General features: G+C 44.0%; 7 protein-coding genes across 9 annotated transcripts in view; 3 read left to right on the top strand and 4 right to left on the bottom strand.

Moving 5' to 3' along the window:
- Positions 1–3977: 3977 nt before the first annotated feature.
- On the top strand, positions 3978–6564 carry fpr1 (formyl peptide receptor 1; the record flags this gene model as incomplete). Its single annotated transcript, XM_083678224.1, has 2 exons — positions 3978–4042; positions 5402–6564. The coding sequence occupies exon 2, from the start codon at positions 5413–5415 to the stop codon at positions 6562–6564; it is 1152 nt and encodes a 383-aa protein (XP_083534350.1). The 5' UTR covers positions 3978–4042; positions 5402–5412.
- A 3499-nt stretch (positions 6565–10063) lies between these two features.
- LOC310810416 (uncharacterized protein) lies at positions 10064–16323 on the top strand. 2 transcript variants are annotated; one of them, XR_014554434.1, is made up of 4 exons: positions 10064–10199; positions 12681–12964; positions 13077–15661; positions 15714–16323. XR_014554434.1 is itself a non-coding variant. In XM_083678170.1 (3 exons), the coding sequence occupies exon 3, from the start codon at positions 13167–13169 to the stop codon at positions 15240–15242; it is 2076 nt and encodes a 691-aa protein (XP_083534296.1). In that variant the 5' UTR covers positions 10064–10199; positions 12681–12964; positions 13077–13166; the 3' UTR covers positions 15243–16323. The 2 variants fall into 2 exon arrangements, 1 of the variants encoding a protein (XP_083534296.1); XM_083678170.1 differs by having other exon boundaries at positions 13077–16323.
- Positions 16324–19424: 3101 nt separating this feature from the next.
- On the top strand, positions 19425–32133 carry znf1035 (zinc finger protein 1035). Of its 2 annotated transcripts, XM_083678833.1 has the most exons (4): positions 19425–19577; positions 22348–22410; positions 22729–24263; positions 24372–32133. In XM_083678833.1, the coding sequence occupies exons 3-4, from the start codon at positions 22772–22774 to the stop codon at positions 31622–31624; spliced, it is 8745 nt and encodes a 2914-aa protein (XP_083534959.1). In that variant the 5' UTR covers positions 19425–19577; positions 22348–22410; positions 22729–22771; the 3' UTR covers positions 31625–32133. The 2 variants fall into 2 exon arrangements, with proteins under 2 accessions (XP_083534959.1, XP_083534958.1); XM_083678832.1 differs by having other exon boundaries at positions 22729–32133.
- A 1081-nt stretch (positions 32134–33214) lies between these two features.
- LOC310810692 (uncharacterized protein) lies at positions 33215–36819 on the bottom strand (the record flags this gene model as incomplete). Its single annotated transcript, XM_083678539.1, has 6 exons — positions 33215–33901; positions 34010–34109; positions 34302–34386; positions 34676–34969; positions 36137–36321; positions 36809–36819. 6 exons carry the CDS (start codon positions 36817–36819, stop codon positions 33362–33364), a joined length of 1215 nt encoding a protein of 404 aa, XP_083534665.1. The 3' UTR covers positions 33215–33361.
- A 2478-nt stretch (positions 36820–39297) lies between these two features.
- On the bottom strand, positions 39298–44857 carry LOC310810691 (myelin-associated glycoprotein-like). The gene is made up of 9 exons (XM_083678538.1): positions 44765–44857; positions 44060–44413; positions 43607–43918; positions 43233–43496; positions 42856–43125; positions 41779–42072; positions 41371–41455; positions 41088–41178; positions 39298–41001 (listed from the first exon to the last, which is right to left on the bottom strand). Exons 1-9 carry the CDS (start codon positions 44808–44810, stop codon positions 40474–40476), a joined length of 2244 nt encoding a protein of 747 aa, XP_083534664.1. The 5' UTR covers positions 44811–44857; the 3' UTR covers positions 39298–40473.
- A 2955-nt stretch (positions 44858–47812) lies between these two features.
- On the bottom strand, positions 47813–49610 carry LOC310810690 (B-cell receptor CD22-like; the record flags this gene model as incomplete). The annotated part of the gene is made up of 5 exons (XM_083678537.1): positions 47813–47821; positions 48270–48406; positions 48561–48830; positions 48941–49119; positions 49600–49610. The coding sequence occupies 5 exons, from the start codon at positions 49608–49610 to the stop codon at positions 47813–47815; spliced, it is 606 nt and encodes a 201-aa protein (XP_083534663.1).
- Positions 49611–57497: 7887 nt separating this feature from the next.
- LOC310810689 (uncharacterized protein) overlaps positions 57498–64345 on the bottom strand; it is a 12723-nt gene continuing 5875 nt past the window's right edge. The window contains exons 10-19 of the mRNA XM_083678536.1: positions 64267–64293; positions 64040–64084; positions 63901–63927; positions 63533–63586; positions 63397–63441; positions 62235–62261; positions 61847–61888; positions 61129–61187; positions 60551–60570; positions 57498–58136 (exon numbers count right to left, since the gene is read on the bottom strand). Of these exons, the coding sequence (XP_083534662.1) occupies positions 57945–58136; positions 60551–60570; positions 61129–61187; positions 61847–61888; positions 62235–62261; positions 63397–63441; positions 63533–63586; positions 63901–63927; positions 64040–64084; positions 64267–64293 (538 nt within the window). The 3' untranslated portion in view covers positions 57498–57944. The remainder of the gene's footprint in view (positions 58137–60550; positions 60571–61128; positions 61188–61846; positions 61889–62234; positions 62262–63396; positions 63442–63532; positions 63587–63900; positions 63928–64039; positions 64085–64266; positions 64294–64345) is intronic.

Genomic DNA, 64345 nt, shown 5'->3' with positions numbered 1-64345 from the left:
TTTATGTCATTAAATACAAAGCTACTAGGTAACTATTGGTAGTTACCAACCAAGTGTTGAACTCTTTGAAAAGCACCAATACATAACCATTATCAATAGATGACAGTGGATTCAACGGAAAATAACTTTAATAAAGAGTTGATTAAAGAACTACACTCACACACACTCTGTCCATGTGTGTTAAATGAAAGTGTCTATCTATTGTCTAAACATCTATTGTTTGTAAAGCCATTTCCTTTATTCACACCACATTCATTTATTGTTGTGGGAAATAACACAGCCGATAAAAAGAAGGAGCCAGTTCTTGGTTTGTGTTCTGTCCAAGTGAAGCAGGATAAAAATGTCACTGTTCTCCCCATGGTTGGACTTGGTTACTGGAACAGACTTCAGAGAGCAGGAACTGAGAGGTCAATAAATCATTAGAGGATCATAGGACCGTGTCCTTAACCAGGATTAAACCTACTGTGAGACCCAAAAATACCTCCTCAATTGAGTCTCCATTGAAAGTGAAATGTAGTCCAGGATTTGGCTTAATATGTCTCCTGAAAACTCTCCTTTTGTCTTTGTGTTGTTGAAGGGCCAGGCAGAAGAGATCATAGGGTATTTTAAGAGTGTGGTGTTCCTTGCAGCCATTTAAGGTGAATAACGGCCTAGATTCTAGGATATAGAAGCCAGAATATAATGATTCTCACTTTGGTGTATTTGAATACTGTTTGACATATTTTGCTTGCGACAATGTAGTGAACTTTTGATAACCCTGTTAACATAACACCATACTTACCAGGCCAACTCGTAATTTGGGTCGAGGAGCACAAATACCAATCTGGGCGTGTTAAACAACCAGTGCGAGGGAGAGAGGGGAGTTACGATGTTTTGGGGGGGGGGGCAGGGGGGGGGAAGAGAGGGGAAGGGGCGTCCTAGGGTTGGGGGGTTCAGTATTCCCTACAGCTGTGGAGAGGAGAGAGGGTGTGGTGTGGACCAGAGAGGGTAAAGCAGCACCATTCTAGAACCAGCACCATTCTAGAACCAGCCATTTCTCACCCCTAGGCTGAGCGTGAGGTATTATGCAGGTGTCCAGCATGAACTAGAGAAGGGTTTTGCTCCTTAATGTTTTCTCGTGGGAACTAGAGAGTGGCACGGGGAAAGATAAGATGTGGAAAAGAAGGAGCTCAGTATTTGGTCAAGGTCTCACATCTGCACGTGACTTCATACCCTGCAAGCAATTTATGGTTCTAGAATGGTGCTGGTTCTAGAATGCAGAGGCACCATGGTGCTGGTTCTAGAATGCAGAGGCACCATGGTGCTGGTTCTATAATGGTGCTGGTTCTAGAATGCAGAGGCACCATGGTGCTGGTTCTAGAATGGTGCTGGTTCTAGAATGCAGAGGCACCATAGGGCAGGTTCGAGAAGGCTGAGGTACCATGGCGCTTCTGTCCAGCTAGCTCAGGACTTGACTGGCCAATGGCAGCAGTGGCGGGAGGGATGGAGGGATGGGGATGGAGGGATGGAGGGAGTAGCCTAACTTGACATTTCAGAGCCTTGTGGCCAGCCGGTCAGCCGCACCAAATTATTGACAGATGCTGTGACTTGCTTGTGTCACATGTTGTGCAGCAGAGGGAAATAGAGAGAGAGGGAGAGAGAGAGACAGAAAACACATGTATATGTCCAGATGTTGATTCAAACAGTCAACACAAAGTAATTACACTTAACCTCAAGCAAACATGAGCTCACCCCATCCAAGAGGAAAACACATTACTGTACGTCCAGAGCAGCTATCAAGGGCAGGGTGAGGTAGGCTAGGCTTAGTGACAGGGTGAGGTGGGCTAGGGCTTAGTGACAGGGTGAGGTAGACTAGGCTTAGTGACAGGGTGAGGTGGGCTAGGGCTTAGTGACAGGGTGAGGTAGACTAGGGCTTAGTGACAGGGTGAGGTAGGCTAGGGCTTAGTGACAGGGTGAGGTAGACTAGGGCTTAGTGACAGGGTGAGGTAGACTAGGGCTTAGTGACAGGGTGAGGTAGACTAGGCTTAGTGACAGGGTGAGGTAGACTAGGGCTTAGTGACAGGGTGAGGTAGACTAGGCTTAGTGACAGGGTGAGGTAGACTAGGCTTAGTGACAGGGTGAGGTAGACTAGGGCTTAGTGACAGGGTGAGGTAGACTAGGGCTTAGTGACAGGGTGAGGTAGACTAGGCTTAGTGACAGGGTGAGGTAGACTAGGCTTAGTGACAGGGTGAGGTAGACTAGGGCTTAGTGACAGGGTGAGGTAGACTAGGGCTTAGTGACAGGGTGAGGTAGACTAGGCTTAGTGACAGGGTGAGGTAGACTAGGGCTTAGTGACAGGGTGAGGTAGACTAGGGCTTAGTGACAGGGTGAGGTAGACTAGGGCTTAGTGACAGGGTGAGGTAGACTAGGGCTTAGTGACAGGGTGAGGTAGACTAGGGCTTAGTGACAGGGTGAGGTAGACTAGGCTTAGTGACAGGGTGAGGTAGACTAGGCTTAGTGACAGGGTGAGGTGGGCTAGGGCTTAGTGACAGGGTGAGGTAGACTAGGGCTTAGTGACAGGGTGAGGTGGGCTAGGGCTTAGTGACAGGGTGAGGTGGGCTAGGGCTTAGTGACAGGGTGAGGTAGACTAGGCTTAGTGACAGGGTGAGGTAGACTAGGGCTTAGTGACAGGGTGAGGTAGACTAGGCTTAGTGACAGGGTGAGGTAGACTAGGGCTTAGTGACAGGGTGAGGTAGACTAGGGCTTAGTGACAGGGTGAGGTAGACTAGGGCTTAGTGACAGGGTGAGGTGGGCTAGGGCTTAGTGACAGGGTGAGGTGGGCTAGGGCTTAGTGACAGGGTGAGGTAGACTAGGCTTAGTGACAGGGTGAGGTAGACTAGGGCTTAGTGACAGGGTGAGGTGGGCTAGGGCTTAGTGACAGGGTGAGGTGGGCTAGGGCTTAGTGACAGGGTGAGGTAGACTAGGCTTAGTGACAGGGTGAGGTAGACTAGGGCTTAGTGACAGGGTGAGGTAGACTAGGGCTTAGTGACATGATGGTGTCATAAGTAGGAATGAAACAGAAAGACAGAAAACAAGAAATGGAAAATCGACCCAGACAATTAACCCAACGGGTTATGTAAAGGTCATGTCTGGATAGCTGGCCAGCTAGGCACAGAACACAGACCTAGTTATTTCATTCAGGCTCCACTCTTTATCATTGTGCACATCTCTGCTACTGTTGCAGAACGAACCCAAAGGACTTGAGGTAAAGCTCTACAAACTCACTTAATGCTTGAAAAAACAACCCTGTGTTTTCAATAGGTACTATTGCAGGATCTTTGTCTGTGTCTCTGCGTTCCCATAGGGCGGTGCACCATTTGGTTGAAACCTTTAAAAGTGAGTAATGAGGTTGAAGTTAATGAGATAATATTGTATCCAGCCACTAAAGCTATATATGCAGCTTATTTTCTTTCATAAAAGGAAATGGCAAGACTTTCTTTGGTTACAGAATCAACCACACATTCCGCTACCTCGCCCCTAAGGCAGGGAAAAGCGGACATGCCATGGTTTTGGACCGCTGTCAATGTCGACGAGTCATCAGAAATGTCGCGCAGGTGGTGGCGGTGGTGCGGTGGTAGCATACCCTATTCGGGCTCGTTTTGCGCAAGACACAATTGAAACACAACCTCTTAGGCTATTAGGACAACTCGAAATCAGCTTTTTGTGCAGCGGCGTAGTTGTGTGTCATTTTATCTTGACCATCACACTGACATTGTGTGAGTAGTTCAAGACACTGAGTAAAGTGAGATGTTATGTGTTACGGTATGTCGTTATTTGTAAGACAGAAGGGGAAGTCTGCCGTTTTTTCCTTCTTGCGACACTTCAGAGGTGAAATACCGCCTCAAGACGAACTTTAGAACGGTGACGTCACACCCTCCAAGGCAGTAGAAAGTGCGCTCCCCGTGTTGAGGTCGCAGTCGAGGCTGTTTAACCTGGACGAAGCGGTCAGCAGCCTACCACAACCCGTTCACCTGCTCTGACTAGAATACACACGTTCATTAAGGTATGTCGTTTCTCTACTCTATGTACTGATGTTTCTCACCTTATCTGTCAAGTTTTAAACTACATTATGACCAAAAGGAACAACAGAAGCGTTCGTCTGCTTAGCCCTCGACTGTTTGTATAATAAACATTGTATGGCTATTTGATAGTTAAGCGATGGTTACATTAACTGAATGTGTTAAATGTCTATTACATTATGTTATAACATAGGGTAGTTAATCAGAATAATATGTCCACTTATTAATCAAAAAACAAACGAAAAAAACATTCTATGTAGGCTAGATAATGGTATGTTAGCTGCTTAAAAACACTAAGAAAAAAACATCATTTCTTAGCATGATGATTTAATTGACATAAAAGATTGTCCTTCATAGATTTAGAGGGGTAATAGATTTAGAGGGGTAATAGATTTAGAGGGGTAATAGATTGATAAGAAATATGTGCGCTAGTTACGCACGCATAAACCTTCACTCAAAGTTATGCGCAATAACATTGCGACACGTTCTGTTTAATCCCGCAAACCCCTACTCAAGATACACTTAAGAGCAAATTGTTTTCCAAAATTCTTCTCTCAAAAATAGTAATTATAACTTGAGGTTTTCATAAATGCTCTAACTTTCTGTACCTGGGGGCAAGGTATGTGGCTGACTGGATGTCTGAGTCAAGTCAGAATTTCCCATTGTGGCGCAACTTGATGATAGTACTGATCGGTGATGCTTTTCTGAAGGACTTCATCTCTCACATAGAGGCATACAACCAAGTCGGTACATACAGTTATTTTGTCCAACACGCCTTTTCAAACATTCTCACGAGTCAAATTTCACATTATTGCAAAACTCGTTGAGTTCTCAGCAGTAGTATTTCTAGGCGTGTGAGCGCCCTCTAGGAGGTGTAAGTGAGAACAACAGGTAGAGGGGAACACAACTTCGACAGAATTGAGTCAATGCCTAAAGCACAGGTGTCAAACTCATTCCATGGAGGGCCGAGTGTCAGCAGGCTTTTGGTTTTTCCTCTCAATTAAGACCTTGTCAACCAGGTGAGGGGAGTTCCACACTAATTAGTGACCTTAATTCATCAATCAAGTAGATGGGAAGAGCAAAAACCTGTGGACACTCGGCCCTCCATGGAATGAGTTTGACACCTGTGGGTGGGAAGTAATGAATGAAAAGTCATTGAGTTGATTCAACGTCCCACTTTAACCTACCCTATTAAATGTAGACAATAACAGATTAGACCATTTTGCTCAAATATCAATTCTCAGATAATTATTTTTATATAATGACTTACAGTTCTATAATCAATCAGACTCTCAGCTTCCCGACATGTTTTAACCTCAATTTGTGTTTTGTCCCCCTGCCAGGATTCAACACAATGATGGAGATATTTATGACCACCACTCCGGCGTTTCCCGGCAACCGGACGGACACGTATCCCGGCAACGGCTCTTTGCTGAACAACGAGACGGACGAGGACTACGAGGACTTCGTGGACGTGCATGCGGACCTCCGCCGCTCCCTCAACGTCATGTCCCTCATCGTCTACTGCCTGGCCTTCGTGTTGGGGGTTCTGGGAAACGGAGTTGTCATCTGGGTGACCGGCTTCAAGATGAAGAAGACGATCAACACGGTGTGGTTCCTCAACCTGGCTATAGCCGACTTCCTGTTCACCGCCTTCCTGCCCCTGAGTGTCGCCTACACCGCCCTGGACTTCCACTGGCCATTCGGCAACTTCATGTGCAAGCTAAACAGCACGGTCAGCTTCCTCAACATGTTCGCCAGCGTCTACATCCTGGTGGTCATCAGCATGGACCGCTACGTGTCCGTGGTGTGGCCCATCTGGGCCCAGAACCACCGAAGCGTCCGCAAGGCGTCCCTCGTCAGCCTGGGCGTCTGGCTGCTGGCCCTGGCCCTCAGCTCGCCGTACTTCGTCTTCAGGGACACGGGGGCGTCCTACGACAACGAAGACATCATCAACTGCTTCAACAACTTTGCTCTGTCGGAGGACTACGAAACGGCGTCCGTGGTGGAGCTGCGGGCGTTCCGCCACCAGGCGATGATCGTGACGCGCTTCGTGCTGGGCTTCATCCTGCCCTTCACCGTCATCGTGTCCTGCTACGCCGTCATCGTGACCAGGCTGCGGCGCCGCAACCTGTCCAGCCGCTCCAGCCGGCCCTTCAAGATCATCGCCGCCGTCATCGTCGCCTTCTTCCTGTGCTGGGCGCCCTACCATATCATGAGCCTCATCGAGATGTTCAACCACATGTCGGCTGAGTACAGCATCACGCTGGACCACGTGACCACCATCGGGATCCCCATCGCCACCAGCCTGGCCTTCCTCAACAGCTGCCTGAACCCGCTGCTCTATGTCTTCATGGGCCAGGACTTCAAAAATAAGGTCCGCAAATCCATCCTGAAGGTGCTGGAGAATGCCTTCACTGAGGAGGTGTCCCGGCCCAACACCAACACAAACTCTGCCATCCTCAGCCGCAGCAAGGAGAAGTCCTATTCTGATGCTGAGGTATGAGGGGGATGGGTGTGAACATCAGAACAGTTGGTCAAACGCTGGTATAGCCAGATAATACGATCCCCCAGACCGTATTTCCTGGTCTGCAGAAACGATCCCCCAGAACTTAATAATTTGGAGACTGTGTTGCGTTGTAAATAGCTCTGGACATGACTTGAGGGCTGTATCTGAGAAATAGGGTGTTTTAGTCATTAGAGAGACATTGAAACACGAAAGAAGAATTAATGTTGAACAAGTTACTTCTGCTCCAGGACTCCTGTCAACAAGGTTGACTCAGGACAGCGTTCAGTGCCTCTGATAGTGATAGGGTGAGGGTTAGGTTTAGGGTTAGGGTTAGAGTTAGGGTCAGGGTTAGGGTTAGGGTTAGGGTTAGGGTTAGAGTTAGGGTTAGGGTTAGGGTTAGTACATTATGACTCATCTCAACACTGGGTTAGGGTTAGGGTTAGGGTTAGGGTTAGAGTTAGGGTTAGGGTTAGGGTTAGTACATTATGACTCATCTCAACACTGGGTTAGGGTTAGGGTTAGAGTTAGAGTTAGGGTTAGGGTTAGGGTTAGAGTTAGAGTTAGAGTTAGGGTTAGAGTTAGGGTTAGGGTTAGGGTTAGGGTTAGTACATTATGACTCATCTCAACACTGTTCTGTACCTTATTATGGAGACGACTCACGTTTCTATGAAAAGACTCTTTCTGGGACAGAATGGTAGCAGATACGACACACACACACACACACACACACACACACACACACACACACACACACACACACACACACACACAGTAGTTATCTGTCATCTCATTATTTTTCTTTGATTCTCATTCAAGCCATTTCTGTGTGCACCATTTTCATTTTTTAACACTGAGTATTGAACAGATTAACAAACTATTGTATGTGATGTATACGTGTATATTTGTATCATTGAAGGAGATGAACTTTTAATTTGTCTGTATTTGTTACCTTTTTGTTTGTGTTATGATTATGTTTTGTATTAAATGCTTCCTGGAGGATACTTGACTGATGAATGCAAGTCACTATACCCTATATACACTATACATGATGGAAACAAAGGCCACTGATTCCACTAACACTATTACCATATCTATAAACACTTACCATATCTATAAACACTATTACCATACCTATAAACACTATTACCACCATATAAATGTATGCACTCACTGTACCGTAAGTGGCTTTGGATAACATGTCTGCTAAATATCATATAGGCTATAGAACTACTACCTCTACACCATACAGTACTAGGCCAACTACTGCTAACTACACTAATACAGACACCAGAAGTCCGTTTTTCTGTGCATTTTATTTAGATTTGAAACAATCCTGTTTTCTTTTATATTTGGTGCCTCCTAGGTGTGTCCCCCCCCCCCCCCCCCCCCCCCAAAATACATTTTTATGTGGCCTCCAATATCACAATATTCAAAAGCAGGATGTAGGGGCTGTGTGAATGTAGTCTTGCCTGTGTGGAGGAGGGCCATAGTTCCTGCTGACACACGGTAGGAGGACAGAGTTCCTGCTGACACACGGTAGGAGGACAGAGTTCCTGCTGACACACGGTAGAGTTCCTGCCTTGTGATCTAGGTACACTCCTATTCTGGAAGAGGGAAGAGCCTGCAGAGCTGTGGTTTTCTTTATTTTGCCAGAAAGAGAAAACCAACTCTGAGCAGTCCCAACTCCAGGACAGCTCATTGAGGCCAAGGCGATTCTCATCAGCATGTTCTATTCCTGCCGATCCCTTTATATAACATGGCTAGACACATCCGCTAGCCACTCCACTCCACCTCCCGGTAACAGAGTCCACTCCACCTCCCAGTAACAGCGTCCAGACAGAGCCTCCCAGTAACAGCGTCCAGACAGAGCCTCCCAGTAACAGCGTCCAGACAGGGCCTCCCAGTAGGCTAGCAGCACCTCTTCTCAGTAGTCAAACCTCTCTGGGTGGTCAGGGTGCTTCTGAGGTCCTTCACAGTATGTAGATCAGTGCAGTCCTCAGACAGAATGTTGGGGTCCAGGGTGAGATCACACCAGTCTGATGCATGATCACAACAGTAAAAAGTAATAACAAATACAACTTCTACCCAGCATTGCGTTACTGTCACTATGTTATTGCAATAGAGTAAGTAGGCCCAGTAGGCCAATGTGCTGCTGATGCTTAGACCTGCCGGTAGGCGTATGTGTAAACTACTTGGTTTCTTGGTTATTGTGTGATAAAAATGTAATTGTAACTTCTATAACTCACACTTTAAGAAATCATCTCTGGTTATGGGCTCTTCTTCTTCTTCATCTCTCGCTGAAAACTAACATACATAAAGTAAATCACTTTGTCAAGCAGCCAACTGTAACCTAGGCACTGTAACAGAACAATTGTGTAGTCTAACTCCAGTAGTTAACGCCGGGACTCCACCTTGTGGTGAAGGATGTTACTTTTTCTCCACTGATATGACTTTCTCCCTATTAAGTAATTGGACATTAAACATGCAGTGGGGGATACTCAATGTTAATTGATAATCAGTGTTATAGTATGTGGTGGAAATCTAGGGAATTACCACACTAACGATTCAGTGAGACTTTGCAAAGATGCACAAACACAATATCTGTTTAGTAGGTTTATTTGTAACCGGTTACAAGCATAGCAGTCTGCACCTAACGGACAGAGAGCCCCCAATACATACTTTATACCCCTCAGATGGGCCGATTACAGGGCGGGGTTTTCACATGGGCATGTATCCATATACAACCTTGAAAACAGGTGACATGATCTATACGCAATCCTTGATAACATTCTGGGACAGCTCTGAAAGAACAATGGTCTCACAGTTAGAAGTCTTACATCTTTATCTGCTAGGGCCTGAGACGTAGCCAAGTATAATACAGGGTATTGTTATAACAACTTGATTAAAAAAAGTAAATACGTACCTTACTCTGAACCACGATATTGTGCCGTGTGCTGCCAATCTGAAACATTCGACACATTTCGTCACAGAATTAAGAAAATCAGAACCGTCAAATAATCTAGACCTGGAATTGTTTTGTTTATATAATTTCCGATAAATTCCTGACCTCCGTCTCCAACTCAGAACGCATTGGAGGAGAATATCTACCTTTCTCCCCTTAGATATTCTCTAAGAAAGGACTAAGAAAAGGTGGCGAGGAATGAACCTTATTAATATAATATAATGATATCTGACTCCCCAGAAACTACATGCAAATTGTACATATTTGGGGGCAATTTTAGACGTATTGCACCTTTAAAACAAGGGGATAACATCATGCATTTTTGGGAACGGAATTAGCACATCACATGATCATGTTGATGTGTAGATTTTTATTTGACTGAATATCTGTCTGGCTATAATGAAGTCTATCTGCACATCACCGTGTATGTTCCTCCGCCCCCGCCCCCGCCCCGCCCCGCCCCGCCCCCGCCCCCACCCCCGCCCCACCCCCACCCCCACCCCCACCCCCCCGTCCTGAGTTTACAGTGTAGGGGAAATGGGTGCTACTGCTACACCGATGTTCCTGTACTGAGATGCCGACACAATTATTGACTGTGTTGCGAGCTACAGTCAGTCGAGCGAGAGACAGAATGGAACGCTAATCACAGCGATCGAACGGAGCAATTCCGGTAAGTGCGTTCGACAGAACACTGCGGTATAATAACGAGACGGGCCTCGTGGCGCCTGTCTGTCTGCCTGCCTGTCTGCCTGTCTGTCTGTCGGCTGCACACGCGAACAAAAGCCAACGTAAATAGCTAGCTAGGTAGCGCTTGACAGACAACAACAACGCATTCACTGCGAGCCATTTCACATTGATACATTGACAACGTTTTGGGACATGCATTTATTATTTTTGTCTGTTGTAGTGGCTTTATAAGATGCAATTACTGTTTGTTTTTAGATAGCTATTGGTGGTGAAATATTGTAGCAACTAGCTAGCTGGCTACGTCGTTGTCACAGCTCGCTGTGTCCGCTACTGGCGGAGCGGAGAACGGCAGACACGGCTCAGCTAGCTGCGGTCCGCCCGCCTGCTCACAACACGGGCGCTGGGCGGTGTTCTATGATATATTACTGATATGAGACGTTGATATGCAGTATAATTATATTCGTTATGCATTCATTAAATGTCTCTAGCCCTTTCAGAGCGAACTAATAGAATACATGTTCATATTGTAAGTTAGCTTTCAAAATGGCCACTAGTTCAATGTTCCAATGAAAATATAGCCAAGTTGAAAAAATGTCAAATGTCTCCCCCCGTGATTTTGACTGGTATTTTCTGCAATAACATAAGCTAATCTGTAGTCTTCAATGACTTGTTATTTTCTTCCAAACAATTACAGATGTGCATAATTAAACTGTAAAGTATGTCAGATGTGTAAAAGGTGGTGTCGTTGTTTTATTGCAAGTGGCTTTGGATAAAAGCTCTGCTAAATGACTTGCATGTAAATGTAGGTTATTATGATGATAATGTGTTGTTCTTGTATTGTTACTGTAGGCGGACACATAAGCCACTTGGTGGTTACATGTGTTTTGTTCTCTTCGTGACAATAGGAACATCTTCTAGGTGCCAAAATAAGTCTAACAGGCGGCTTGCCTAAGTTGCAACTTGCAATGTAGGCCAGGACTAAACTGTAACTTTACTTAACCTGTTATTCTGCTTCTGAAACGTGCAAAGTTGCTAGCTAGCCTATTTCAAATCCTCCATTGAAAGTGCGATTTAGTCCAGGAGAACGATTTAGTCCAGGAGAACTAGCCTTAGTCTGTGTCTGGGAAACCGCACCCCCCCATAATGTTAGACACGTATAGATCCCCCCCATAATGTTAGACACGTATAGATCCCCCCCATAATGTTAGACACGTATAGATCCCCCCCATAATGTTAGACACGTATAGATCCCCCCCATAATGTTAGACACGTATAGATCCCCCCCATAATGTTAGACACGTATAGATCCGCAGACTTCAAATAGATATTTCATAGTTTACATTACATTTACATTAAGTCTCAATGTTAACCGCCCAGGACACCTTTTCCAGCAGTGTAGCTGTCAGTGATGAATGCATGGCTTGGATTAAAGTTTTAGCCAATCCGATCACATTTCTAAACCATTTCATAAAACCGTGATTTTAGTTAGTAAATGCCAACACAACTTCCAGTAGCTGGTTCGAGAAGGCGAATGCTTCTGGGTTTGGTGGCTAGAATCTCACATTATGTTATCTTGTACATTTTGTTTAGTATATATTGTATATTTTTTAGTATTGTACATTTTACATTGGTTGGCATTCTGCGGACAGCAAAGGAAGAATTTCATTGTACAGGGAAACATGTTTTCTACTGTGCATATGAAAATAAACACTTTGAATCTTTGAATCTTGAATCTTAGCTTTCCAACGTTACATTCAAGTCAATGCAGATCACTTGGGTCAGACCATCTCTCTGCTGGGCCATGGCGCAGGCGCACTTCCCCATATTGATTTAAAAGCACAGGATTGGTACGAGCGTAAGCGCTTAGGCCCATCCATCCATACCAATTTACATCCACGTGGGGAAGTGCACAAGTGCGTGCTTCCCGAGAAGGATAACAGAGAGCCGTGCTTCCCGAGAAGGAAGGGTGGAGAAACAGGTCTCATCTGCGTCTCAGTTGTCCTCCCTTGTCCATGAAGTGTGCACCTTTGGGAGTAGAGACAGTTCCTTTTTCCACCTGTGTAATAACACATCCCGCTGTTATCAGCCTACCTTGTTGCTTGTAACAACACACTTTTGTACTTCCCTGCATGGGTTTAAAAGCATAGGATTGTTGTAAGAGTCAGTTGAGCGGTTTGCGTTATTACACAATTGGAATAAAGACTGTTCCTTTTTCCACCTGTGTAATAACACAACCTGCTCACCTCCATGTTATCAGCCTATCTTGTTGCTGGTAACAACAAGCTTATACAGTGTTGTTATGACAGTAATTGCATCCTTATTACACAGGTATAGGGCCAACTTACTGTAAGGTGTTACCCATTGCTCAAAGTGTTGTTACAGAAACATGTCTTGAGAAGGCCAACGACTGTATTGCAATATGTATGGTACAATCCTAACTTCCTGTTTCTTCTCTTTTCCACAGATGCTGTTCTAAACACACAGAGTACGACCAAACAAGATGCTTGACAAACGCTTGTCAAGAATAGAACTAACTCTTTTTGAAACGTTTTTTTTCTTAAATGCTGCTCTTTTTATTAATGGAATCCAATGAATGGACAGTCCTGGAGAAGCATTCATTGATGCAAACCATCCACTCGAATCATGTGTCACTTTTACATGAGTTGGACAGACTCACTGATGAATCAAACGCTGCTGGTCCTTCGGAGAACCCTTCCACACTAAATGGAGAGATCTGATATTGTCAAGGTACTTAGATTGTGCACTCACAAAGTTTTACTTCATGCCTCCCGCAAGCAGTGGCACCGTTGCAAGTTTATGTTAATTCTCTAACCTCTGTTTTTATTAAATGTCTTCACAGTTGCCTGAGACTATTGCTCAACTGTTGTGCGTCACCCTCAATCAGGATTGATGTCATCAGCTCTAGGAAGACGGCCATTGGACTTTGATCATGGAACACACCCCAATGGATTACGCTAGTTATGCTGAGCCAGATGGAGAAGCAAGCGCCTTCATTTGCACAGAATGCGGCGATGGCTTCAGCCGCTACCCAGAATTCCTCAACCACATGGTTACACATGGACCATTGGATTTGTTTTCCTTAGATGGTTCATCAAATGGGTTTGAAGTCCCCCGTGAGTATGTGCTCCATGAAAATGGAACACTCACATTGGTCGACAGATCTTCGGTCAAACCACCTTCGGTCAAACCACCTTCCGTTCGACCACCATCCCCGACTCCCCCAGTGAGGAGACCACCATCCCCAACTCCCAAAGTGAGGGAAATATCTCCTTATCGAAATGCACGCCAATCTACGTTGGCAGCACCAACCAACCTACCACGCGCTAAAACCTCCCTTCCGGTGAAGTCTTCACCATGCCGATGTGAAACATGTGGCAAGTCCTTCAATGGCCAGCAGGGTTTACGACAGCACCAGCAGTATGGGAACGCAGAGAGAGGTTTTAAGTGCACCTTGTGTTGCAACGTTTTCGAAAGCAGAGAGGAGCTAAAGAAACATCTTCAAGAGCACAGCAATCAGAGATTTTACTGCTGTGGTCAGTGTGGAAAACGCTTCCTGAAACGGGAGAGCTTGAATACTCATCGGACAGAGCAACACAGATGGCTCAGGCAAGAGAGAAAGTCGGAACACGATCAAGAGAACAAAGAGAGAACGTATCCTTGTAAGAAGTGCAACTTGTGTTTCTTCTGGCTCTCCGACTTGCAGAGCCATTTAATCAGCCATTCCAAGAGAACATCGGACCTACACACCGTTGACTCATCACCAGACACCAAACGCCAGCCTCAGCAGGACCTTAAGTCACACATGCCTCGTCAGAACATGGACAAAAATATTGATCTGAAGAACCGCATTGGCAATTCTGTAACCCTTTCTGGACACATCGATGACACATCCGTCAATGTGAAGAACCGCAATGGCAGTGTTTTATCCTCTTTTAGACACAACGACGACACTATTGACATGAAGAAGCTCAATGGCATTAGTGGCACTTCCATCAGACCCTACCAGTGTGGTTTGTGTGGCGCCAGTTTCCAACATTTAAAAGATTTAAAGCAGCACCACCTCTCCCATCAAACTGATGAAGACATTGAAAGAGAAAAACAAGAATCAGAAGCCACACCTGATCGGCACATGTTCGGGGTCCTCCATGCGTCTGCAGTGCAGCCACCACCAGCAGGGAAGACCAAGATGAAACGTGGCAAGGGAGGCTCTGGTGCGAAATTGCATCCATGCAAACACTGCCACCGTGTATTTAATCACTCCAGTAGTCTTTCTCGGCATATGAGGTACCACAAGGGGACTCTTCACACTTGCGTGTTCTGTGGGAGACATTTCCCACAGCGCTGTGATGTCAGGAGGCACATTTCCATGTATCACAAATCTGAATTGGAGAAGAAGCCGGGGCTGAAATACATGGCATTGCACACTAAACCTGTGAGTGGTTCCCAGTTGAATTCCGATAGGTTGGTTGTGAAAAGGTCAAGGAGACGCAAGAGGTCTTCAAATGCGGTAGAGGTAGATGTAGACGATGAAGATCAGCAAAGTATCGCTGACGGGGAAGATTCTTCTGGCCCTAAACCAAGGGTAAACTACAAGTGTCGAGAGTGTGGGAAGAGGTTTGGGCTGTTGTGTGTGTACCAAAGGCACTTGCGGTACCACAAAAGGGAACCCATGATGACGGAAAAGTGCCCTCGCTGTCCGGCTCGCTTCAGGCATTCCTCTGCACTGGAGCGGCATCTGGAGAATCACCCCAGTCAGTCGGCAGGGGAAACAGACATGGAAGGACAGACTTCCCCCACCGGTGGGTCCAATCAGGACCCTGATGTGGAGTATGACAATGCAGAGGACCAGGAGGATAGGGAGGATGTTGAGGGTGAGGATAATGGCGCTTTATCCCAGGTGCTGTACGAATGCACCGAATGCACAGAGACATTTTCAAACTTGCAGAGATTTTTGCAACACCAGAGTTCTCATGGGTCAGATAATCTTGGCGAATTGAAACAATAGACCTGACATGTATGTACTGAGGGTGAGGGATAGTGTAACTTGGGACTGCTTAAGTAACATGAACGTTCATATTCATTTTCCACAGACCCCAATTCCTGATTCATGTGAAAGTCTTGAGTTGTACCAACACATTTCTTGTTAAGATTTGGCCTTTGATCAATTTTGCCGTTAAATCGTTACCAATTAAGGAACTGAAACCGGTATGGTGCTGTGGGTGGGTTGGTGGTATTTGATTCTTTACCAGATCATGATGGCATTAATGGTGTTGCGTTGATGGAGACAATTGTAAAGAACTTGGAATTACTGAAAATGTGTATTTTATATGGTTACGTGAACTTGAGGTTGTTTTGTAATTCTGATGTTTTTTACCTCGTTTGCCTACACCAGAAAACGTTAGACGTTACTCATGGGATGAAAACGTGGTAATCTTGTCGAAACATACCGACAAGCTCCGCCCTCTAAACAAAAAAGCTTTTTTGAGGCTGAACGTCTCCCATGGTGTCTCTTACATTTGTATTTCAGGATCATGAACTCTGTGACACAATGACAAGTTTGAACTACAACCAGGTCAGGGATGTTGGCTCTTGATGTTTCCTTCTGTTTTATCATCTCTCAGCCTCTGGGAAGTTCTCAAAGTTCACAAAATAGTTTGGCTAAATGTACTCAACAGTATGACATCATATCTGATGGACTTCTTGCTTACAGAAACCACGAACAACATAATTCAAATCAGCCAAGGCTTCCATTATTGGCTCCTCTCAATGTGGGTGTGCCTCTTGGGAGGGCTCAGTTTGGGAGGAGCCAATGACTACACTTATGGTAGATTTAAATGTGGTTATTGTTGTCTGTAAGCAGGAAGTCCCCCTGCTGTATTTGGTGATGTCATACTTCTGAGTCTACCAAAATTGTCTTATGATGTGACCCCAAGACAGCCTCTGTTATATTAGGTTACGATTAGCATATTTCTCCATCAGGCAGATACATTCTAATGACAAAGGTCAATGATTACAATGCTACAAACTGTGTTGCCCCCTGAGAGTTTTTTTATTTCTGCCATTAAAATTGAAGGAAATAACTTGTGTTTTTTTGTCCTGGCACTGAATGATTTCCCCTTTGATTACCTTTCAGACATCTCAAATGAGGTTACTGCACAGTGTTAACAGGCATGTTAGAGCTGTCCACTTTTTCTGTTCTTCAACTGACAGTTCTCACTGGTAAAATGTAACTTGACCTTCACTAAGTAGTGATTAGTCAGGCTACTTTTTAAAGTATTCAAGTAACAGTATTGGCTCTATTCTGAGACAACCCCTAGCCCCTACTCCTTAGACACTTGAGTAGATGAGTCTGAAAGAAATTATGAGCATAGGTATGATGGCGAACATTCCTCCTAGCCTATCACCATCTTATTTACACCGATCCAATCCTTTTAGATCTTCACAGGTGTCTAGGGTGAAGGGTCAAGGGTTGTTTCTGGACAGGACCCTATATTAGACAGTTAAAGAGGATGGAACTGGAGCTGACCATTGGGTTACATATACACTCTAGTTGACCACACTGATTAAGCACCTCCATTGTTGCAATCAGAATGTACTTCGAAGGATGGGCAGAAGCTTAAAGAGACTCACCTGGGACAAACCTCTTGTCCATCTACAGGGCCACACCTCTAATACAAACACACAAACTTTTGGCTATATAGCTTATTAGGGAACATTCGCTCATTGGCAAGTCATTGCTAAGAGCCTTTGATTGGCATGTTGATGATCGACAGCTTAGTGATGTATTGCCATTGAACAAGCGCTCTCGATACTACGTAGCCCTGAAGTAAATTGTGACCAACGTTGGCCAGAGATTTGTGTGCTATGATGCCCATCTTGAACTCCCAGATGTTGAATAACCACAGGCATTACTGGCAAACTCAATGCTTGGTTTGATCCATGAGGAGCTAAATGCATACATTCTACCAATTCCCTACCATCAATCATGGGTTTCCATTCGTGGTTAATCAAGAGCGCAAGTCTGATCCTAAGGTCTTACCCTGTCTTACCTTAACCTGCACTAAAGTCCGACCATGGGTATAGATCATGATATCACTGTGGCTCTTTCCAGCCAGACATGGAATGTAATACCCTCCGAAAAGGGTGGTGGTGCAAGGTACTGCCAAATGAAGATTGTCCGTACTGTCTCCCGGTAGGCCTAGTACAAGGCCCCAGATCAGCTCTCTATCTAACAGGTTAGTTCTTTAGTTGAAACCACTTCTCACTGCTGTTGTTTTTACATTCCATTTGTATTGGTCCGTTACCATTAGAAATCACAAGGTCTAAAGCAGGTTTCGACATGTTTGTTCTGGTCCTTTTGGTACTTTCCACTCGTCACTACAGGGCGTTTCCTGTGATACAAAGACACACACAGACAAACTATTTCTGATACAGGGCCCATAGCCCTCTGGGTTAGAGCAAATGGCAAACTGTCTTTGCACAGCAATGCTGCAGTGCCATGGTCACCTTCTGGTGATTACTGCATTGCTCTGTCACTTGGGCAAAAATCGCATTTCTTACTATCCACTCAGACATGAAGTCTGAGATTTTATTCAGGTATTTCTGAGTCACCACTTGGAGGTGTTCCTTCCGTAGCAACACAATCTAGATGTTGGCCAATCCAGCAACTAGCTAGTGTGACATTCTCTCTCCCGATTGTTAGTCACCAAAGTCGTGGTGAAAAAAGAGCTGGTGTCTATTCTGGTTGCATCGCCCTATGGTCAAATCGCTCAAGTCTTCGGATGTTGCGACTTCCATTGAAAAGGACTGATTTCCGACTGCTTTGTAGCTCTACAAGACGCGAGATGCCTGAACACCCAGTTACTTGCATTGACCCTGAGACCAGCTCCACCCACCCTCTTACATGCCTAGAGAGTTTTCGTACCTGGCTGTAATATTGCACAGGACAAGAAATGTGGACCAAAACCGTCTGTATGGTGCATGTGTACCCAGCATGTACTAGTCTGTATAAGAACTCATTGGTGCTTGAATCCCAGATGGATCCATCCTTGCCCTTACCATGGGGGGAGTGGGGTGGTAGTGCGAGGACCCATTCAACCTGATGCAATTTCATGGTTTTAAGTTACAGGATGTGCTTTTGTATTTAACAACTGCTTTTCTTATCACCACATTGACCCACAGTACAGTACAGAGCAGAGGAATGAATTCTCTTTTCAGTCGCCATTGAGTCGACAAGACCCCTGTTTCATCAAGATGATATGGTGTTTCTATTTGGACCACTCGACCATCCTTGACATTGACAACCCCTCTGTGTGCAAGTTCATAATTTCAAAGGACACTTGACACTTGAAATGACCCTTTTTTCTGACAAATACAAGCTAATGGAAGTACAGTCAGTTTGGGAATCAATGCCAATTGTGGATAGGGGCCTCTGGTACAAGGTGGTATTCCCTTATGACAAGGGCCCCTAGACTTGTTAATAATACGGGACATGAGAGGAGACTATTCTCCAAGGGGTTTACTATGCACTGCTCATAGTCCCTACTTGCTGTACTGAACCATGTGTTATTTTGAGTCAAACTTTAAGTTGTGGTTTACTGGTATGACACAGAAAACCCTTGCTGAGAACCCCTAAAAAAAAAAAAAAAAAAAAAAAAAAAAAAAAGGTTAAATGGGCACCATCTTGCGTGTTTCTTGCTTCCCTCTGTCTTTCCTTCTTGCAGGTTTCCTGTTACTAAAATGGTGGCCAGCAGGCAGCAGCACTTCAGTGTGACCCAGTTGTAAGCAGGCTGTTACCATTTCTCTTGCTGTAAACCAACCTAGACTGGCCATAAATGATGCTGGGGAATGTTATGGAGTTTCCACATAATTAACAGCTGTCAAACAACAGAGTTAGGGAGAGCAACACGTAGGACAGCCGTTACTGCTGCTGCCCGCATTGTGTCTGTCTGGGAGCCATTGCACTTTCAGCAGCAGCAGCAGCAGCAGTCGGCTCGGCGAGCTGCGCAGCCCAGAGGCAGAAGCCGCGAAATGCAGGATTGTGCGGTGCGCAGAAACAGTACTGCGCAGCCCATAGAACGTGGGGCGGGTTCTCGCAAGGTTCCTCTACGTTCTTATTGGTTCTAACAGCGTGGAATCAGGAATGTTCCCGGGGTCCAGGCACATTGTGTGATGCGCCAAAGAGGAAAACAAGTAAATCATGTGTTGTGTTCTTCTGAAATATGACATTGTATTCACCTAATTCATGGATATGCTTGAGGTGTGCACGGAAATAACTGTCTGACGCATCGTGGGACAGAAAGCGAACGAAGGACGGGTCGAGGGACACATGATTGCATTGGTAAGTAAGGTTCTTCAGAACTGAAGGGAGCCGAGTTGTAATGGGGAAGAAGCCATTTGTAGATGGATGGTGCTAATAGTTAGCATTGCAAGCCAAGATGCAGTCATTGAGTGGCAAACATTATTTATCACAATTTCACAACATAACATTTCCACTTAGCTGTTTCATTCACTCTGGACATGCGTGTTGGCTAATTAGTTTATTGTTATACCCTGTCCTCATACTTGCTTGGCAGGCTGGACACCCTTGTTGTAACTAGCTACTGTAGGCTACACGCAGTGGTGCTATTGCCAGCAAATCTATGCAACGTACATACCTGTGCTACTACCTGGATATGACGATGTGATCATGCGAAATGAACTACTGATAATTAGCGGACATAAGTACCAATTTTGATTGATATCATGCATGTATACCTCGCTAATTAACCCCACATTGTAAGAAAACAATAAACATACGAGTCAGTTAAGTACAGTAAGGTAATATTCCGCCTTGCTGGACATCACACGTTTCACATTTAGAATGATCGATTATCATAGAATTGTAGAATGTCACATTTAATGGAATGAGAACACATAATTCTACAGCAGTAATCAAATAGATATATGTCTTGTTTACTCTAGTGATTACTGGTCTCCGTCAATGTTAGGTTTTAATCAATTTGACCTTTCTGACAGGATGCATCCTTTTGTTATGTAGCAGCTAGCTAGCGGTATCGTTTACGTTAGGGATTCAAGGGAACTTTAGTTTGTCAGCTAACTGACTACAGTTGTATTGATTAGCCAACTTTTTGTCAGTCAGCGATGCTTCCCAAGTGTAATGTATTCACTTGTTTATAGCACGTGATCATAAGTAATTAGATTAATTTGGTATTCATCACGACTTCCTCTTTCTTACTCCTCCTACTCTTCTGATTGGCTAATTAGTTGTGACTCAACCACAATAATGATGTGATGTTATGATTAGACTGCGTCTTCCTTTGTGTTTTATAATCATATTCATGATTAGTCATATTGCTGATCTTGGTGCAGATTTGATTATATCAACTACAGGGACAGCTAAATCAGGCAGCCATGACATAAACATTAGCTATGCCCATTGATTTGCATTTTGCACTCCTTGATGAGTTGTTGTTTCAAATGACGGCGACACCACTCCTCTGCTGGCTGTGGTGGGTGATGCTTGTGTGATGCTTGTATTATTGTACTGTTTGGTCAGTTGTTCAAAGTCGTAGTGTCAAATTTTACAGAATTATACTCTTGATCAGAGATTGTTATTCTAAGAGGAAAACATTTCTCATAACGTCCAAGGAATATTATTGACGCTTTTTCTGGGAACAGCCCAAAAAAAGCTAGGCTAGTCTATGGGACTGACTTGTTATGTTACAAAAGCATGAGAACACAATGTAAATCTGTTGGTTACTTTGGTTTGGAGTCACGTATAGAAGCATTTATATGCACTGTTCAGTTTGCTTAGCTGCGAGTAAGCACCTGTTTAACTTCATGGGAAATGTGATTGGCTCATCTGACAACTAACATGTTGTTCATTTAGCCATTCATATACATTTCCAGACTAAATAAATGCCTCACATTCAACCCCACAACTCCTATGGTAAATTTCCGTTGTGTACAAAAATATGCTAGCATGCCAAAGAATGTACTACATAAATCATAAGGTGAGTGTAGATCCTGTGATAGATGATTAGTACCTAATAGATTGAACTTAACTTAGAATACTGTACTGTATTTTTACTGAACTGTTGTACTTCTGTAATTTTCCATTGTATGAGGAAGCGTGCTGAATGCAAGAGTCGTGTGCAAAAGATGTCAGACACCAGTAAGCACTCAAGGTCTCCTTAATTCATTGTTGAAAACTGTCCAACCAAAACAAGATACTGTCCAACCAGATACTTTTGATCATAAACTGCTGGCCTTAAGGGCCTCGTAATGCTGGGAACCATCTGACCTGACCCTTGAGTTGTATCTCAAAATAATGTATAATCATGTGATTTGTATTGTATGGAGGGTACCCAGAGGTTAAGAGCAGGAGCAGTACCAATAAGTACTAAGAATGGAGTTGATGTAATATGTTTTAGATAATCACGATGTGCTCGCCGTCAGTATTGTTACACCCTGATGACTGACTTTAGAAATGGGAGGGGAAACCAAACCGTGAGGGGGTGCAGGAACCAGGGAAAAGACATTGGTGGCAAACAGCCAGGAGGTGTAGATGATTTACATGAGGGATGGAACCTAAATTGGAAAATGTATAAACATGGTGTTCTGAAGAGCAAACGGGAGGATGCTTCACGAACCACCTCGGCTTTGTTACTTGTAATGAAAGTCTCTGGAGAAACCATCAGCTCTAGTCTTTGGCATAGAATTCCACGACACTCCTTTGCTAGTTTCAAAGTCATGTTACTAAGAAATTTGCTAGAAAAAGATGTGAAAATGATTGACAGATTTATTAGTGCAGCTATGAGTAATCATGCTGGTTTGATGGTTGCCGGGAAATGTTTTTGATGACATGGATAGTTTGCCCCCCCCCCCAGCAGCACCCAGGGTGGTGGAAACACGATGCACACAAAAAAAAACATCAATGCTTGGGCCCTAAAAAAAAAGTCTGAGTTTCCAAAGTTCTTTGGAAATTCAGTAGTTTGATTTTTTTGCTTGTGAGGGTTGAAATTCATTTGTATGCCTAGATTGTGTACTCTGTATGTCTTGAATGTGTTTGTAATTTGATTAGCCTGCATTTCTTCCTCGTTCTCCAGTGTCCTGGGCAGATGTAACTCACGGCACCTTGGATCCCATCCACACATGCCAAAGCAGAGGTGGTGAGTATTTGGGTTACGATGCTGTTACTAGAGTAATCACAGAGTTAATGTAAGAGCAATGTCACATTGTTACCGTGTGACTTTACAACCCTACTAGAGTAATCACAGAGTTAATGTAAGAGCAATGTCACATTGTTACCGTGTGACTTTACAACCCTATTCCCATTTGCCAATGTCCTGATGTTGTGTCCTCTTGTATAGCCAGCATTTTATCACCTATTCCCATGTGTACCATGTTCTCTCTTTAAACTGTAAGATGTTAGTCTGTATGCACGTTAACACTATGGTGTCTTGTCTTGTGAATTCATTCTCTCTCAGGATCGGGTGAAGGAAGACTGAGGTCCCAGACCCCCCGTGCAGGATGGCTCATGGATGGAACACCTGTTTTCACAACATTCAGCCTTTGTCATCAGACTCGAGGACTGTGATCGTGCCTTTGGATCCAGAGGAGAACTTGGTCCAACACATCGAGAGCCTCATTGAACAGGATGGCCTTTCCAACATGGGGGTTTCCGCAGAGACCCTCTCCCCCGACTTGAACTTAAATTCAGACTTTTACTCAAATTCCAACCCTAGCTCAGATTCTGTGCCACAGAGATACTATGATGACTTCCCATGGCAAGATGAGAGCCAACACACAGTTCAGGCAGACCTGGTAAAACACAGACGAGGCAGCTCCTACACAGATTTTGCCCCAGATAGATCAGCCAGTTCCAGCTGTTTCCCCTCAGATTTAGAAGCAGACTCGCATGATTTCAAAGACGACTGTGACATGCTAAATCCATCTATTCTAGAAGACTACTCAGATGTCAGCAGCTGCTCAGAGCCAGATAACAACAGGTCGAGGTCCTCCTGTCCGACGTTAAACCATGATTCTAGTCAGCATTCTGAAACCCAAGGAATCGACAGCAACAGGAATTTGAGTCATCCAGATTGGCCCCCTACTCCCTCTAGCAATCTTAAGGATACTCCGCTGGGTTCAGATGACAACAGATCACCCCCTAAAGAAGGAGGCCATGCTTGCAAGATCTTGGTTCCCTTCCCAGGTGCCCCAGAGAGCCTGTCCGCCTCAGAGAATGATGGAGAGGAGGATCCGGGTGACGATGCACAGGAGAGAGAAAAAGAAGAGGAGGAGCGGTCAAGCACACAAGAGGAGGAGGAGAGGGTAAGAGGAGGAGGAGGATATGGCATGCCTAGCGAAGAAGAAGACAAGGAGACATGCATGCAAGAGGATGAACACTCATGTGCCCCAGAGTCATGCACACCAGAGCATGAGGAGGAGGAGATGAGAAGAGGAGGACAATGTGGAGGAGGACAAGGAGATATACATGTGGAGGAGGAGTCACACAAAAAAGAGTGTCCACACTCAGACCCCCACTTAGGTGCCCCAGAGAGTCAGCCTGTCTTAGCGAGCGAGGGAGGAGAGGATCTGGATGGCAAAGCATTGGAGAGGGAACAGGAGGAGGAGACAAGCATGCAAGGAGATCAACAGTCCCGTGCCCCAGACAACATGTCCGTCTCAGAGAGTGAAAGACAGGAGGATATGGATGGAGAACAGGGGGAGGAGAAGGAGGAGGAGGAGGAAGAAGAGAAATCAATAAGGGAAGAGGATCGATATTCCAATGTCAGCTGTCGAGAGGGCCACAATGAAGGGTCTGTCCTGAGAAAGGGTGATGAAGAGGAGGACATTCCTTCGTCAACCCAAGGACCAGTGGATTCGCGGGATATCAAGACCTCTGATGCTCAAGATGCTAATGCTCACAAGCTACATGACTATACCAGTGCCTTAGAATGTCACAGTGCCGCTAGAGAAGCTGAGCCAGAAGATGGAAGCAGAAGTTCCTTTAGCAGAGGTGGACTGGAGGGCAGCAGTTCTTTAGGTGGACTGGAGGGTAGCAGTTCTTTAGGTGGACTGGAGGGTAGCAGTTCTTTAGGTGGACTGGAGGGTAGCAGTTCTTTAGGTGGACTGGAGGGCAGCAATCAGACGTTTGAATCCTGCTTAGAGTTCCCCAAAAATCAATGTTTGAAAATGAGATTTCAGGAAATCATGGGTGGCGGCCCTGTTAGTCAGAACTCTACCTGTGAGGTGAATGAGGCAGATTCCATTGGAGCAAGTGAAAGCAAAGAGGACCTCAGCAGCTTGGATTGTTTAGAGCACTGTTTAGGCCAGAACAAATCACAGACTGCAGAAATTCCCTCCCTTCAAAATGAATGGACTAACCCCATTGAGGAGACCAATACGTCTTCTTGTTTGGCGGAGGATCAGACCGTGCAACAGAACCACTTCGAGCCACCCGCCCTTGAGAGAGCTGGTCTGGAAAACGCAACGTCACCATTTCAGGAGGTATCTACAGCAGTCGATGGCCAAGAACCCCCCATGCTCAGCATGTTCTACGGCGAACCACTGTCAGAGGAGGAATCCCTCAGTGACACTGAGAGCAAGGTGGAGACAAGATCTGAATCCAACCAGGTCGAAGGAACTAAAGCAGCTCAGTTGAAATCATCACAGCATATGAAGAGACGCCTGCACCCCATCGTGCTGCTGAAAACCTCCAAACGGAGGGATGACATGAATGAAGCGTTTCACTGTTCAGAGTGCCAACAGACAGCACAGAGTGCAGACCATCTTCTCGAGCACCACCATTGTAGCCACTCCCAGCACAAATTTCAATTCTGCCAGACCTGCAGCACCTACCTGGTGGATGATGTAGCAGCGCAACATCGCTGTGGGGATGATAATGAAAGTGCTGCGTTCCCCTCTAAGACTACGTCCACACCACAGAAGAGCAAGTCGACCTGGCGTCCTGTACCCAAGTGTAAATTATGCAACAAGACGTTCCCCAGACTTTACAGCTACCACTCCCACATGCGGCTCCACTCGGGAATAACACCGTTCAAATGCCCCAAATGTGGTCTTTACTTCGCACAGATCGGAAGCCTGAACAAACATGTCCGTCTGATGCGATGCAAGCATTTGAGATCCAAAGCCGCAGCTCAGAAACAGACCGAAGTCCCAAGTACCGGCGTCATCGAAAACAAAACTATCACGTCCCACTTAAGGCATAAAATTGTGGAGCCCTTTGTTCATCCACCAGACAGCCTTTATGCCAATCTCCCTGACTGTTATGTGAAGCTGGTGGATATCTGCAAAGAACATACTTGTAGTATTTGTTGGAAAAGTTTCTCATGCAAGCTAAAGCTCCACAAGCATGGACACAATGTACACAAATGCAACGTCCTCCTCATAAAACCTGTGACTTCGTCCCAAAACATAGCGACTTCATTTAAAGTGCCAGTGAGAACTGGTACTTATGGCAGATATGACTGCCCCCTCTGCCCACGCATTTTCAAGTACTCCTACAACCTGTCCCGCCATCTGCGTATGCAGTGCATCAAGGACAGTGTATCCGGAGGCAAGGGGAAAGTTGGCAATAAGTTTAAATGTCCTTTGTGCAGCACCACCTATACTAATGGATCTAACCGATTTCGACACCTAAGAACGACTTGTATCAAGGAGTATGTCCTTAACTGCAGTGGAAGGGAAATAAAAAGTGAACACAAGGAAAACATGGAGCAGAAAAAACAACCTACACAACCTCCACCGATGACATCTGATAAAAATGGGCTACGCTTCAAATGCAAACTTTGTCACGCCATTTTCTCTACTGTCTCTGGGAGGTACAGACACATGAAGAAACATGATGTGTATAAAAAGTCTGGGAAAAAGTTTAAATTCAGGCATTCCAGTCTTGATCCCACTTTCCAACAGTCAATCAAACCTGAGATGTCCCAAGAAGCCCCTACGCTTGCCAATGAAGCTGATGTCCAACCCAACTCCTGCCGTTTCTGTGGAAAATGTTTCAGTAATCCTTATTCCCTAAAGAAACACATGCACACGCACAAAGGTGAGAAACCATACCGCTGCCTGGAGTGTGGAAAACGTTTTAGGAAACAAGTGCATCTTTTATCTCACAAAAATGTGCACCAGCGTAGGATACAATGCACCGTATGCAAGAAGATTGTTCCTACCATTGGGGACTTGCTGAAGCACAGAAAATCTCACATTAAAAAAGGAATGCTTCAGTGCCCAGACTGCCCACTGCAGTTCCGGTACCCTGCCTTTCTGCTCCGACATATTGGCTCACACAAACGCCTAGAGGATCAGGCCCGCAAAGCGAAGCAACAGCAACAGCAACTACAATCACAACAGCAGCAGAAAAAGGAAGAGAAAGAGGAAGATGGAGCAGAAAAGAAGTGCTCCGTATGCCAAGAGGTGTTCCACAGTGTCTCAGAACTAGGCAGCCACAGCATGAGTCACCTGCCAGGGCCCTCTGCACGTCAGTGTCCGTTCTGTAAGGGCCACTTCTCTAGCCGCGGCTCTCTGATTCGCCACATGCGTATTCACACAGGGGAGAAACCCTATTGTTGTCAGCAGTGTGGTGAACGCTTTTATCGCCAGGAATTACTTGTGCTTCACAGGCGGAAGTGTCCAGGGCCTCCAGTCATCACCAGCAAAGCAGTTGAAGGGAAAGCCATGCCTTCAGTCATCAGGGAAAAGAACTACCCATTTAAGTGTTCATACTGTCCTCGAAGGTTTGAGCGGTGGAATCGCATGACCAAACACCACGATGGCCATGATTCAAATACTGTACGTCCCTGTTCGAAATGCGGCCAATGCTTCGGACTCTACAAATATAGGGCGCATGAAAGAGTTTGCAACTTCTCCAAAACAGAAGGTGGAAAACGTTTCCGCAGGAAATTTAACAGGGACATCGGTGAGAAAACATGCAATGTCTCCAGCACAAAGCCCCAAACCACTTTGTATTCATGTAAAAGTTGCTTGAAGAACTTTGATCAGCAAGCCGGCAGGAATATCCATGAGAGAACTTGCAACAACTCTAGTGCAGCTCCCGAAAACACTTTCATGTATACATGCAGAAATTGTGGAAAAAACTTTAATAGACAAGCTAACTGCAATGTCCATGAGAAGATTTGCTTCTACACTAGCAAAACGCCCAAGATGATATTTTTGCATCCGTGCGGGATGTGTGGGAGAAGGTTTACCAGATCAGATAATCGGGATGTACATGAGAAGAGATTCTGCCGCAACTCCAGAGCTCCTGGATCAATGCCCATGAATAATAACACCACAGTATTGGGAACCAGGGGCAACGATGTGTTCCAGCACAAATGCCCACACTGTTCAAACAGATTCAGGTACAGAAGTTATCTGCTGAAACATCTTCCTTCACACACTGGGGAAAAACCTTACCCATGCATGCACTGTGGTCACAGATATGCAGACCGTCTCAAATTCTTACAGCATGAAGCTTTCTGTGACGGTGTGAACAGACAGAGGCCATGCACCACCAAGAGTGACATCACCACAACGCTGTCTAATGCCTCTGGCCCTGCAGAGTTAAGAAGACGCCCACCGGGGGAGATCGAAGGGGAATACAAGTGCAAATTCTGTACAAAAACCTTTATGAAATCTCGAAACTTAAGGCGGCACATCCTAACACACACAGAGGTTAAGCCATATCGCTGCAAGGCCTGTGACAGCTGCTTCTCCCGATATGATCACCTTAAACTGCATCAGAGTCGCTGCAAAGGGAAAAGGCAACGATTGGAAGTTCGTATTGCCAAAATCAGTGTCGAGGATATTGGAAGGGGCTGGCAAAATAAAAAGGATACGTTGGATTTAGGAAAGCGACACATGTTCTCATGCGACACCTGTGCAAAAAGCTTCCACACTCAGAAGTCTTTGGACAGACATGTCATTGTGATGCACGCTACAAAACAATTCAGCTGCGACTGTTGTGAGGTCACGTTCACTGCTGAAAAGTCGCTGAAGAGACATCAAAAGAGAAGCAGCTGTAAAAGAATATTCACCAGTAAAATAAAGTCTGTGCAGCAGAGTTTGAATTTGCAAGAGGAAAGTGTTGGTACTCTGCCACCCAGAGAGAACAGAATTCTACAGAGGATACAGCTGCACTATAAAGATAAGAGAAAATTCAGATGTTCCTATTGCCCTCGTGTTTTCAAGACTTCTGAGCAATTGAGGGTGCACACACGCTTACACACCGGGGAGAAGCCGTTTGGCTGTGCCAGCTGTGGAGAGAGGTTCATCAGGAGGGACTACTTACAGCGCCACCTGATCAAGTGCAACGGCCTGAGGGGGGAACCTATTGACCCGGAGCTGTGTGACAAGTGTGGAGAGGTGTTTTCTCCAGTTGAACTACAGGAACATCTGAAGAGCTGCGTAGTGAAATCTAAGTCGCCTTCCCACAGCCCCCGCGCGCCCTCCGCGCACAACCCACCAAAGGGCTTCTCTTGTGCTGGTTGCAGTTCCCGCTTCTTGTTGTTCTCACAGCTCCAGCAACATTTCCTCACCACACACAGATCAGACACGGCTGCACAGCCACCGAGCCAGGCGCCGCCTCTACCGCAGCAGCAGCTGATTGGCCTGTTGAATGTCAAGGAGGAGCCTCTGGATGAGGGGTATGGTGACAAACTGCAGAGTAGCGATAACAGCCCAACAATGTTTGATCAAGATAACAATACTCATGATGAGGTGGATAAACCCTTCCTGTGTACTCATTGCAATATGCGCTTTATAAATAAAAGTGGGCTGAACAGGCACATGCGTGCACATACAGGGCAGTATCCATTCGTCTGCAAGAGGTGCAACAAAGGTTTCTGGAACAGGAACTTCTACAGGAAACACGGTAGGAAATGTTCTAGCCTCTGGAAGAGCCTGTTCAAGGAGGAGCGTAATGCAGATACTGTAATTGCCTCCGAGATAGACTCTACTCTTAAAGATGGCGTGCTTGTCTTTAACCAAGGGTCCAAAACAACAGGTACTGGGGTCCTGCAGACAAACTTCTCCTGCAAAGATGACAACATAAAGGCGTTAAAACCGCAGGATTCCACTGGGAACCAACAGAATGGAAGCTCATCCAAAGAGAAAAAAGCTGTCCAGTATCAGTGCTCAGAATGTGATAAAAGTTTCTCGGATGGGCTGCTGCTCATTAGTCACTTGGAGGACCATGGGCGAGAAGATCAGGAGAGGAAAAACAGCACCTGCCCCAAGTGTGGGAAAGTATGTGCCAGTCAGGGTCAGCTGGAGAGGCATATGAAAGTGCACACCAATGAGAAGATTTATTCTTGCCCAGAATGCTCACAGACCTTTCTCTACCCCTCTGACCTTGATATCCATAGAACGTGTCATGACCCAAACAGACCGTTTGTCTGCACAGAATGTCAACAAAGGTTTTGGACAAGTCAGTCACTAAATAACCATTTCACCGAAGCCCATCCCAGGGAGGTGCACACTTGCCATTTCTGTAAGAAGGGCTATGCCCTCCGTAGCTCACTGGTCAGACACTGCAGGATGATGCACCCAAACGGGCAGATAGACAATGAGGCTGACAGCTCTATAAAGGAAAAGGAAACACAGGAAGTTGATATTGAAGTAGAAGGGAATGAAAAAAGTGATGCAAATGACGATAATTATGATGACGACGACGACGCCGCCAATGAAACTGATGGCACTGATGAGAACGACTCCGACTCGGCTCCCTACTTCCCCTGTCACGTCTGTGGTAAGACCTTCCTCACCTCAGAGTGTCTGGAGGACCATCAGCGCTGCCACACCGGCGAGAAGCCCCACGAGTGTGCAGAATGCGGGAAGTGCTTCTTCCAGCTACCCCAACTGCAGCAGCATGAGCGGAGTCACAAGTCAGAGTTTCAGTGTCAGACGTGTGGGAGGGGCTTTGTGTCCCTCTTCGCTCTGCGTAAACACAAGCACTCGCATGGGAAGAGTCGCCCCCACCGCTGCCCCAAGTGCCAGCTCAGCTTCACGGGACCCTCGCAGCTGGCAGAGCATATGGCCACACATCGCGAGGACAACTTCCCCTGCGACATATGTGACCAGACCTTCTCCTGTAAGATCAGCCGCGCTGAGCACCGGAAAATCCACACTGAGCAAGAGGAGGCTCTCCTGCCTCTGATGCCACCAGAGGAAAAGACCGCATCCCCCTCTCCTTCCTCTGCGTCGTCGTCCTCCTCCTCAGCTGAACACAAGTATCGCTGTGATGTTTGCACCAAGTGCTTTAAAGACCCTGAGCAGCTCTCAGAGCATGGCTGCACGCCAGCCAGAGAGAGACCTCATAAATGCCAAGACTGTAATAAGCACTTCTTACATGGTTCTCACTTAAAGAAGCACCAGCTCAGACACCACCTGGGGGCGAAATCATATCAGTATCAGTGTGATCAGTGCCACATGAGTTTTAGTTATCGGGCCCATTTTCTCCTCCATTTGAAGAGACACAGTGCTGATGAGGCTGCAGAAGAAAGTAATACAATGGCAGAAGAGGGTGGCACAGAGAAGATCTATAAATGCCCTATTTGCCCCCACAGGTTCGCCCATGCCATGGAACTGGCCAGGCACCTCTCAGTGCATTCTGAGAACACGCACGCATGCCGTGTTTGCAAGATGGTGTTCCCCAGCAAAAGCAAGCTAGCGGAACACGAGCGTTGCCACCAGACAGCTGCTACGCAGTACGAGTGCACAGAGTGTGGCCAGAGCTTCCTGGGCAGCGACGCTTTCCGCAAGCACCGCTGCGCTCGAAGACAGCGTGCCGTGACGGACGGTGAGCGTCCAAATCAGTCTACCGCAAAGACTCCTCCGGTCACATCAGAACAAGCAGTGGAGGAGGAGGTTGAGGTGGACGTGGGTGAGGACTTCTATATTTGCCCGATCTGCTCTAAGAGATTCTCCTCTCAGTTCAGTCTCCAGGAACATCAAAGCAAACAGCATAACAGTGAACGGCCATTCAAGTGCCCTGTCTGTAAGAAAGCCTTCACCCAGAAGAGGTACCTCCAAGACCATGAGAGAAGGCATTGTTACAAGGCTGACACTGGACACAAACCCCCCCAGAGCACTGACAACCAATACAAGTGCCCCCTCTGCCCCAGGTCTGTAGCCTCGGCACAGGAGCTGGCCACGCATATGAGGAAGCACGCCGAGCGGCACGTGGGGGAACACCGCTGTGACATGTGCTACAAGTCCTTCTCTCAGCTGACTCTGCTTAGGCAGCACCAGGAGAGTCATGTCGGAGAGGTTGTGTATGAATGCACAGAATGTGACAAGGCGTTCGCTTTCCCCCATCTCCTGGATGAACATCAAAAGACTCATGCAGCCCCCTCTTAATAAGACCCCCCCCCCCCCCCCACACACACACCCCACCCCCACCAAAGTCCATTCAGATTAATTGGTTAACCAAATTGGTCGTAGGAAAAGCCCCCTCCTGCCTCACTTACCAGTGGCTGAGTTCATCAGTGTTATCCAGCAGGGGAGGCTGGTGGAGGTAGAAATCGGAGGACGGGCTCATTGTCATGAGGAATCCAGCAGCCTCCCCTGTGGGGACAGCCTCCAGTGATCCAAGTACTTTATCATAAAGATGTTGTGTGTTCTCTGATAACCTTCATTGCGTTTGTACCACGTGGTTGTTGCTGTTTCATTTGTACCACGTGGTTGTTGCTGTTTCATCTTCTCTCCTCTTGGTTATTTCATTTGTGAAGAATTGACCGCAGGTCTTAAACTATGTTTTTTAGGCAATTACTGAATTATTTTCACTACCTGATTTGTGAGAATGTTTGTATTTACTTAGTTCCTCCCTTGAACTTATCTATATATATATAATCTATATATATTATCTATATATATAATCTATATATATTATATATATATATATATATATATATATATATATATATATATATATATATATATATATATATATATATATTTAGCCAGAACTACAGTTCTTTAGTATTCTGGCAGTTAAAGCTCCTTTCTGTAGAGCTGTAATTTGTAAAACCTTGACATTGTGTACAGGAGTTTAAATGTTGTGTGTCCCCTGAACGCTATTACAGTATGCATGATCCAGAGGGTAGAAGGAAAGCTGTTGGCAGTGAAAAAGTGGATAGGACTGTTACTGTCTTATGAAAGGATGAATTTTCTAAAAACATTTTGACAACGACACTTCTTAACAATTCTCTGAGATATAATTATATAAGATTCTCTGAGCATAATTATAACTCTTTATCCCTAAATATTTGAAAATGGCCCAAATGTAAATCAAGACGACACAGCATTTTATGTGATGTAAATATGTGATTGTGATCGACAGTTTTATCAAAGACAGTCATGATGTGCAGGAACCTTCTGTATAATTCACATGCCTTATCTGGGTACCATTAATCAGAACGGTCATAGATATCTGAGGGTGCATCTTGAATGTAGTAGTTTCAGGCCACATTTGTAAATACTGTTGAAAAAATGTTTGAGAATCATCTTTTTTTTCTTTTTCTTTTTTTACCTTTTGATGTTATTTTTGTATAAATGGTGTTTGAGTGGAGAGACATTTATTCAACACAAAATAAACCAGTCAACTGGACACCGGTTTCTTCATTGCTTCTTGGGATTGGGCTCTTTTTAAAAGGGCCAATCTGGGATTCAAACAACAACAAAGCAGTCTCCCCACCACTTTTTAGGTAAAAAGCTGAGGGATCTAACCACGCTGTTTCATCGACAGCCAAATGGATCCATGAGATTGAGTTTTAACCATGTTTTGAAGCTAAATAGTGTGTGTGTTTATAATGACATTGTTTACAAACAATGGAGTAAAACACGCTTTTTACTTTCTTCCAAAAAATAGATATATGTATAAACTTTATAAACAAACTTTATAAACTGAAAATGAAATTAATAATACAAAAACAAACAAAAATCGTCGATGAAATACAAAAAAATAGCATTTGACGAAATGCAATAAAATCACACATGTAAGAGGAGAAGAAAGAGGAAAAATAAAAAAATAAAAACTTAAATCTAACAAGCTAAATACAAATTTGTAAATTAATTACCAAAGCTTGAATGCATCTTTTATTTTCCCCTGTTTTTAAAGTGTACCTGGGCGTACTCACAATCCACCATCTTTTCCACGTAATTTTTCGGGCCCAACTCATCATAAACGTTCCCCATCTCTTGAGCCATACTACGCCTGGGTCTGACTACATTTCCCAGCATACACCTCTCTTCCTCCAGGTAGGAGCCACTGGGTGCCTCATTGTCCATCAACCCCTTTGTCTTCTTCTTCTTCGACTTCTTCTTCCAAATCACACTGGAGTACAACACGTCACAGTCATCTCCTTCCTTCTTTGCAGGGTCTTTGCCTGGGTCTGTGGTGGTGTCAGGGTTGGGGCTGGGCAGGTTGGTGGGGCTGGTCTCAGACATGGGTTTGGGGCCTGGGTTGGGGGCTTCCAGGTCTTGTTTGTGCACAGAGAACTTGTCAGTGGATGTGTTCTGGGTCTCCCCCTGGTTCTGTTGGGCTGCTCCTGTTCTACCCATCTCTTCTCCCTCTCTCTGGGCCTGACCAAGCATCTTGCTGTTGGCGTAGATGTGTTCTTCTGGTGCAGCAGGTTCCTGTAATAACAACAATTGTAATAATAACAATTCTCTCATAAACATCCTACTCGATTGACAAAACATTTCTAGAGTAGGTTCAGCTCAGATCTGATGATAGTTCCTTACCTTTATCACCTGAGTACTGGTCTGGACCTGGTTCAACACGTCACCACTGCTCTTAGATTTGTCTGGTTCACTAATCATGTTTAAACATGTCTCCCGAACCCTGTGAAGTATAAACTGTGTTTAATGCATCATTCCACAAACTGGTAAAACCAAATACCGACAGTAATTAGAGAATCAGAGAAGTTAATTGATTTGTGAGGAAGGTCATGCAAATACAGGGTGTGCTAGTATGGACTATGGAACACAATAGTAAAACATGAGATCACACAAACAAACAGAGTGAGGAAAGTACCTGCAGGGAAACAGTAGAGCACATATCAGACCGGTTATTAGTAGAGAAACTAATATCCCCGTCAAGACGAGAGGCATGACCAGATCTATGGATAGACAAGAAATATTCAATTCATAAACTAATCAAACACCATCATCAAGGGTATCAGGATTAATAAGCAAGATTGTTTCCAAAATGTTAATGTACAGTTCATGAAAATGATATGATATTAAAAATTCAAATCAAGTGAAAATGATTTGTCCTGTAGAGGAAAAACTGAAAAAATCACATGCTGCTGTTGTGATAAGTGTAGTGTTGTGATATGTGTAGTGTTTACTGCATGTTTGCCTGGAACAACGGCCCTCATCACTAAGTAACTGACAAACAAACCGTACTTTGCTGGATCACAGATGGTACATTGAGTTCAAGTCTGGCAGATCCCACAGAGTTGGTGCTGAAGCAGACCAGAGTGGGCGTGTCCTCCTGTGATTGGCTCATGTTGAGGAAGCTCCTCAGACCTGTACTGCCCATAGACTCCTCCCTGATGGCTGTGGCTGTAGAGTGATTGACAGGCTGTTCAGTCAACTGCCACTGCAGTGTGGGAGGTGGGTTCCCAAGGCTCTCACAGGAACATGTGATCTGGGTTGTAGTTCTGTTGCAGTTGGAGGAGGACAGGATCTGAGGAGCAACTACAGAACACAGGAGGATGAATAGATCACACTTCCTGTGATGAATGACATATTTATATTTTCTGTCAAAAAATATAAATTGTAACCATATTTTAAATGTGCAGGCTCGTGGAGAAAAAGGAATTGATTCCAGGGTAAATGTTACAGTCCCTCTCCCTAACCAGTCCTCTGGCACCACCTTGAGACCCCGGCGATCATCGCTGGAGCGTCCACCTCCCAGTCGACAGCGCACCTGTTCCCTATCTCCAATCAGCACACCTGCGACCCATTCCCAATCACCCTCCTATAAGAACCCTGTCCAGTCTTCGCTCCAGTGCCAGATCGTACTGTGACTGACGGTAAACCTTTCCACGAGACCCACAGATGCTTCTAGCCCTCCCGAGTTTTCCTAGCTGTTCCTTGTGTCTTGTCTTTTTCCTTGTGACTCACCTTGTTCTCCTGTGCCCCTCCAGAACCCTCGTCTTCCTCGGACCCCCTCGTCAACCATTGCACGGACCCTACCCCTCTCCGCTACTGGACCTCCCGCTAATGACTCCTGGACCGAACCCCAACTACCCCTACGGATTATCCCATGGCTCTTTCCCCTCCCCTGAACACTGGACCTCCTGCTATCGACCCCGGACCGGACACCGATGACCCCTTGGATTATCTCTCTCTTCCCCTCTCCCTATTCTTTATTATTAAATACGGCTTCGGGCTAAACCCTACCCTCTCTGTGTGCCGTCATTTGGTTCCTCAGACGTTCCTGTGTAACAGAAAGAATACTAATCCATACATTTCCCTAGCAAGAGGGAGACAGCTTAAAGCAGAATGGTATAGTCACTAAAACTGAAGAACTATTTCAATTAAGTGAAAAAGCATAAAAGGGTGGAATGTAAGATTAGCATAAGACACTACAAGAGCTGTGGGAAAGTTCATGGTTCAGACCACACAGCTGGACCCAGAATATGGACTTGCTCTGCTGCCTCATGTACAAGTAAAATATTCCTTAAATACAGATGTTGTCACTGTCCTTTTATTTTCATACATTGGGTTCGTCTTTACTCTAGTAGTTAACTTACATGTTACATTAAGCTGTGCAGTTGTTGAGTTGTCCACTCCAATGTGTTAACAACATCACCCGACTGATGTTTAAATTAGATCAGAACGAGGTCAAAACTAACTCACATTTAACGTTCATTGTCAGACTTGTTTCAGATGACAGGTCACTGTTGCCATCTTGGCGTTGGTAGAGAGCCGTGCAGGAGATATTCTGTCCATGGTGGAGTGGTGAAGCAGCGAAGGTCAGAACAGACATCATGACTTGAGTTTGATCCTGATTCTCCGGCAGATTCTCCTCACTGTCAGCAGGTCTGGGGGTCCATGTGAGAGTTGGGGGGAGAGAGGGACAGGGGGCTGCAGCAGAGCAGGTCAGACTCACTGAGGCCTTATCCTTCACCTCCACAGTAGCTGGGGTAAGAGTGGGTTTGGGTGGAGAGGCTGATGTACAGTAGAGAGAGACAAGGGGTCTGGTTCTGGTTAAAGCAGTAGAATAACTCACACAGCTCTCATAGCATTACATTGATGTCTATGGATGGCTCTGCATGTGAACACTACAGTCTAATATGATATGTGTCTCACCTGTGGCTGTTATTTTGACAGGCTGCTGATCAAAATTCCACTTTAGAACATTATCACACTCTATTCTGAAGACGTAGTCATCGTTGAGATCAGTAGGAAAGTTATTCAGGATGGTGGTACAATCTTTCTCCTCTAAGTTCCCAGTAAGACGTCCTGTAAGAGTGCCTGGGCCTGTCCTAGTGGATTTAGAATCAAACACAAATGGCCCATCTTTGTTACCTTTCCTCCATATTCCATTGCATGAGCTGGTTAGGTATTGGTTAAAATCAGACACAGTTTCGGTACGACCCAGATTAAATGAGCATGGTATGACCACACAGGATCCATTCAGAGCCTCTACACTCCCAGGAGTGACGACTTTCCAGTCTTGGCAAAGAACACCTAGAACACACAACATAACTCTGTGAGGAGGTGGAGGTCACTGATAGGCTGGCAAACAAGCAGTGGAGAGAGGTAGCATACATAACATATATAGCATATATGGTAGCATATATAGCATTTATAGCATATATAGCATATATAGCATTTATAGCATAGATGGTAGCATATACAACATTTATAGCCAGAGATATGGTTATTAAAGGCCCAACAACGTCTGAATGTCTGATCATATTTAATCATTATGTGTGTTTCTGTTCACTACTTTCTGTTTTGGTGAATGTTCTTATTTTCTATGTAATGTTACAAATCATGGTTGGAATATAAAGGATGTGTCCATGAGGAGAACTAGTACACATGAATGACTTCTATGGCACTGAGAGAAGACACAATATTAGCACACCCAGCCTCTCTCCCCATAGCCACATGTTAACACTAGAGTGTCCCACCTTGCAGCAGACAGCCAATGAGGAGCAGTCCCTGAGCCCCAGCCATGTCTCTGTGTCAGGGGGCAGCAGAGCAGCTCAGTCACCTGTGACTCTGGAGATTGGGGGCATTTCAGAACAAGTGGATGAAACAGTTATTACCTGTTATGACATTAACAAATTAAGTTACGACATTTCTAAATGAAGTTTGTACCAAGGATTGTTTCATTGCCAACATCTGGGTGACGTTCTACATTTATTAGAACATGTAAACTTAAACACAGTCATCTATATGTGGACTCTATGGATTCATCTGGTTCTCCTCTAAACACTAGAGGGCGCCATTTGATAATGAGAGCGACTCTGAAAATCTCCTCTATCCTTGAACGGCCCCCCTCCAGCCCTGACTGGTCACACAAAGATGTCAATCTCTCGTTTGAGTTTTGAAAATATTTTTCAATTATACAATATGCATACAGTAAATAGCCTTAAGATGCATTTAGATTTTGACTACATGTTGCTTGCAAATGATGTGCAGGAGGACACTACTACTCTCAGATGTGAAGAGAAGGACACCAAAACAGGCATATTCCAGCAGACAGAAATGCATCTTGAGGTTAAGTAGTTTAAATGGATGGTAAATGTAATCTAATTGTGGGATAAGATGTGCAATGAAACGTTTTCAACTTATTCAACCCGTCTTTGTGATTCATTTGAAATGTGATTCATTTGATTCCTGTTCAAGATCTACTCGACTGGATGTCATGGAACGAGACAAATACACACTGTGATCCACAACTTTGACATTTTACAAATATGTCAAATTAAACCCAGGCTGCTTGTTTGGTGAAAAGTCCCACCCCTTTTTCACACTCTCTTCACCCATGACTTCTGCATTTCAAAACCACTATGATTTTCAATATTTTAACTTTTAACTGCAGCGAAAGGTCAAGTAATACATTTGCAATAAAGAGAAACAAAAATGATCTGCTCCTAACATTATAATGATGGCTAAATTAGCTTACCTTTATTACTGAATTGTATGCTGTATGCTGCAGAAGGATGATAGAAGAAGTGTGTTGTATTTCCTTCCAACTGCTGTATATCTCACTGGCTGTGTCTTTGAAAATGAGGAACTTCTAAAGACAGGGCTGTCTTAATGCCACATGACCATACTGTGCCCCTTCACACATCACACATATTCAACATGATATGAATTACTGTAAACGCATTCAATATTCAGCACTGTCCCACCCAAATGTGATCATTTCCATCATCTTATGCTCTGCAGGGCAACGGTGTGTTTGATCACTGTTCTCCAGTGTGCGTGCTGTTGACCCATGAAGAATTTAAAAATAATAAATAGAATATATATATATATATATATTCTTGAATAAACCTCTTCAGATACTGTGAAGAGGCTACTTTAATATGTACTGACAAGTACATCAATATATATATATATATATATATATATATATATATATATATATATATATATATATATATATATATATATATATATATATATATATATATATATATATATATATATTGTTTTAAAAGGAAATTTAAACTCATGTGGCTAACACCTTAAGCATAATTTGCAAATTAGCTTTTTTTCATGTGAATTATTGCTACAAAATATTTTACAAAAATTATATTATGAAGACTGAAAACAACATCCAAATGGACCCGAACATGTATTATGTCAACTGTACAGAAACAGATCCATGTTCACATAAATGATAACAGAAAGTGTTTACACTACACCTACACATTGAACATTGTTAAAGCTTTAAATTATATTACATTATGTTTCATGCCACTTCTCATTCTGTATTTACCAGCTATGCCAAAAATGCAACACAACAAAACATGAACTGCTGATCTGAGAGGGTTTACTCAAGTTTAATCTGACAGATTCAATGACTCAGTGTCAGATATAGTTTCAATCATGTTAACGTGTCACACAACATTTATTTAAATAATCAGGAATAATGTCTCCCTTCCCAGGCTTCTCTCACAACATCCAGTTCAGTAACTAAAGAGGCAGATTTGACTTTCTTGCTCCATCAGCATGATTCGTGATTAGTGAACTGCTCCAGCGCAGCGAACCCATTTGATGGTGACAATATTTCACATTTCAGCCACTCTGGTCACACTGAACTGCAACAGGTGGCAGCAGTCTGGTGAAGCCTCTATTACTAGCAGGCTGACTTAACTAGCTGAATAATCTACAAAACAAGTGAAGCAACCAAACTGACGTGTTGACACATATCCAGTAATTAGTACTGGTGCTGACGTTACCAACGAAGCTAACTAGCAAGTCAGTGTAGTGGTGAGCGTCGTTGCCATGCCAACCATGAACAGGTGTGTCTGAACTGGTAACGAACCTGCGTCCCGAACGACGGTGAAGTACTATTTTCTTGGTGGAGGGCAGAAAAATAAAAGCAATAACACATTTCAGAATGTCCTTTATCGTGGTTTCGGCACTTGGCTGCGCAAACCACGATAAAGCACATCCTCTCATCTGTTATTGCTTAAATTAACCATTTGAAGCTGCACGTCATCAGAGATTGAGGAGTTGACATCATCATCGTATGCTACCGTTTCCATGGCAGCTTGAATGAGGTCAGAACTGCTCCCCAACACTCATAGCAAACAAGAATTAGCAAACAAAAACAGTAAACTTTTCAAAATTCCCCAAAAGCTGACTGTTTGCAAGTCTTGATTATTCGCCTTTCTAAGGCCAATCTACCACCTAGCAAAGCAATCTTCCTATTCTGGCCCTCTGCCAGTTGCTATTGCCTGATTCATGCAAATGCTTAGCTGGTTACAACTATTCTATCAGTGGCATGACAACACAATACAAATCAAACATGAAGATACACATTTAGGAAAGGCAAATTGTAAACAAATAGTATGGAACAGCATTCTACAATTAAATATTAAAATACCTAAAATAGCATTTGAAAATGTACTGTAAGAGTCAAGGAAAGAGAGAAAAATGAAAACAAAATGCAATGAATAAACAAAATATTAATTTGTTAATTGATTAACAAAGGTTGACAGGATCTTTTACTTGGCCCTGTTTTTAAAGAGTACCTGGGCGTACTCACAATTCACATCATTTTTAGGGCCCAACTGATCATACATGTTCCCCATCTCCAGAGCCATACTACGTCTGGATCTGACTACATTTCCCAGCACACACCTCTCTTCCTCCAGGTAAGAGCCACTGGGTGCCTCATTGTCCATCGACCCCTCTGTCTTCTTCTTCATCGACTTCTTCTTCCAAATCACACTGGAGTACAACACGTCACAGTCATCTCCTTCCTTCTTTGCAGCGTCTTTGCCTGGGTCTGTGGTGGTGTCAGGGTTGGGGCTGGGCAGGTTGGTGGGGCTGGTCTCAGATATGGGTTTGGGGCCTGGGTTGGGGGCTTCCAGGTCTTGTTTGTGCACAGAGAACTTGTCAGTGGATGTGTTCTGGGTCTCCCCCTGGTTCTGTTGGGCTGCTCCTGTTCTACCCATCTCTTCTCCCTCTCTCTGGGCCTGACCAAGCATCTTTCTGTTGGCGTAGATGTGTTCCTCTGGTGCAGCAGGTTCCTGTAATAACAAACATTTCTGTCATAAACGTCCTACTTGATTGACAAAACTTTTCTAGAGTAGGTTCAGTTCCTTATCTCTATCACCTGTGTACTGGTCTGGACCTGGTTCAACACGTCACCACTGCTGTTAGATTTGTCTGGTTCACTAATCATGTTTAAACATGTCTCCCGAACCCTGTGAAGTATAAACTGTGTTAAATGCATCATTCCACAAACTGGTAAAACCAAATACCAACAGTAACTAGAGAATCAGAGAAGTTAATTGATTTGTAAGGAAGGTCATGCAAATACAGGGTGTGCTAGTATGGACTATGGAACACAATAGTAAAACATGAGATCACACAAACAAACAGAGTGAGGAAAGTACCTGCAGGGAAACAGTAGAGCACATATCAGACCGGTTATTAGTAGAGAAACTAATATCCCCGTCAAGAGGAGAGGCAAGGACAGACCTATGGATAGACAAGAAATATTCAATTCATAAACTTATCAAACACCATCATCAAGGGTATCAGGATTAATAAGCAAGATGGTTTCCAAAATGTCAATGTACAGTTCATGAAAATAATATGATATTAAAAATTCAAATCAAGTGAAAATGATTTGTCCTGTAGAGGAAAAACTGAAAAAATCACATGCTGCTGTTGTGATAAGTGTAGTGTTGTGATAAGTGTAGTGTTGTGATAAGTGTAATGTTGTGATAACTGTAGTGTTTACTGCATGTTTGCCTGGAACAACGGCCCTCATCACTAAGTAACTGACAAACAAACCGTACCTTGCTGGATCACAGATGGTACATTGAGTTCAAGTCTGACAGATCCCACAGAGTTGGTGCTGAAGCAGACCAGAGTGGGCGTGTCCTCCTGTGATTGGCTCATGATGAGGAAGCTCCTCAGACCTGTACTGCCCATAGACTCCTCCCTGATGGCTGTGGCTGTAGAGTGATTGACAGGCTGTTCAGCCAACTGCCACTGCAGTGTGGGAAGTGGGTTCCCAAGGCTCTCACAGGAACATGTGATCTGGGTTGTAGTTCTGTTGCAGTTTGAGGAGGACAGGATCTGAGGAGCAACTACAGAACACAGGAGGATGAATAGATCAGGATGAATCCCATTCAAGGTCTCAGGCCCATGTGTATAATGTATGCTCTGGAATACATTATCATCATGTAGATATAGTTGTTATTGATAAGTATTTTTATTGCACCTTTTCACTTATTGTGTCATTTATGCTTTCTTTTTGTTACTTGTTATTTTACTGCAGTGTTGAGAGGTAGCCTGTGTATTTGACAAGATTAAACCTTTCATTTGATCTTCTTGAACACAAATTAATATTCTGTGTAATTGACTTGTGATGAACCCTGCTCAAGTCATTTCCACAATGGGATAAAATACTAATCTTGCCCTGTGAATGTTTGGGTTAGTTTTCACTCTAGCAGTTAACTTACATGTTACATTAAGCTTAGCAGTTGTTGACTGGTTCACTCCCTGCACATTCTTCGCTTCACAATAATACTCTCCGCTATCATCAACAGCAGCCTTATGAAAGGTGAGATTCTGTCCAGACCCCACCATCGTCTCCTCTCTCCCATTGACTCTGTACCAGGTGTTATCATTGGGTACTTACAGAGCACGTCTATTGTATAGATTGTTGACTTCTCAGTTCCATAAATATAATTGTTATTGACTCATACTTTTATTGCACCTTTTCACTTATTGTAATTGATACTATTTTTCTTTTTTTTTCTCATAGGTCAGCATTTCATTGCACGACTTATATACTGTATCCTGTGTATTTGACAAGACTCAGTTTCTTGTTATACAATAATATAATTACTATGTGCTACATTACTTACATTCAATTTCAAGCTGAACTACTGTTGAATTGTCAACTCCATGTTGATTCTGTGCTTCACAGTAGTACTGTCCACCATTATTGATATTGATGTTATTATAGGTGAGATTCTGTCCAGACCCCACTGATGTCACCTGATCTCCATTGACTCTGTACCAGGTGTAGTTCTCCACTGCTGGGTTGGCATCGCTGCTGCAGGTCAGAGTCACAGAGCTGCCCTCTACCACTGGACCAGAGGGACTGACTGACACTGAGGTGTTCCTGGGGGAGACTGGGAAAAGAGGATGAGTAGACTCAGGCTCTTCAAACATGTTTTATTACAGCCAGAATGGAGCAAAGAACATGAATGCAGATGGTTTGTTATCATTGGGTACTTACAGAGCACGTCTATTGTATAGATTGTTGAGTTCTCAGTTCCATGGTCATTTCTGGCCTGACAGTAAAACTGGTTGTAGTCTGCAGACACCTGGGTAGTTAGCCTCTCTCCAGACCCCACTGATGTCACCTGATCTCCATTGACTCTGTACCAGGTGTAGTTCTCCACTGCTGGGTTGGCATCGCTGCTGCAGGTCAGAGTCACAGAGCTGCCCTCTACCACCGGACCAGAGGGACTGACTGACACTGAGGTGTTCCTGGGGGGAACTGAGAGAAAGAACCCAGACAATGTCTTAACAACCTGTTATGTTAATGAACAACTACCATCACCCCACTGATGTTTAAATGAGGTCAAAACAAAGTCAAATTGATCTTACATGAAACAGTGAGTGTCAGACTTGTTTCAGATGACAGGTCACTGTTGCCATCTTGGCGTTGGTAGAGAGCCGTGCAGGAGATCTTCTGTCCATGGTGGAGGGGTGAAGCAGTGAAGTTCAGAACAGAAGTTACGTTTTCAGTTGTGTCCCTTCTCTGGTTTTGTTTCTCCTCACTGTCACCAAGTCTGGGGGTCCATGTGAGAGTTGGGGGGAGAGAGGGACAGGGGGCTGCAGCAGAGCAGGTCAGACTCACTGAGGCCCCCTCCATCACCTCCACAGTAGCTGGGGTAAGAGTGGGTTTGGGTGGAGAGGCTGATATACAGTAGAGAGAGACAAGGGGTCTGGTTCTTGTTAAAGCAGTAGAATAACTCACACAGCTCTCATAGCATTACATTGATGTCTATGGATGGCTCTGCATGTGAACACTACAGTCTAATATGATATGTGTCTCACCTGTGGCTGTTATTATGACAGCCTCCTTAAAATTATACTTTAGCTTGTTATTGCACTGTAGTCTGAAGTAGTAGTCATCGTTGAGATTAGTAGGAAAGTTATTCAGGATGGTGGTACATTCTTTCTTCTCCAAGTTCCCAGTAAGACGTCCTGTAAGAGTGCCTGGGCCTGTACTAGTGGAACTGGAATCAAACACATGTTTTCTTCCTCTCTTCCATATCCCTTTGCATGAGCTGCTTAGGTATTGGTTAAAATTAGTTGGAATCTGAAATGAGCATGGTATGACCACACAGGATCCACTCAGAGCCTCTACACTCCCAGGAGTGACGACTTTCCAGTCTTGGCAAAGAACACCTAGAACACACAACACAACTCTGTGAGGAGGTGGAGGTCACTGATAGGCTGGCAAACAAGCAGTGGAGAGAGGTAGCATAACAGGATATAGATATGGTTGAAAAATACCCAACAACGTCTGAATGTCTGATCATATTTAATCATTATGTGTGTTTCTGTTCACTACTTTCTGTTTTGGTGAATGTTCTTATTTTCTATGTAATGTAATGTAATCATGGTTGGAATATAAAGGATGTGTCCATGAGGAGAACTAGTACACATGAATGACTTCTATGGCACTGAGAGAAGACACAATATTAGCACACCCAGCCTCTCTCCCCATAGCCACATGTTAACACTAGAGTGTCCCACCTTGCAGCAGACAGCCAATGAGGAGCAGTCCCTGAGCCCCAGCCATGTCTCTGTGTCAGGGGGCAGCAGAGCAGCTCAGTCACCTGTGACTCTGGAGATTGGGGGCATTTCAGAACAAGTGGATGAAACAGTTATTTCCTTGTATGTATCACTTTTGCATGTGAGGACATTCATACACTAAGTCTGTAGAAAGGATTTGATTTCAGTTAGAGGATTAAAGATCTACTCAACTAGATTTCATGGAGTGAAATAAAAATATGTATTCACTGTGAACCTTAATATGAAATTTCACTTTAAAGGGGCAATCTGGAATTCAAACAACAACAAAGAGGTAATCCCGGCTGCCACTTTTTTTGGTAAACAGCTGAGGGACGGGGCTGGAGATAAAAATGATAGTTTTAAAGGGGCAGTCTGCGATTGGTACATCCAGTTGTTTTACTTTTAAAGAGTATAGTCATTGATGAGTTCATGAGCTTTGTTCAACTATTTTATCCCATCAGAACCCAAAATATATTATTATTCCATTGTTTGTCAACAATGTGACTTTAAACAGACACTGTATCGCTTCAAAACATGGTTAGATATTCTTTGCCAGTTTGGTGAAAAGTCATTCTCCTTTTTGTCACTTCCTCAACCTATTATAACTTCTGCTGTTCAGACATAAGGAACAACACTATGTATGTTTTTCAATATTTTAACTAACACAAATATTTCATTATTATATTTGGTCTCGATAATCAAAAAGTAGAAGCCAAAAATGTGTTTTATGGAGCCGAGTAGAACATATAAAGGACATGGAGAGGCCAGAAACAGAATTCACATTTGTTTAACGGGTATTCATACTTGTGGTGCATAGACTCAAAAGCTTATCAAGTCCCAGTTACAGAGCAAATGTAAAAAAAAAAAACGTTGCATTCTATTATTGGGCACTTAAACTTGATGCCGTGAATCATTCTAACATCTAACCCATCCAGCTGATTTGTAGTTTTAAGTACAATCAAAAGGAGCTTCTTCAAAGTATTATTATTCAATAAAAACACTATTTAAATAAACATGTTGTTCGAAACCTCCATAACACACCGTAAACAATCATGAATTAATAATTGACAATATCACACAGTAGCTATTCTTTGCAACAAAAGGTCAAGAATAAAGATAACAAATAATAATCTGCTGCTGACAATATAATGAAACCATTAAGTAGCTTACCTTTATTTCTGAACTGTAGAATACACAGTATGCTGTAGAAGGTTGAAAGAAGAAGTGTATTGTATTTCATTTCAACTGTTATCGATCTGACTGGCTGTGTCTTTGAAAATGAGGAACTTCTGTCTTTATTAAACATTACATGAACTGTTGTAAATGTCATATGCCAAATCATTAAACAGTGAAACTTCCCTAGAAGTATTCCCCAGTTCTGACTTAAAAAGAAATACTCTGAACTCTAACACATTAGACAGCATTTAGTTTATTAAGAAATATGCTATACACATTTGGACATAAAGCAAGAGGCATTGAACCGGGCAAGCTATTGTTTTCCAATAGAGGACGGCTGCACTTTCCTAAGGAGCTGTTTACTAAGGAGCTGTGTCCTAAGGAGATGTGTCCTAAGGAGATGTGTCCTAAGGAGATGTGTCCTAAGGAGCTGTTTACTAAGGAGCTGCGTCCTAAGGAGATGCATCCTAAGGAGCTGTTTACTAAGGAGCTGTGTCCTAAGGAGCTGTTTACTAAGGAGCTGTTTACTAAGGAGATGTTTCCTAAGGAGCTGTTTACTAAGGAGATGTGTCCTAAGGAGATGTGTCCTAAGGAGATGTGTCCTAAGGAGCTGTTTACTAAGGAGCTGTGTCCTAAGGAGCTGTTTCCTAAGGAGCTGTTTACTAAGGTGCTGTGTCCTAAGGAGCTGTTTACTAAGGAGCTGTTTACTAAGGAGCTGTTTCCTAAGGAGCTGTTTCCTAAGGAGCTGTTTACTAAGGAGCTGTTTACTAAGGAGCTGCGTCCTAAGGAGCTGTTTACTAAGGAGCTGTTTCCTAAGGAGCTGTTTACTAAGGAGCTGTTTCCTAAGGAGCTGTTTACTAAGGAGCTGCGTCCTAAGGAGCTGTTTCCTAAGGAGCTGTTTCCTAAGGAGCTGTTTCCTAATGAGCTGTTTCCTAAGGAGCTGTTTACTAAGGAGCTGTGTCCTAAGGAGCTGTGTCCACCGGACACGATTTTCAATCCGCCATCGCCTTTTCCCCGTTGTTTTAAATGGGAATGTTGATATGTTGAAAATGTCGAGCCATAGAAATAGAATTTGGCTGCTATATTTACAATAGAACTATATTAATCGTGACTAAGATTTTTGCACAAGAAGAGAACTAATGATCTCAACAGTAAAGTCACAAGTCATGTTTCTGTTCTGGCAGTTTGTGGGTCATCATCTAAAATGAACCATTGGAACCATTTAAAGCTGCACATCATCCTCACTATGCCTCCGTTTCCATGGTGAATGAGGTCTTACTCCTTCAGATCTTCTTAAGGCCGACTATGCCTCTGGAACACACAGACAGTATATACTTGATATTGACTTTTACATTTTAGTCATTTAGCAGACGGTCTTATCCAGAGCGACTTACAAGAAGTACATTTGTTTAAAGTAAGTGAATTAACTATACATCAGAGTCATCGTAAGCAAAACCTTCCATAAGATATATACTGACTGAATTAAAACCCATCGGAGTATCAATTGACTAAACACAGCTGGTAGTTTACTAAAGAATGATAATCCTATAGCAAACAGACATTGTTCAGTGGGAAACCTCAGTCAGTAATAACAGTCATTAATGGCCTCTCTCTCTCAGCAGACAGTGGTGTTTCTCACCTGATTCACCTGCAGAGTGTCATAGTCAGGACTCGCAGAGGACATCTGCAGGGTGGCGTAGGTGTCCCCCCCCTCCCTCTCCTTTAAAGGGTTAACAGCAACAACACATACGGTATGAGGTGAATAAAACCATAGACCAAGCCTTACTAAAACCCAGGGACAGAGAGAGACTGGAGGAACTCACCAGAAGCCTCTTAGACAACCTGGGGAGATAAAAGAACACATTTACAGCAGTGATACTGGTTTACTGGCTATTGATACATGATTCATTATGATGACCAGATTTATTACAATATTCATGCAACTTACTGTTTGAATTTGTACAAACCAACCCCGACAGTGATGATGTACAGACACACCATTGCCAGAATGACGATCATGCATGCGATCAAAGGTTTGTTGTTTACAAAGATGCTGTTGGGGGGATCTGGGAAAAGAGCTATTCATAACATGGTCATTATTATTACAGCCAGAATGGAGCAAAGAACATGAATGCAGATGGTTTGTTATCATTGGGTACTTACAGAGCATGTCGATTGTATAGATTGTTGAGTTCTCAGTTCCATGGTCATTTCTGGCCTGACAGTAAAACTGGTTGTAGTCTGCAGACACCTGGGTAGTTAGCCTCTCTCCAGACCCCACTGATGTCACCTGATCTCCATTGCCTCTGTACCAGGTGTAGTTCTCCACTGCTGGGTTGGCATCGCTGCTGCAGGTCAGAGTCACAGAGCTGCCCTCTACCACCGGACCAGAGGGACTGACTGACACTGAGGTGTTCCTGGGGGAGTCTGGGAAAAGAGGATGAGTAGATTCAGGCTATTCATAACATGGTCATTATTATTACAGCCAGAATGGAGCAAAGAACATGAATGCAGATGGGATAAAATACTAATCTTGCCCTGTGAATGTTTGGGTTAGTTTTCACTCTAGCAGTTAACTTACATGTTACATTAAGCTTAGCAGTTGTTGACTGGTTCACTCCCTGCACATTCTTCGCTTCACAATAATACTCTCCGCTATCATCAACAGCAGCCTTATGAAAGGTGAGATTCTGTCCAGACCCCACCATCGTCTCCTCTCTCCCATTGACTCTGTACCAGGTGTAGTTCTCCACTGCTGGGTTGGCATCGCTGCTGCAGGTCAGAGTCACAGAGCTGCCCTCTACCACCGGACCAGAGGGACTGACTGACACTGAGGTGTTCCTGGGGGGAACTGAGAGAAAGAACCCAGACAATGTCTTAACAACCTGTTATATTAATGAACAACTACCATCACCCCACTGATGTTTAAATGAGGTCAAAACAAGGTCAAATTGATCTTACATGAAACAGTGAGTGTTAGACTTGTTTCAGATGACAAGTCACTGTTGCCATCTTGGCGTTGGTAGAGAGCCGTGCAGGAGATATTCTGTCCATTATGGAGGGGTGAAGCAGCGAAGGTCAGAGTTACGTTTTCAGTTGTGTCCCTTTTCTGGTTTTGTTTCTCCCCACTGTCACCAGGTCTGGGGGTCCATGTGAGAGTTGGGGGGAGAGAGGGACAGGGGGCTGCAGCAGAGCAGGTCAGACTCACTGAGGCCCCCTCCATCACCTCCACAGTAGCTGGGGTAAGAGTGGGTTTGGGTGGAGAGGCTGATATACAGTAGAGAGAGACAAGGGGTCTGGTTCTTGTTAAAGCAGTAGAATAACTCACACAGCTCTCATAGCATTACATTGATGTCTATGGATGGCTCTGCATGTGAACACTACACAGTCTAATATGATAAGTGTCTCACCTGTGGCTGTTATTTTGACAGCCTCCTGAAAATTCCACTTTAGAACATTATCACAGTCTATTCTGAAGTAGTAGTCATCGTTGAGATCAGTAGGAAAGTTATTCAGGATGGTGGTACAATCTTTCTTCGTTAAGTTCCCAGTAAGACGTCCTGTAAGCGTGCCTGTGCTAGGGGAACTGGAATCAAACACAACTGGCCCATCTCTTTTACCTTTCCTCCATATCCCTTTGCATGCGTTTGTTAGGTGTGGGTTAAAATCAAAAATCTTATCAGTACTACCCAGCTGAAATGAGCATGGTATGACCACACAGGATCCACTCAGAGCCTCTACACTCCCAGGAGTGACGACTTTCCAGACTTGGCAAAGAACACCTAGAACACACAACCCAACTCTGTGAGGAGGTGGAGGTCACTGATAGGCTGGCAAACAAGCAGTGGAGAGAGGTAGCATAACAGGATATAGATATGGTTGAAAAATACCCAACAATGTCTGAATGTCTGATCATATTTAATCATTATGTGTTTCTGTTCACATCTACTTTCTGTTTTGGTGAATGTTCTTATTTTCTATGTAATGTTACAAATCATGGTTGGAATATAAAGGATGTGTCCATGAGGAGAACTAGTACACATGAATGACTTCTATGGCACTGAGAGAAGACACAATATTAGCACACCCAGCCTCTCTCCCCATAGCCACATGTTAACACTAGAGTGTCCCACCTTGCAGCAGACAGCCAATGAGGAGCAGTCCCTGAGCCCCAGCCATGTCTCTGTGTCAGGGGGCAGCAGAGCAGCTCAGTCACCTGTGACTCTGGAGATTGGGGGCATTTCAGAACAAGTGGATGAAACAGTTATTACCTGTTATGACATTAACAAATTAAGTTTGTACCAAGGTTTGTTTCGTTGGCAACATCCACTGGGTGATGTTCTACATGAGTGCCTCCTGTAACTGATAATAGTGCTGGAGCATCTGCATGTCCGAGCTGCAGGTCCCTCTGTGGATTCATCTGGTTCTCCTCTAAACACTAGAGGGCGCCATTTGATAATGAAAGAGACTCTGAAAATCTCCTCTGTACTTCAACAGCCTGCCTCCCTCCCCCCTCCAGCCCCGACTGGTCACACAAAGGTGTCAATCTCTCATTTGAGTTTCGGAAAAGTTCTCAATAATACCATATGAACACAGTAAATACAATTTAAATGCATTTATATTTTGTCAACTGTGAGATTTCTATCTATATTTTGACTTAATGGAGTATTCTCCTGGTGAAGGTGATGCAGGAGGACACTACTACTCTCAGATGTGATCCAGTTTGGCTTCATATCAGAGAAGGACACCAAAACAGGCATATTCCAGCAGACAGAAATGAAGCTTGAAATGAAGTAATTTAAATGGATGGTAAATTTAATCTAATTGTGGGATAAGATGTGCAATGAAAAGTTTTAAAATGGTTGAAACCCTGTCTTTGTGAATAATTTGAAGCCTGTTCAAGATCTACTCGGCTGGATTTCATGGGATGAGACAAATATTCACTGTGATCCATAACTTTTACATTTTAAAAATGTATTAAACCCTGGCTGCTTTTTTGCTCATTTGGTGAAAAGTCCCGCCCCTTTTTCTCACCCTCCACCCAGTATAAACTCTACATTTCAAAACCACTACAATTTTCAATATTTAACTAAAACAACTATTTAATTTCAACTGAACATAAACCTCAAAGTCCATCCACTTGATATACTTGTCAGTACATATTAAAGGAGCCTCTTCACAGTATCTGAAGAAGTTTATTCACAAAACATAAACGTACAGCCCTTACTGGAGTAAAACTATTTTGTTTGATACTAAACCTCCATAACACAAATTATTTCAATTAAATCTTGATAACACAATCATGAATTAATAATTGAATATATCACATGGTACACAATTTTTGTAACAAAAGGTCATGTAATACATTTGCAATAAAGAGAAACAAAACATTATAATGTTGCCATTAAGTAGCTTACCTTTATGACTGAATTGTATGCTGTATGCTGCAGAAGGATGATAGAAGAAGTGTGTTGTATTTCCTTCCAACTGCTGTGTATCTGACTGGCTGTGTCTTTGAAAATGAGGAACTTCTGTCTTAATTCAACATGACCATGATCCTGTACAGATATCAAATGTGGAACACACTATGTGTGTGATCACTGTTCTTCATTGTCCGTGCTGTTGACCCCATTATGAATGTATGATGTCATGTTAATGATTATCTGTTATCCAAATCCTGAGACCTTACAGTACAGAAGCCAGTGTTTCTAACCAGGATGTAATACTGTACTACAGTACATCTGAACATGGTAGTGATTCTGTTAGACCTCAGCTATTGATAGATATCAAGAGAGGTTGACAGTTGTATAAACAGTAAGAATAGCCAATATAATAATATAATAATATATATTACACTTGGTGACACAAACCACCACCTCACATCCCAGTTTCACAACGCTGGATGATGGAATGGTGAAATAACAGAAGAGGAGACTGAGACATCTTAATGGCAATAACCACAACACGCTGTAGGGGGCAGTATGTCAACATGCCTTGTTAATGTGGAGCACAACTGTCAACATACAAACATCTGGCTTTAGGCTCCTCCTGGCGGTGTCAACCTTGGCCTTTATGACAGGAAAGGTAGCGCTCGGGCAGGGCTGACCTTCACCCTGTTGGACACCGGGATCAGAGCTCACCTCCAGGGATCGTCTAGAAACCGGCCCATGTCTGTCTTAGACTCTGTCTTAGGTCCTCTGAGGCTCAGTGGGTAGAGGCGGAGCTTACAGCACTTAGGTTGTGGGTTCAATCCCCGCATGTACTGAAAAATGCACTCACTGCAAAGTACACTCACCTAACACTTTATTAGGAACACCTATGTACGTGGGGAATGTTGTCTTGGCACACTGTGGGCCGGTTAATACCAATAAATCATCGCTTGAATGCCACAGCCTATTGGAGCATTGTTGCTAACCATGTGCATCCCTTCATAGCCACAATTTACCCATCCTCTAATGGCTACTTCCAGCATGATAATGCACCATGTCACAAAGCAAAAGTCGTCTCAAACTGGTTTCATAAACATGACAATGAGTTCAGTGTTCTTCAGTGTCCTTCCCAGTCACCGGATCTGAATCCAATAGAACACCTTTGGGATGTGGTAGAACGGGAGATTCATAGCTTTAAAGTGGACCTGAAAAATCAGCAGGAATTGCACGATGCAATCATGTCATCATGGATCAGTATCTCAAAGTAATGTTTCCAGCATCTTTTGGAATCCATGCCATGAATAATTGAGGCTGTTTTGAGAGCAAAGGGAGGCCCTACCCAGTATTAGTATAGTGTTCTTAATAAAGTGCTCGCTGAGTGTATACATATGAATACTGAAAACAACATGGATTCTAACATGTATTATGTCAACTGTACAGAAACAGATCCGTTTAAATATCATTTATAACAGAACAATGCATTACATAACAGCTACACATTGAACATTGTCAAAGCTTTAAATGACCTTTCAGTGACCCATCAGTGAATTGTTCAATATGTTCTGCCTGATCTGAGAGGGTTTACCCAAGTATAATCTGACAGATTCAATGACTCAGTGTCAGATATAGTTTGAATCATGTTAACGTGTCACACAACATTTATTTAGCTCTTATAAATATGTTGAAAATGTAGAGCCGTAGAAATAGAATCATGTTGCTACGTTTACAGTAAGAGTATTTATCGGGTGCTATATTTGGGTGCTACATTTACAGTCGAACTATATTCGTTACCAAGATGTTTGCACAGAAAGAGAACAAATGATCTCAACAGTAAAGTCACAAGTCGTGTTTCTGTTCTGGCAGTTTGTATGTCGTCATCTAAAATATCAAATTTAAAACGGTTAGATCCGGTAGCAAGCGAAAATCTTTATTCGTGTCACTTGGGTCCGTCGGCAGGCCATGCCACTGGGAAAAGAGCAACTTGGCGAATCGCCAAAACACCGGACCCAACCCCAGCCACTGGTGGCGCAGTCTTCAAGTGACCAACCAGTCACGCACTGTGCTGGCAACGTTCCTCTGCCAGTTCCGAGGCCGCCCTGAGGTTGAACCCCTCGCTGACGTGATGTACTTTGGTAACGGCGCAGTTGGAGTTAGTGAGTCCCCCCGCGTCACAGTTTGTCCAGACGCATCAGTATCGCTTCCCCCTTCGGACCTCCAGACCCACGCTTCGGATGGACGCTCGATGGACGTCCAGAACGGGTCAAAAGATGACTCCAAAACGCACAGGAGGCGGCAAGTGTTTTGGTTTCGGTGTGTAATGGTAGATATTACAGTATATTCAGTGTATGCAAAATATTCATGATAACAATGTTCTTTGATGATATGATTTATGACAATGAGCAATGACTTTCAATAATTCTTCCTGTCACTCTCATTGCTCACGTTATTATACTGAATGTGTAATCATCACTTTCACATAACAACACTGTAAACCATTGCATCACTGCATTTTTGTACTTAAAAATAACTATGGATGGTTACAAGGAACAACATAGCCACAGCTAGATAGTTATAATATGCAGAAAGTTTATTTCATATAATAGAAATAAGAGTAAGAAAAATATAAGTAAAAAAGAAAAAAAAGGGGGGGGGTAGGGGTGTGTGGTGGATGATCAGTAAGGGGGGGGTTTCAGGTGGGTGGATGGGGTACTAGGGTTGTGTATGTGTGTGTGTGTGTGTGTGTGTGTGTGTTTTTTTTTTTGTGGGGGTGAAGTGTGTAAGGTGGTGTGTGTGTGTGTGGGGGTGAAGTGTGTAAGGTGGGTGTGTGTGTGTGTGGGGGTGAAGTGTGTAAGGTGGGTGTGTGTGTGTGTGGGAGTGAAGTGTGTAAGGTGGGTGTGTGTGTGTGTGGGGGTGAAGTGTGTAAGGTGAGTGAGGTACTGGGGGGGGGGGGGGTGCTGCTGTGTAAAGTGTGTGGGATTGTTTTGTAGTTGTGTTGTGTTGTGTTGTGTTGTAGTTGTGTTGTGTTGTGTTGTGTGGGCGAGTCCTTGTCTGGTGGTCCAGGGGCTTAGTAAGAAGCTCTGCGCTTCTTCTTACAGCAAAACAAGCCGCAAAGACAACAGCCGCAGAATCTTGCAAGGCAGCACTTCTTTTTCTTGTGACCCTTAATGCCCTCTTGGTTAAGGTCCTCCTTCACCACGGGGACCTCAGCCTTCTCCCCATGTTGATAGGCCACGGAATCCAAGAGGCTCTCCATGACCTAATAACATAATCATATAAGATGTTTTAAGAAACACTTAGACACAAAACTTGACAATAATTGTCATTAAGCTACTGTGTACATGTATTATTTGTAATTGCATTGTGTAACTAGCCTATTATGGGCTAAAAGAGATCCTAATAGACAAACAAAAAAACAAACCTTGACCTCCTCGGTCATGGCGGTGGGGGAGCATGTGCTCATGCTCACCATGGGGACCTCGGCCAACTTCTCCTCATTCATCACCTTATCCACCAGGCTCACAAAGACCTCCTTAGCTGCCTGTTGGAGCTCAGCCCGAGTCTCAACCTTGTTTGCTGCGCCATTCACCAGGCCGTCCAAGACTGCCTTGATGTCTACTGTTGATGAGGAGGGGGAAGGGGTCTTTGGCTCCACCAGCGGGACCTCTGCCTTGATCACTACCTCATCTAGCAAATGATTCAGGACGTCTTTGACCTCCTCTTCCATCACTGGGACCTCAGCCTTCTTCCTCTCTTGATTCCTCAATCCATCCACCAGGCTCTCCATGAACTGCCTCACTGCCTGTGAAAGCTCTACCTGGGCTTTCTCCTGAGAGGTCTCCTCCTCCTGCTGGAATCTGAACGTTTCCACTCTGTCGGGATTCATCAGGGCTTTCTTCAAGGCATTGGAGAGGATCCATGCCTTCATGTGCTTCTCTGTTATGTTGGGAGGCACAGCCCCATCCTCCTGGAGAGTCAGGAACTCCCTGATGAACTGTTTCTGTAAAAGATAGGCCCAATAAGCATTAACAGATAGCTGCTAAGCTAAGCCATTAGATTTGATTGAACACATAGGTCCATGGAATATGGCTGGTTACTTTCACAGCACTACAGCATGTCAATATCAGTGGAGGTAATCGTTCAAACAAGAGAGTTCCAAAATTACCTGCTCATCAAAGTAGGACTGCAGCCAATATTTAGCATGAATGGTGCTGGATTCCATGTTTACTTCAAGGAAACCTGGGACCACAAACAGTACATTAGGGCCTTCAGGTTATAAAACGTGTGGATTAAAACATGTTTTTGCAACAATCTTTGATAATGAGTTGTAGGGTAAAGGATAGTAGAGGCTGTAAGACTTGTCTGACTATAAAGAGACACACTTTCTAGAAATCACAATTTCTTGAAATCCATAATATTTCAATTTACATTTTCAGACAATAATAAAGTACAGTAAAAGTATTGCATTGCTAATACATTTTACATTAATGAAAAAGGCTTTATACCAAGTACTCTGACCAACAATTCAAGGCAGTGAGTGACCTGTTCATACATCTAACTTGCCATTGCCATTTTTAAAACGTATAACTTCATTAAGTAAGTAAACACATACCTTTCCAGGATCTTTGACCAATATTATTGATATCAAAACTATAAAACCGACCATCAAAAGGACAGAGCTACTGTATGGAAATTGTATTGTATTGTAATGACCTCTGAGATTGATATTTGACTATAGAATGAGAAGGGTTGACTATAGAATGAGAATTTTCAATAAATTCCATGAAATCTATTTCTATGTGACGTTTTACATTGGTACGTCACAACTAGATGTGCGAATGTACAGTACGGATCTGAACTCGCTATGCAAAATAATAATAATAATAATAATAATAATAATAATAATAATAATAATAATAATAATAATAATAATAATAATAATGTACATTTATGAAGCGCTTTTCATGATACAAAAATAATCTGAAAGTCCATAAAATAAAAGATAAAAGGCGTGTAGCTACTATGTAGGTGTACATATACAGTAGTTAAAGTTAACAGATAATGAACATTAAAACACATCCTCGGTTCGTGATTGAAAGCCACTGAACAATTTCCATTACATTTATTTTTTTCTAAAGATCTACACCTACCTCGAACTGATGGATATGCGGTAAATTAACAATGATATTCTAATGCTTTCTAAAGAATATTCTAACCTTTTGGTGATGACATCACTGATCAAAGATGTTATTGCATGAACATGAATTGAAGGCCTCACGCTGTACTACAGGATACCTTCACACACACTTTCTGACTCAGGCCAACGCACCTGTCGGCCGTGGCCGTCCCTCTGGACCCATTCCAATCTCCCTTCTTTCGTTTGTCATTTAACATTCGATGTAAGAGGTCGGCCTACACTTAACATTTAGGCCTAAATATGTTTATCAGGCTGTCATTTTAGGCAAAACATTTTAACCCACATTTGTTTTTATTCACAGCGACAGTATTTATTAAAAACAAGCAAAGTAAAATTGGATCAAAGTCGCCCCGTCTTTACCTTAATATTTCTAATAGACGCAGTGAGAAATAATTCAATAGGAGTTTTGAATACTGCGTCTAGCGTTTCCATGATATGCAATGCATTTTCAGACTGGTGTTCTCAAAACCACTGTTAAATTTAAGCTACAATATAAGTCATGCTGTAGAGTAACATGTACCATACCGTTTGCGGATCTTTCACCACGGTGACTGATATCAAAATGATACAACCGAGCATCAAAGAAGGATAGTTATGTAAATTGTATGTAGTGTGTATGTCTATCAGTGGTTTGGACTGGATGACAAACTAAAGCAGCGCTCAGACAGGATCATTCCGCATCGTGATGTCACAGCTAGAGGGCGCTCGTTACCTAGAAACCAGGTCCGCTTGAGGAGCGCAGCGGTGCTCCAGACTGACCTGGAATCAGGCTTCCTTTCATCACAGCATCTGAATGACAAATTATTGTTCATAAAGAAAAAACATCTAAAAGAAAATAAACATTAACACACAATTTAAGTAATGGACTTCAACACTTTATTTCAATTTAGGTCATGAAGCCTATTCCAAGAATGAAAGTCTCAAAGCATGGAAACCGCTGGGTTCGGGCTGTAATATATATACAACTCTAATACAGACAAGATGTTCGAAGATTCAGGAAGCAATTACAATTTTAACGGATCTCAAATCACATATAATATGCCAGCCAGTTACCTGGTACAACAGTCAAAGAAGGCCACAGACAATTAGACATTTGCAGGAAGATTATTCATCACAATGTTCTGTGTGACTGTTGAGGAGAGCAGCGGAGGAAGATTGTTTTTCTAACTAGAGAAATGTTTCAGTAACGGAACTGCCGTTGAAATGTTTTTTGAACGCTTCTACTTGAATAGATCGTTTTCTGAAATGATAGCGGTGTCCCTTGTGAATTAACTTAACTGTCTTCTTTTATATGATGGTTTGGCAAAAACAACATTTCACTGAGATGCACTTTTAGGAGCCCTTAACTGTCCCCACGAGGGGACATCTGAAGTGGAGTCTGGAGTCGTGGGTTTGGTGAGAACTGTGAGTGATGCTGTCCAGCGACCAGGATGTGCAAATGATGCCGAACGTGTCCACTTCGAAACGGTTTTGGCCAGCAAAGGGAACCACAACTGAACGTCTGACTCCTGCAACAGCCTGAGCCTCTGGGCAACTAGTTCAGTGGAGTGAGTAGAGAGTTGGTTAGTTGAGTGGTTGAGAGTGGTAGAGTTGGTTGGTTAAACGGATCAGAGTTTTTGGAGTTACAAAAAGTGTAAAAAGCTCAATAGGTATCAGAAAGCTTTTCATCAGGGTTGATGAAGATTTTCTGGGCAGTTTAAAGAAAGAGAGATAGGTTGGTTAGGTTGGTTGTTAGGTAGGTTGATTGGATGGATGAATGGATAGATGAAAGAGGATGGATAGATGAAAGAGGATGGATAGATGAGAGAGGATGGATAGATGAGAGAGGATGGATAGATGAAAGAGGATGGATAGATGAGAGAGGATGGATAGATGAAAGAGGATGGATAGATGAGAGAGGATGGATAGATGAGAGGATGGATAGATGAAAGGATGGATAGATGAGAGAGGATGGATAGATGAGAGGATGGATAGATGAGAGAGGATGGATAGATGAGAGGATGGATAGATGAGGGAGGATGGATAGATGAGAGGATGGATAGATGAAAGAGGATGGATAGATGAGAGGATGGATAGATGAGAGGATGGATAGATGAGAGGATGGATAGATGAGAGAGGATGGATAGATGAGAGAGGATGGATAGATGAAAGAGGATGGATAGATGAGAGGATGGATAGATGAAAGAGGATGGATAGATGAGAGGATGGATAGATGAGGGAGGATGGATAGATGAGAGGATGGATAGATGAAAGAGGATGGATAGATGAGAGAGGATGGATAGATGAGAGAGGATGGATAGATGAGAGGATGGATAGATGAGAGGATGGATAGATGAGAGGATGGATAGATGAGGGAGGATGGATAGATGAGGGAGGATGGATAGATGAGAGGATGGATAGATGAGAGGATGGATAGATGAGAGGATGGATAGATGAGGGAGGATGGATAGATGAGGGAGGATGGATAGATGAGAGGATGGATAGATGAGGGAGGATGGATAGATGAGAGAGGATGGATAGATGAGAGAGAGGATGGATAGATGAGAGAGGATGGATAGATGAGGGAGGATGGATAGATGAGAGAGGATGGATAGATGAGAGAGGATGGATAGATGAGAGAGGATGGATAGATGAGAGAGGATGGATAGATGAGAGAGAGGATGGATAGATGAGAGGATGGATAGATGAGGGAGGATGGATAGATGAGAGGATGGATAGATGAGAGAGGATGGATAGATGAAAGAGGATGGATAGATGAGGGAGGATGGATAGATGAGAGGATGGATAGATGAGAGAGGATGGATAGATGAGAGGATGGATAGATGAGGGAGGATGGATAGATGAGGGAGGATGGATAGATGAGGGAGGGGAGGTATAGAAAGATCAAAACAATTAAGAGGTTAATTCAAAGTCAATTGAAAAATAAAGACTTTATAAATCACACAAGGTCATTGTTGGTACATGGTTGGTGCTTGTTCTGTAGGTGGGACAGATGATAGAGAGGCCTAAGGAAAGGGCTTATTGCTCACTAGTGGTGGTAACCCACAACCATTCAGCTACCACTAGAACATACGCTTTTATCACGACCTTATCCTGTAATAAAACACACTGGCTGAACAGTTTTCTCTACTTCATACAGGTGTTGAGCAGTTATTTATATTCATGTCTTTAACAGCAATAAAAGCGTTGAGCAGTTATTTTTTACTTAATGTAATGAAATAATCTGACAGACAAACAGGTGTTCCATATATGAAAGTAAACAATCCTTGAAAAGTATTCAGGAGGACAGAATGGAAGACAAACCCCCCCCAAAAAATTGCGTCTTTATTGTTAAAAAACCATGTCCTTCATCAGGGTTGTCTTGAATGGATGAAATGTGTCCATCTCAACAGTTCCCATACACGTCGTCGTAATTCTACAGGAGATGAATAACCAGATGAAACAACAGGAGAGCTAGGACATTTATGTACATTAGGATGTTTCGGAGGGTAAGCTTGCAAACTCAATGATCATGCTTTGTGACATCACCGACAACCCCCCCTACCCCCACCACCACCACCACCACCCCCTACCCCCAGCAGCCACCACCACCAACCCCCCTACTCCCACCCCCACCACCACCACCACCACCCCCTACCCCCAGTAGCCACCACCACCAACCCCCCTACCCCACCACCACCACCCCCTACCCCCAGTAGCCACCACCACCAACCCCCCCTACCCCCACCACCACCACCACCAGCCACCACCACCACCACCACCCCCTACTCCCACCCCCACCACCACCACCACCACCCCCTACCCCCAGCAGCCACCACCACCAACCCCCCCTACCCCCACCACCACCACCACCACCCCCTACCCCCAGCAGCCACCACCACCAACCCCCCCTACCCCCACCACCACCACCACCAACCCCCCTACCCCACCACCAACATCTCTACTCACCTCAGTATGGGCTCTCATTGCTGCACCACACAGGGGGAAAACAATATCAAATATCAATCAACATCATACATGCAAATATATACAGCCAAATGCCACCCTTCCTTATTTTGGTGTGTGTGTGTGTGTGTGTGTGTGTGTGTGTGTGTGTGTGTGTGTGTGTGTGTGTGTGTGTGCCGTAGATTGAAAACCCATCTCTTCAAGCTACATCTTAACAGTCCCTCCTAAAGACCGCTTCACCCTCACTACCCCCCCTATACTAACCCTAACCCCGAGAGCTCTTCTCCCCTGCTACCCCCTGTATCCCCCCTTCTCTCCTGCTAATAAAATATACTTATTAAAAAAATTAGCCTACTGGCATTACGACTGCCAATGGCCCCTGGTCGGAGCATTGATTACTTTGTCTTATGATGACTGTTGGACAGATGATTCACTTACTTAAACAAATGTATTGTTGTACGTCGCTTTAGATAAAGGCGTCTGCTAAATGCCATAAATGTAAATGTGTGTGTGTGTGTGTGTGTGTGTGTGTGTGTGTGTGTGTGTGTGTGTGTGTGTGGTATAGGTACTGTGTGACTCACTTCTTAGGGGAGGTTTGGAGGTGTTCTGACTGTCACAGCTCACGGTGTTGTTGTGGGCTCTGAAGGGGAACAACAGGATCACAATCACTACGGTTCTGACCCGGCGGTGGTTCTGAACCCATGGCTCAGTGGATCACTACGGTTCTGACCCGGCAGTGGTTCTGAACCCTGGCTCAGTGGATCACTACGGTTCTGACCCGGCGGTGGTTCTGAACCATGGCTCAGTGGATCACTACGGTTCTGACCCGGCGGTGGTTCTGAACCCTGGCTCAGTGGACCAGCAGCAGTACCTGGAATGTTGCTGACAGTTCCCTCAGACGGGCTGGCAGACACAGATTTACAGTACTCAGCTCTCAACTGCTAGTTTTGACAGAGGCAGTCCTCCAAGGAGGAATTAAAGGAGTACTTTACTCAACATGTATTTCAAGTATATTTATCATCTGTCCATCATAATTATGCTCCCAAAATATTATTATTTGTGCATACAGGGCTAGTGCCCCTGATCTGTATTATATCTGAGGAGGGTTAGCTAGCAGGCTAGTGCCCCTGATCTGTATTATATCTGAGGAGGGTTAGCTAGCAGGCTAGTGCCCCTGATCTGTATTATATCTGAGGAGGGTTAGCTAGCAGGCTAGTGCCCCTGATCTGTATTATATCTGAGGAGGGTTAGCTAGCAGGCTAGTGCCACTGGTGCTGCTGAGTGATGTGAGACACTTACATGAAAGCAACACTCAGGTCTGCAGCACGTCCCTGCTGTCTTCTGATAGGAGGAGAGAGATACAACATGTCATCACTATCATTACTGCTGTCTTCTGATAGGAGGAGAGAGATACAACATGTCATCACTATCATTACTGCTGTCTTCTGATAGGAGGAGAGAGATGATGAGAGTTTAGAAGAGAGTGGAACGATAGAAGGGCAGGGAAATACTGTACAACAGAAGAGGCTGGTGGAGGTAGAAATCGGAGGACGGGCACGTGTTTCATTCCATTCCTTATTCCATTCCATCCATTACAATGAGCCTGTCCTCTGATTTCTACGTCCACCAGCCTCCCCTGCTGTAGAAGTCTAGAGAGATAGTAGCATGAGGTTGAACAGTAAGTTACCTTGAGAATCTGCTCCAGATTGACCTCCTGTAGACATGACGCAACATGAACATGTTAAATGCACCAAACATACTGTATCTGACCCATCAATTCACATTCACACTGGCTGCACGTATTCACTTCTTACCAGGGGAGGCTGGTGAAGGTAGAAAGCGGAGGACGGGCTCATTGTAATGCATGGAACGGGATGAGGAATGGTATCAAACACTCATTCCATTCCCTGCATTACAATGAGCCCGTCCTCGGATGTCTACCTCCACCAACCTCCCCTGGATGTCTACCTCCACCAACCTCCCCTGAATGTCTACCTCCACCAGCCTCCCCTGGATGTCTACCTCCACCAGCCTCCCCTGGATGTCTACCTCCACCAACCTCCCCTGGATGTCTACCTCCACCAACCTCCCCTGGATGTCTACCTCCACCAACCTCCCCTGGATGTCTACCTCCACCAGCCTCCCCTGGATGTCTACCACCACCAGCCTCCCCTGGATGTCTACCTCCACCAGCCTCCCCTGGATGTCTACCTCCACCAGCCTCCCCTGGATGTCTACCTCCACCAGCCTCCCCTGGATGTCTACCTCCACCAACCTCCCCTGGATGTCTACCTCCACCAGCCTCCCCTGGATGTCTACCTCCACCAGCCTCCCCTGGATGTCTACCTCCACCAGCCTCCCCTGGATGTCTACCTCCACCAGCCTCCCCTGGATCTCTACCTCCACCAGCCTCCCCTGCTTCTTACATTGGTCATTAAACGAATGGAAGTTGCTATGGTAACGCTTGTGTAGTACAGAGTGTACAAGAAAACACGGTGGGGGCGCCTAGTGCCTTAGCACACTAATGCGCTTACCACGTAATCGCAAGGTTCCTGGTTTGATTCCGACCCTCGACCTGTCCTGCATGTCACCCCTCCTCTCTCTACTGTCTCTACCCCAATAAACCGGAAATGCCCATAAAACATATTTTTAAAAAAGAAAACACGGTGGTCAAACAGTGTGTTTACATCAGGTATTTGGTCACGTGAATATATTCAGCAGAGTTAACTTGTAGCTTAAAAGGAGAATTTTTGAAATGTTTCATTATTTAAAAAAAAAAAAATCTCGAATTCCTAGAGCAGGATGGTCCTCCCCCTGTGAGAAACCTTCCCTGTGTGACATGTTCTTGCCTTTTCTCTGGTCGCTCTGGTGCTCTCTCATTGTCACGATGACTCCTGTCAAAGACACACAACTTTATTTATAACCTGTACATTTACAACATGTCTGACAAGACCTTAGCCTCCCTCTGAGAAAGAGAGTAATCACCTGGTATCAATGTTCCCAATACTGAACCAGCTAGCACGCCCATCAACTGGTCCCCTTTGGCCATACACGTAGATATCAGTCATACAGTGCGCAAAAGCTCTGGTGTTGACAAGATTTTGCAACAGTGGAGGCTGGTAGAGGTAGAAATCGGAGGACGGGCTCATTGTAATGCAAGCAATGGAATGAGGTATGGTATGGTGTTTTGATACCATTCCTCATTCCATTCCATGCATTACAATGAGCCCGTCCTCTGATTTCTACCTCCACGAGCCTCCCCTGCTTTGCAAGATATACTGCAGATGAAAACTTTACTTCAAAGCAGTCTGTAATCTTTGTACCCAATTCACCCAAATATTTGCATTTTTTACCTAGAGAATCTGTTCCACATTGATCTCCTGTGAGGGAAAAACAAATCATCAATAATCAATCAATGTGCCATTCTCCAGGAATATGTAGGTGAAAGAGAGGAGAGGAGGGGTCCGAGGTGACCTGTCTCCTCCTGCATACCTCTTCTCTGGTCGCTGAGGTCTCTCCAAGTCACCTGGGCGCCTCCTAGAGGGTTGGACAAGGAATTACAACACACAGTTAATGATGGGTGTGGAAAATAATTGTAAGCAAGAAGACAAACACCAACATTAGAGAGTGAACTAGATTTGTCTGAAAGATCTAAATGTATGAATGGATAATTGGGGTTTGGGATCAGAACAAATAATACAAAACTGTAGCAAACACACCTGGATAACCTATCCCAGACTGATCTCCTAGCAAAGAGAAGGAAACACAAATCAAATCAAATCCAATTGTATTCGTCAC

The sequence above is a fragment of the Argentina silus genome (assembly GCF_951799395.1).
Source record: "Argentina silus genome assembly, chromosome: 10".
In the NCBI taxonomy this organism is placed as follows: Eukaryota; Metazoa; Chordata; class Actinopteri; order Argentiniformes; family Argentinidae; genus Argentina; species Argentina silus.
The sequence above is the reverse complement of the archived record's forward strand: the minus strand, read 5'-3'. Positions and strand labels throughout refer to the sequence as shown.

Excerpts from the sequence above, each read along its gene's own strand:
- LOC310810416 (XM_083678170.1), top strand. The coding sequence starts at position 13,167 with ATGGAACACACCCCAATGGATTACGCTAGTTATGCTGAGCCAGATGGA.
- znf1035 (XM_083678832.1), top strand. The coding sequence starts at position 22,772 with ATGGCTCATGGATGGAACACCTGTTTTCACAACATTCAGCCTTTGTCA.
- LOC310810691 (XM_083678538.1), bottom strand. The coding sequence starts at position 44,810 with ATGGCTGGGGCTCAGGGACTGCTCCTCATTGGCTGTCTGCTGCAAG. Across the intron at positions 44,414-44,764 it reads CATTGGCTGTCTGCTGCAAG|GTGTTCTTTGCCAAGACTGG; the intron begins GTGGGACACTCT and ends TGTGTGTTCTAG. Across the intron at positions 41,179-41,370 it reads GCTCTACTGTTTCCCTGCAG|GGTTCGGGAGACATGTTTAA; the intron begins GTACTTTCCTCA and ends TATACTTCACAG.